This window comes from Lolium rigidum, chromosome 4 (genome assembly GCF_022539505.1).
Source record: "Lolium rigidum isolate FL_2022 chromosome 4, APGP_CSIRO_Lrig_0.1, whole genome shotgun sequence".
NCBI classification, from domain to species: domain Eukaryota; kingdom Viridiplantae; phylum Streptophyta; class Magnoliopsida; order Poales; family Poaceae; genus Lolium; species Lolium rigidum.
This window is the reverse complement of record NC_061511.1, coordinates 124814282-124877003: the sequence shown is the minus strand read 5'-3', so window position 1 is coordinate 124877003 and position 62722 is coordinate 124814282. Positions and strand designations below refer to the sequence as shown.

Below are 62722 nucleotides of genomic sequence, written 5' to 3'. Positions count from 1 at the left end.
GGTGAAAGACCTCGGTACAAGGAAGATAAGAACATCACGGTAAAACCAGCGGGGGGATTGGGTCGTGAAATCGCACCTGGGAGAATGACATTCCCCTCGTCAGAAGAAATTAATCCGAGGCTCCGAGCCTTCTTCTCATCACGCTTTGTGGTGGTAGACGCCGACCAGTCGCCGGGGTTGGGCCCAACCGTGGAGCTCGACGGCGCTGGCGGCGCCGGAGCTGGAGGAGGAGCATCTGGAGCGCCTCTCTTCGACGGATTTGGAGAAGCCTTGGTGGCAGCGCCGCTGCCTGCGGCACTGGTCGCGAGAGTGGAATTCTTCTTCTTCACCATTTTGAGATCTGAGGAAGATCTAGAAACGGCGGCGGCGGCGCAGTGGTTATGGGTGAAGAAGATGAATGAAGAAGAAAGAGGACGCAAGGATGGAGTCTGGAAAGGGAGGAGTTTGCCCCGAAAGATTATAAAGTACAAGGAGATTTGAGGATTGAGAGGGCACGTGTCGTTGTGTCCAATTTATTAAGAGGACCTCTTTTCATCATTGATCACGAAAATCGAGGAGACACCTTGGTAACTGCACGCAAGTAGCGATCACTTCTTAAAACAGAACCGTGCAGAAGTAGGATGGGCCCAACAGGTCGTGTTTTGTCAGTCAGAATTGCAATAGTAATTACGTCATCGGTGACGTCGTGAAGCTCGCCGGAAGCATCCGAGGAGAAACCAAAACCGTCGGGTGGTCAACTTGAGTCTATGCGCGGTTGCAAACGGCCGCACCTAGACTCGGGGGCTACTCCCATCGGGAGCGCTGAACGCGCACCCGATAAACGTGAGCTCGAAGATTCTCCTGCAAAAAAGGGTGTGAAGAAATATTTGAAGAAAAGGACGGAATACTCAGCTCGAGTCTGCGCCCGATCACAAGCGCCCGTGCCCAGACTCGGGGTTACTCCTATCGGGAGCGCTGGACGCGTACCCGATAAGCTTTTTTGCACTCCAGGATCATGCCCGGGGACTTGATTCTGTGTAGGGTAACGTTGTTTTGCCATCGGCAGTTAACCAGCAAAGCTGGACACATTGCTCAATATCCTTTACGCATTAAAATTTTACTTGGAAAACTGAAGCTCCGATGCAAATGTATCGGTTGGCCTATGAAGAACTGTCGACAACTTCGGCAGAAGAAAACGTTCGAGTGGCACAACTTGAGTCTACGCACAAATTGCAAGCATCCGTACCTAGACTCGGGGGCTACTCCCATCGGGAGCGCTGAACGCGCACCCGATAGAAGAAGATGATGCTGTTACAAGATGGAGAAGAACTATCGAGAGAGAAGAACATTTGGTGGAGGCATGCTTTAGTCTCTACCCGAAATATCTCCGGCTAGACACTCGGGGGCTACTGACGTGGGCATTACCCTTCGGGTAACTGTTATTGCCCTATCCTGTACGACCCGACTGGAGGCCCATGAAGACACCCGATGGCAAGGTGGGCCACTACGGCGGTGCCGAAGAAGATTCCTTGAAGAACAAGACGAAGAGGAACCGAACAAGGAAAGTTTAGATCTAGGTCTTTTGTAACCTAGTCGTACCCGGACAGATCTCTTGAGACCTGGCCTCCTATATAAGGGCCAGGAGAGGGGTTGCCGAGGGACACAATCCATCTTAGCAACTTTAGCCACCGCAAGTCTAGAGGTAGGTCCACGTAGCACTTAGCCTCTCAGCGAGACCACAGCCGAAACCTTCGGCACCCCATTGTAACCCGATATTCTCATAATCAAGATCAGACAGGCAGGACGTAAGGATTTTACCTCATCGAGGGCCCCGAACCTGGGTAAATCGCTCTCCCCGCTTGTCTATTAACCGATGTCTCGTATCAGCCTACAGGATTCCATCAATCCTAAGCCCAATCAGAGGGCATTGCCGAGGAGTACCCTCGACAACCCTCTATTGGAAAATATGGACTAGATTTTTAACCTCTGCTTCTTGGACACATTCTTACCCATCCACTTTTGTGTATTCTCTAACAAACCAACATCTGATCATGTGCCTTGTGCCATTTCCATTGGTTCTAAGATCCCTATAGCAAATATCTTCACATTTGAAAATTACTGGCTGCAACACAGTGAATTTAAAGACATTGTTCAGAATGCTTGGAACATCCTTGTTGGATATACTGACAATGCAAAAAGTTATTAATGCAAAAACTTGAGAGGATGTTTAAATTTATGGGCAAAGAATCTCCCCATCTTGAAGGATCTGATAAACAAAGTGAATTATGTGATGTCTCTTCTTGATACTTTTGAAGAGTTCAAAACTTTGTCTCTAGATGAATGGAATCTTAGAGACATTTTAAAATCACATGTCATTACTCTCCCGCGGAATCAAAAAGCATATTGGAGACAAAGAGGAAAAATCAATTGGGTAAAACTTGGTGATGCAAACACAAAGTTCTTCCATACCAGAGCAACCATCAACTATAGGAACAACTATATTTCTATGTTGAAAGATGAAACAAATAATGATATTGCAGATCATGCTGGCAAAGCTAAAATTCTTTGGAATGCCTTTAAAGAAAGAATGGGCCAATCCGATTGTCCAAAAGTGAAAGTTCAATGTCGGTAACCTAGAGGGGGGTGAATAGGTTCTACAAATTTTTCTTGACTTGTTTGCAATTTTAGGCTATGTGGATAAATAAAGTGGCTTCATGCAAACTAAGTGGAGCACCTATATGGAAAAATACATATATCAAAAATTTCAAACTCGATGGCTATCACAAATAAAATAAGTGGAAAGAAATAACTAAAACACGTGGAGACGATGATGTATCCCGATGTTCACTTCCTTGAGGGGAAGCTAGTCACTGTTGGAGAGGTTCGGGTACCACAAAGGATCCCGAATGCCACGAAGGCTCACCGTCTTCTCCATGAGCTCCTTCCACGAAGTAGGAGCCCTTTACACTATGTGAAGAACTTAAGGACGCCTTCGATCCCGTACAAACTTTTCGGCTCGATCACAACTTGATTGCTCCCGGCTACCGCTGCTGGCGTGTAGGGAGTTAGAAATCCCTGGGGTGTAACAGCGCCAGAAAAGCCTGCTTGTGATGGTAAAGCACACGTCCGTTGGAGAGACCCGAGAGGAAGGTATGATGAGCACAGCGGCGAGTTTTCCCTTAGTAAGAAACCAAGGTTATCGAACCAGTAGGAGATGAAGGCCACGTGAAGGTTGTTGGTGAAGGAGTGTAGTGCGGCGCAACACCAGTGATTCCGGCGTGATGTCTACGGGTGCTTCTATTCTTGTAGACAGTGTTGGGCCTCCAAGAGCAGAGGTTTGTAGAACAGCAGCAAGTTTCCCTTAAGTGGATCACCCAAGGTTTATCGAACTCAGGGAGGAAGAGGTCAAAGATATCCCTCTCAAGCAACCCTGCAATCACGATACAAGAAGTCTCTTGTGTCCCCAACACACCTAATACACTTGTCGGATGTATAGGTGCACTAGTTCGGCGAAGAGATAGTGAAATACAAGTGGTATGAATGAATATGAGCAGTAGTAACGAGCGCCGAGAAAAGTGCTTGTTGGCGTGCGGTTGATGGTAGTAATATTGCAGGAAGTAAAGATGCATTAAAACGATAAACAAGCGATGATTGCGGTATTTGGAAACAAGGCCTAGGGATCATACTTTCACTAGTGGACACTCTCAACATTGATCACATAAATAAATAAGTTCTCTTCCTTTGTGCTACATATACTCTTGTTTGATAATGAACACCATTCGTTGTGTAGGGCTACAAGAGCACCTCAATGCCGGAGTTAACAAGCTCCACAACATTCGGCATTCATATTTAAGTAACCTTTAGAGCATAATAGATCTTTGCAATTTAAACCGAGTACTAACATAGCATACACACTGTCACCTTTACACCATGAAGGGGGAATAAATCACATCAATACTATCATAGTAATAATTAACTCCATAACCTACAAGAGATTATGATCATAACCTACGCCAAGTACTACACGATGCACACACTGTCACCATTACACCGTGAAGGAGGAATAGACTACTTTAATAACATTACCAGAGTAGCACATAGACTCATAGTGATACAAAACTCATATGAATCTCAATCATGTAAGGCAGCTCATGAGATCATTGTATTGAAGTACATAGGAGAGAGATTAACCACATAGCTACCGGTACAACCCTTAGCCTCGAGGGAGAACTACTCCCTCCTCATGGGAGACAGCAGCGGTGATGAAGATGGCGGTGGTTGATACGTCTCCGACGTATCGATAATTTCTTATGTTCCATGCCACATTATTGATGATATCTACATGTTTTATACACATTATATGTCATATTTATGCGTTTTCCGGAACTAACCTATTGACGAGATGCCGAAGTGCCGGTTCTCGTTTTCGCTGTTTTTGGTTTCGAAATCCTAGTAAGGAAATATTCTCGGAATTGGACGAAATCAACGCCCGGCATCTTAGAATCCCGGGAGCTTCCGGAACACCGAGAGCCGCCGGAGAGGGGCCACGGGGGCCCACACATGGTGGCGGCGCGGCCCGGAGGAGGGCGCGCCGCCCTAGTGTCCGGTGGCCCCGGACCCCTTCCGACGCCGCCCTTCCGCCTACTTAAGGTCTCCGTCGCGAAAACCCTATTACGTTCGACGAAACCAGAGAAAACCTTCTAGAGCCGCCGCCATCGCGAAGCCAAGATCTGGGGGACAGGAGTCTCTGTTCCGGCACGCCGCCGGGACGGGGAAGTGCCCCCGGAAGGCTTCTCCATCAACACCACCGCCATCTTCATCAACGCTGTTGTATCCCATGAGGAGGGAGTAGTTCTCCATCGAGGCTCGGGGCTGTACCGGTAGCTATGTGGTTCATCTCTCTCCTATGTGATTCAATACAATAATCTCATGAGCTGCCTTACATGATTGAGATTCATATGATGATGCTTGTAATCTAGATGTCATTATACTAGTCAAGTGGGTTTTACTTATGTGATCTCCGGAGACTCCTTGTCCCACGTGTGTAAAGGTGACGGTGTGTGCACCGTGTGGGTCTCTTAGGCTATATTTCACGGAATACTTATTCACCTGTTATGAATGGCATAGTGAAGTGCTTATTTATATCCCTTTATGATTGCAATGTGTTTTGTATCACAATTTATCCGTGTGCTACTCTAGTGATGTTATTAAAGTAGTTTATTCCTCCTGCACGGTGTAATGGTGACAGTGTGTGCATCGTGTAGTACTTGGCGTAGGCTATGATTGTGATCTCTTGTAGATTATGAAGTTAACTATTGCTATGATGGTATTGATGTGATCTATGCCTCCTTTCGTAGTGTGGAGGTGACAGTGTGCATGCTATGTTAGTACTTGGTTTGGTTATGTTGATCTCGTTATGCACTCTAAGGTTATTTAAATATGAACATTGAATATTGTGGAGCTTGTTAACTCCGGCATTGAGGGTTCGTGTAATCCTACACGAGTTAGTGGTGTTCATCATCCAACAAGAGGGTGTAGAGTCTAGCATCTATCTATTTATTCTGTTATGTGATCAATGTTGAGAGTTTCCACTAGTGAAAGTATGATCCCTAGGCCTTGTTCCTAAATACGCTATCGCTGCTTGTTTACTTGTTTTACTGCATTTATACTTGCCTGCAATATTACCACCATCAACCGCACGCCGACAAGCACTTCTCCGGCGCCGTACTACCGCTCATATTCATTCATACCACTTGTATTTCACTATCTCTTCGCCGAACTAGTGCACCTATTAGGTGTGTTGGGGACACAAGAGACTTCTTGCTTTGTGGTTGCAGGGGTTGCATGAGAGGGATATCTTTGACCTCTTCCTCCCCGAGTTCGATAAACCTTGGGTGATCCACTTAAGGGAAACTTGCTGCTGTTCTACAAACCTCTGCTCTTGGAGGCCCAACACTGTCTACAAGAATAGAAGCACCCGTAGACATCAAGCACTTTTCTGGCGCCGTTGCCGGGGAGGAAAGGTAAAAGGCACTCATACTCCGGTCCCAGGTAAAGTGCTTTTCTGTTGCCGTTGTGTTTGTGCTCGAAGCTATTTCCTTTAGATCCTGCAATTGCATCTTTTTGTTTCTTGTTTACACTAGTTTGGCATAATGGACAACAGTGAGCTTCTTATTCTATTTCCTGATTTAAGACATGGATGATTTGATGCGAAAATTTAAAAACCTATGGAACATATTAGTATGAACGCTTTGAACACCATTGTTGCTAATGATATGGAAAATTCTAAGCTTGGGGAAGCTGGCTTTGATGAGCATGATATTTTTAGTCCCCCAAGCATTGAGGAGAAAATTTACTTTGATGATACTTTGCCTCCTATTTATGATGATGATAGTAGTCTTTTAGTACCGCCTGTTATGGAGGATAAATTTGATTATGATTACAATATGCCTCCTATATTTTATGATGAGAATAATAATGATAGCTACTTTGTTGAATTTGCTCCCACTATTACCAATAAAATTGACTATGCTTATGTGGAGAGTAATGATACTTTTATGCATGAGAATAAGAATGCTTTATGTGATACTTATATTGTTGAGTTTGTTCATGATGCCTCTGAAAATTATTATGAGAGAGGAAAATATGGTTGTAGAGATTTTCATGTTACTAAAACACCTCTCTATGTGCTGAAATTTTTGAAGCTACACTTGTTCTATCTTCCTATGCTTGTTACTTTGTTCTTCATGAATTCATTTGTGTACAAGATTCCTTTTCGTAGGAAGCATGTTAGGCTTAAATTTGTTTTGAATTTGCCTCTTGATGCTCTCTTTTGCTTCAACTCTTACTTCTTGCGAGTGCATCATTAAAACTGCTGAGCCCATCTTAATGGCTATAAAGAAAGCACTTCTTGGGAGATAACCCATGTGTTTATTTTACTACAGAAATTTTTGTTTTGTTGAGTCTTGGAAGTTGTTTACTACTGTAGCAACCTCTCCTTATCATGTTTTTGTGCCAAGTAAAGTCTCTATGGTAAAGTTGATGCTAGATTTAGATTGCTGCGCAGAAACAGCATTGCTGTCTGTCACGAATTCGCGCAGAAGTCTCTGTAAAAAAATCAAAAAAATCTGCAAATTTACGTGTGTGATCCTCAGATATGTACGCAACTTTCATTAGTTTTGAGTTTTTCCGTTTTAGCAAGTTAAGTGCCCCTTCCAGGTTCGTCTTTACGGACTTTTCTGTTTTTGACAGATTCTGCCTTTTATTTCGCATTGCCGCTTTTGTTAAGTTGAATGAGTTTCTTTGTTCCATTAACTTTCAGAAGTTTTGTGCAATGTCCAGAAGTGTTAAGAATGATTGTGTCACCTCTGAACATGTGAATTTTTGATTGTGCACTAACCCTCTAATGAGTTTGCTTAAAGTTTGGTGTGGAGGAAGTTTTGAAGGGTCAAGAGAGGAGGATGATATACTATGATCAAGAAGAGTGAAAAGTCTAAGATTGGGGATGCCCCGGTGGTTCATCCCTGCATATTTTAAGAAGACCCAAGCGTCTAAGCTTGGGGATGCCCAAGGCATCCCCTTCTTCATCGACAACATTATCAGGTTCCTCCCCTGAAACTATATTTTTATTTGGTCACATCTTATGTACTTTACTTGGAGCGTCCGTTTGTCTTTTGTTTCTGTTTTTGTTTGAATAAATGCTTGTGTGGGAGAGAGACACGCTCTGCTGGTTCATATGAACACATGTGTTCTTAGCTTTTAATGTTCATGGCGAAGGTTGAAACTGCTTCGTTAATTGTTATATGGTTGGAAACGGGAAATGCTACATGTAGTAATTGATAAAAATGTCTTGAATAATTTGATACTTGGCAATTGTTGTGCTCATGTTTAAGCTCTTGCATCATATACTTTGCACCCATTAATGAAGAAATACATAGAGCTTGCTAAAATTTGGTTTGCATAATTGGTCTCTCTAAAGTCAAGATAATTTCTAGTATTGAGTTTTGAACAACAAGGAAGACGGTGTAGAGTCTTATAATGTTTACAATATGTCTTTTATGTAAGTTTTGCTGCACCGGTTCATCCTTGTGTTTGTTTCAAATAAACCTTGCTAGCCTAAACCTTGTATCGAGAGGGGATACTTCTCATGCATCCAAAATCCTTGAGCCAACCACTATGCCATTTGTGTCCACCATACCTACCTACTACATGGTATTTCTCCGCCATTCCAAAGTAAATTGCTTGAGTGCTACCTTTAAATTTCCATCATTCGCCTTTGCAATATATAGCTCATGGGACAAAATAGCCTTAAAAACTATTATGGTATTGAATATGTACTTATGCACTTTATCTCTTATTAAGTTGCTTGTTGTGCGATAACCATGTTCCTGGGGACGCCATCAACTCTTTGTTGAATATCATGTGAGTTGCTATGCATGTTCGTCTTGTCTGAAGTAAGGGCGGTTTTCACAATCAAATGGTTTGAGTATGCATACTGTTAGAGAAGAACATTGGGCCGCTAACTAAAGCCATGAATCATGGTGGAAGTTTCGGTTTGGACATAAAACCTCAATCTCTTATGAGAATATTAACTGTTGTTGAATGCTTAAGCATTAAAAGAGGAGTCCATTATCTGTTGTCTATGTTGTCCCGGTATGGGTGTCTAAGTTGAAGAATGATCAAAAGCGAGAAATCCAATGCGAACTGTCTCCTTAGACCCTTGTACGAGCGGCATAGAGGTACCCCTTTGTGACACTTGGTTGAAACATATGTTATGCAATGATAATCAGTGTTAACCAAAGCTAATTAGGACAAGGTGCGGGCACTATTAGTACACTATGCATGAGGCTTGCAACTTGTAAGATATAATTTACATGATACATATGCTTTATTACTACCGTTGACAAAATTGTTTCATGTTTTCAAAACCAAAGCTCTAGCACAAATATAGCAATCAATGCTTCCTCTGCTGAAGGGCCTTTCTTTTACCTTTTATGTTGAGTCAGTTCACCTATCTCTCTCCACCTCAAGAAGCAAACACTTGTGTGAACTGTGTATTGATTCCTACATACTTGCATATTGCACTTGTTATATTACTTTACATTGACACTATCCATGAGATATACATGTTATAAGTTGAAAGCAACCGCTGAAACTTAATCTTCCTTTGTGTTGCTTCAATACCTCTACTTTGAATTATTGCTTTACGAGCTAACTCTTATGCAAGACTTATTGATGCTTGTCTTGAAGTACTATTCATGAAAAGTCTTTGCTTTATGATTCATTTTTTACTCATGTCATTACCATTGTTTTGATCGCTGCATTCATTACATATGCTTACAATAGTATGATCAAGGTTATGATGGCATGTCACTCCGGAAATTATCTTTGTTATCGTTTACTGCTCGGGACGAGCAGGAACTAAGCTTGGGGATGCCGATACGTCTCCGACGTATCGATAATTTCTTATGTTTCATGCCACATTATTGATGATATCTACATGTTTTATACACATTATATGTCATATTTATGCGTTTTCGGAACTAACCTATTGACGAGATGCCGAAGTGCCGGTTCTGTTTTCGCTGTTTTTGGTTTCGAAATCCTAGTAAGGAAATATTCTCGGAATTGGACGAAATCAACGCCCGAGCATCTTAGAATCCCGGGAGCTTCCGGAACACCCGAGAGCCGCCGGAGAGGGGCCACGGGGGCCCACACATGGTGGCGGCGCGGCCCGAGGAGGGCGCGCCGCCCTAGTGTCGCGGTGGCCCCGGACCCCTCCGACGCCGCCCTTCCGCCTACTTAAGGTCTCCGTCGCGAAAACCCTATTACGTTCGACGAAACCAGAGAAAACCTTCCGGAGCCGCCACCATCGCGAAACCAAGATGCGGGGGACAGAGTCTCCGTTCCGGCACGCCGCCGGGACGGGGAAGTGCCCCGGAAGGCTTCTCCATCAACACCACCGCCATCTTCATCAACGCTGTTGTCTCCCATGAGGAGGGAGTAGTTCTCCATCGAGGCTCGGGGCTGTACCGGTAGCTATGTGGTTCATCTCTCTCCTATGTGCTTCAATACAATAATCTCATGAGCTGCCTTACATGATTGAGATTCATATGATGATGCTTGTAATCTAGATGTCATTATACTAGTCAAGTGGGTTTTACTTATGTGATCTCCGGAGACTCCTTGTCCCACGTGTGTAAAGGTGACAGTGTGTGCACCGTGTGGGTCTCTTAGGCTATATTTCACAGAATACTTATTCACTGTTATGAATGGCATAGTGAAGTGCTTATTTATATCCCTTTATGATTGCAATGTGTTTTGTATCACAATTTATCCGTGTGCTACTCTAGTGATGTTATTAAAGTAGTTTATTCCTCCCGCACGGTGTAATGGTGACAGTGTGTGCATCGTGTAGTACTTGGCGTAGGCTATGATTGTGATCTCTTGTATATTATGAAGTTAACTATTGCTATGATGGTATTGATGTGATCTATGCCTCCTTTCGTAGTGTGAAGGTGATAGTGTGCATGCTATGTTAGTACTTGGTTTGGTTATGTTGATCTATTATGCACTCTAAGGTTATTTAAATATGAACATTGAATATTGTGGAGCTTGTTAACTCCGGCATTGAGGGTTCGTGTAATCCTACCACAGTTAGTGGTGTTCATCATCCAACAAGAGGGTGTAGAGTCTAGCATCTATCTATTTATTCTGTTATGTGATCAATGTTGAGAGTGCCCACTAGTGAAAGTATGATCCCTAGGCCTTGTTCCTAAATACTGCTATCGCTGCTTGTTTACTGTTTTACTGCATTTATACTGCCTGCAATATTACCACCATCAACTGCACGCCAGCAAGCACTTCTCTGGTGCCGTACTACTGCTCATATTCATTCATACCACTTGTATTTCACTATCTCTTCGCCGAACTAGTGCACCTATTAGGTGTGTAGGGGACACAAGAGACTTCTTGCTTTGTGGTTGCAGGGTTGCATGAGAGGGATATCTTTGACCTCTTCCTCCCCGAGTTCGATAAACCTTGGGTGATCCACTTAAGGGAAACTTGCTCGCTGTTCTACAAACCTCTCGCTCTTGGAGGCCCAACACTTGTCTACAAGAATAGAAGCACCCGTAGACATCGGTGGTGTCGATGGAGGAGCCTTCCGGGGCACTTCCCCGTCCCGGCGGCGTGCCGGAACGGAGACTCCTGTCCCCGGATCTTGGCTTCGCGATGGCGGCGGCTCTGGAAGGTTTCTCGTACCGTGGCTTTTCCGTATCGAAGATTTAGGTCAGGGAGCTTTAAATAGGCGAAGAGGCGGAGTCGGAGGGGGTACGGAGCCGCCACACAATAGGGCGGCACGGGCCCAGCCCTGGCCGCGCCGGCCCCATGTGTGGGCTCCCTGTGGCTCTCCTCTGGTGGCTCTCGGGTGTTCTGGAAGCTTCGTGGAATTATAAGATGCTGGGCGTTGATTTCGTCCAATTCCGAGAATATTTCCTTACTAGGATTTCTGAAACCAAAAACAACAGAAAACGAGAAGCGGCACTTCGGCATCTCGTCAATAGGTTAGTTCCGGAAAACGCATCAAAACGATATAAAGTGTGAACAAAACATGTAGGTATTGTCATAAAACTAGCATGGAACATAAGAAATTATAAATACGTTTGAGACGTATCAAGCATCCCCAAGCTTAGTTCCTACTCGCCCTCGAGTAGGTAAACGATAACAAGGATAATTTCTTAAGTGACATGCTACCAACATGATCTCGATCAATACTATTGTAAAGCATATGAGATGAATGAAGTGACTCAAAGCAATGGTGAAGACAATGAGTAAACAACTGAATCATATAGCAAAGACTTTTCATGAATAGTACTTTCAAGACAAGCATCAATAAGTCTTGCATAAGAGTTAACTCATAAAGCAATAGATTCAAAGTAGAAGGTATTGAAGCAACACAAAGGATGATTAAGTTTCAGCAATTGCTTTCAACTTGTAACATATATATCTCATGGATAGTTGTCAACATAAAGCAATATAACAAGTGCAATAGGTAAACATGTAAGAATCAATGCACAGTTGACACAAGTGTTTGCTTCTAAGATGGAAAGAATAGGTAAACTGACTCAACAATAAAGTAAAAGAATGCCCCTTCGCAGAGGGAAGCAGGGATTAAATCATGTGCTGGAGCTTTTCAAGTTTTGAAAACATAGAAACAATTTTGTCAACGGTAGTAATAAATCATATGTGTTATGTATAAGATATCCTATAAGTTGCAAGCCTCATGCATAGTATACCAATAGTGCCCGCACCTTGTCCTAATTAGCTTGGATTAACACGGATTATCATTGCATAACATATGTTTCAACCAAGTGTCACAAAGGGGTACCTCTATGCCGCTCGTACAAAGGTCTAAGGACAAAGTTCGCATTGGATTTCTCGCTTTTGATTATTCTCAACTTAGACATCCATACCGGGACAACATAGACAACGGATAATGGACTCCTCTTTAATGCATAAGCATGCAACAACAGTTAAAATTCTCATAAGAGATTGAGGATTTGTGTCCAAACTGAAACTTCCACCATGAATCATGGCTTTAGTTAGCGGCCCAATGTTCTTCTCTAACATTATGCATAATCAAACCATTTGATCATGAAAATCGCCCTTACTTCAGACAAGACGAACATGCATAGCAACTCACATGATATTCAACAAAGGTAAAAGTTGATGGCGTCCCAGAAACATGGTTACCGCTCAACAAGCAACTTATTAAGAAATAAGACACATAAGTACATATTCTTCACCACAATAGTTTTTAAGGCTATTTTCCCATGAGCTATGTATTGTAAAGACAAAGAATAGAAGTTTAAAGGTAGCACTCAAGTAATGTACTTTGGAATGGCAGAGAAATACCATGTGGTAGGTAGGTATGGTGGACACAAATGGCATAGTATTTGGCTCAAGGATTTGGATGCACGAGAAGAATTCCTCTCAATACAAGGCTAGGCTAGCAAGGTTGTTTGAAGCAAACTCAAGTATAAAAGGTGCAACAAAGCTCACATATGAACATATTGTAACTATTATAAGACTTTACATTGTCTCCTTGTTGTTCAAACACCTTAACCAGAAAATATCTAGACTCTAGAGACCAATCATGCAAACCAAATTTTAACAAGCTCTATGTAATTATTCATTAATGGGTACAAGGTACATGATGCAAGAGCTTAAACATGATCTATATGAGCACAACAATTGCCAAGTATCACATTATTCAAGCCATTATACGGATTACCACATGCAGCATTTTCTGTTTCCAACCATATAGCAATTAACGAAGCGGTTTTCAACTCCGCCATGAACATTAAGATAAAGCTAAGAACACATGTGTTCATATGCAACAGCGGAGCGTGTCTCTCTCCCACACAAGCATGAATTTATTCAAACAAAACAAAAACAAACAGACGCTCCAAGTAAAGTACATAAGATGTGACCGAATAAAAATATAGTTTCAAGAGAAGAAACCTGATAAATTGTTGATGAAGAGGGGGATGCCTTGGGCATCCCCAAGCTTAGATGCTTGAGTCTTCTTGAAATATGCAGGGATGAACCACGGGGGCATCCCCAAGCTTAGGCTTTTCACTCTTCTTGATCATATATCATCCTCCTCTCTTGACCCTTGAAAACTTCCTTCACACCAAACTTCTCATAAACTTCATTAGAGGGGTTAGTACTCAAAAAACTTTAATCCACCTTGGCCCTGTAGTGACACATTGCAAGTACTCAATAAAACATTAGCTACAGCTCTCCACGTCTAGAAAGCCTCACTTAAAGTCCACAAGAGACAATGCAAAAAAAACAGAGACAGAATCTGTCAAAACAGAACAGCCAGTAAACACGAATTTTTAAGAGGTACTTCCGTTGCTCAGATGAAAATGCTCAAATTGAATGAAAGTTGCGTACATATCTGAGGATCACGCACGTAAATTGGCAGATTTTTCCGAGTTACCTACGAGAGAACCCTGCCCAAATTCGTGACGGACGTAAATCTGTTTCGCGCGAGTAATCCAAATCTAGTATTGACTTTGCTATCAAAGACTTTACTTGGCACAACAATGCAATAAAATAAAGATAAGAAGAGGTTGTTACAGTAGTAACAACTTCCAAGACACAACAAAACAGTAGCAAAATAAAGACATGGGTTATCTCCCAAGAAGTTCTTTCTTTATAGCCATTAAGATGGGCTCAGCAATTTTAACGATGCTCGCACAAGGATGAGAGTTGAAGCAAAAGAGAGCATCAAAACGCAAGTTCAAAACATATTTAAGTCTAACCCACTTCCTATGAAAAGGAATCTTATACACAAATAAATTCATGAAGAACAAAGTGACAAGCATAGAAAGATAAAACAAGTGTAACTTCAAGATCTTCAGCAAAAAGAGAGGTGTTTTAGTAACATGAAAACTTCTACAACCATATTTTCCTCTCTCATAATGATTTCCAGTAGCATCATGAACAAATTAAACAATATAACTATCAAATGAAGCATTCTTATCATGAGTCTCATGCATAAAATTATTACTACTCCCAACATAAGCATAATCAATTTTATTAGTTGTAGTGGGAGCAAATTCAACAAAGTAGCTATCATTATTATTCTCATCATCAAATATAGGAGGTATAGTATCATCATAATAAACTTTATCCTCCATAGTAGGCGGCACCAAAAGACCACTATCATTATAATCATCATATATGGGAGGCATATCATAATCAACATAAACTTTCTCCTCAATACCCGGAGGGCTAAAGAGATCATTTTCATCAAAACCGACCTCCCCAAGCTAGAATTTTCTATATCATTATCAACAATGGTGTTCAAAGCGTTCATACTAATATCATTGCTATAGCATGCAAATAAGGTTCCATAGGTTTTTTAATTTTCGCATTAACATTCATGTCTTGCCTCAGGAAATAGTTTAAAAAGCTCACAGATGTTTTCCATTATGCCTTACTAGTGTTTAACAAAAAACAAAAAGATGCAATTGCAGGATCTAAAGGAAATAGCTTCGAGCACTCACACAACGGCTCAGTTACCTGGGACCGGAGTAAGAGTGCCTTTTACTTTCCTCCCCGGCAACGGTGCCAGAAAAGTGCTTGATGTCTACGGGTGCTTCTATTCTTGTAGACAGTGTTGGGCCTCCAAGAGCAGAGGTTTGTAGAACAGCAGCAAGTTTCCCTTAAGTGGATCACCCAAGGTTTATCGAACTCGGGGAGGAAGAGGTCAAAGATATCCCTCTCAAGCAACCCTGCAATCACGATACAAGAAGTCTCTTGTGTCCCCAACACACCTAATACACTTGTCAGATGTATAGGTGCACTAGTTCGGCGAAGAGATAGTGAAATACAAGTGGTATGAATGAATATGAGCAGTAGTAACGGCGCCAGAAAAAGTGCTTGCTGGCGTGCGGTTGATGGTAGTAATATTGCAGGAAGTAAAGATGCGATAAAACAATAAACAAGCGATGATTGCAGTATTTGGAAACAAGGCCTAGGGATCATACTTTCACTAGTGGACACTCTCAACATTGATCACATAAATAAATAAGTTCTCTTCCTTTGTGCTACATATACTCTTGTTTGATAATGAACACCATTCGTTGTGTAGGGCTACAAGAGCACCTCAATGCCGGAGTTAACAAGCTCCACAACATTCGGCATTCATATTTAAGTAACCATTAGAGCATAATAGATCTTTGCAATTTAAACCGAGTACTAACATAGCATACACACTGTCACCTTTACACTATGAAGGGGGAATAAATCACATCAATACTATCATAGTAATAATTAACTCCATAACCTACAAGAGATTATGATCATAACCTACGCCAAGTACTACACGATGCACACACTGTCACCATTACACCGTGAAGGAGGAATAGACTACTTTAATAACATTACCAGAGTATCACATAGACTAATAGTGATACAAAACTCATATGAATCTCAATCATGTAAGGCAGCTCATGAGATCATTGTATTGAAGTACATAGGAGAGAGATTAACCACATAGCTACCGGTACAGCCCTTAGCCTCGAGGGAGAACTACTCCCTCCTCATGGGAGACAGACGGCGGTGATGAAGACGGCGGTGGTGTCGATGGAGGAGCCTTCCGGGGCACTTCCCCGTCCCGGCGGCGTGCCGGAACGGAGACTCCTGTCCCCCAGATCTTGGCTTCGCGATGGCGGCGGCTCTGGAAGGTTTCTCGTACCGTGGCTTTTCCGTATCGAAGATTCAGGTCAGGGAGCTTTAAATAGGCGAAGAGGCGGAGTCGGAGGGGGTACGGAGCCGCCACACAATAGGGCGGCGCGGGCCCAGCCCTGGCCGCGCCGGCCCCATGTGTGGGCCCCCTGTGGCTCTCCTCTGGTGGCTCTCGGGTGTTCTGGAAGCTTCGTGGAATTATAAGATGTTGGGCGTTGATTTCGTCCAATTCCGAGAATATTTCCTTACTAGGATTTCTGAAACCAAAAACAGCAGAAAACAGGAACTAGCACTTCGGCATCTCGTCAATAGGTTAGTTCCGGAAAACGCATCAAAACGATATAAAGTGTGAACAAAACATGTAGGTATTGTCATAAAACTAGCATGGAACATAAGAAATTATAGATACGTTTGAGACGTATCACGGCGCCAACGTGGAACTTGCACAACACAATCAAACTACTTTGCCACAACTTAACAGTGAGGTTGTCAATCTCACCGGCTTGCTGAAAACAAAGGATTAAACGTATGGTGTGGAGAATTATGTTTGCTTGCAGAAAACAAAAGAGAACAATGATTGCAGGAGGTTGTATTTCAGATGTAAAAGAATGGACCGGGGTCCACAGTTCACTAGTGTGTTTCTCCAATAAGATAAATAGCATGTTGGGTGAACAAATTACAGTTGGGCAATTGACAAATAGAGAGGGCATAACAATGCACATACATATCATGATGACTACTATGAGATTTACTTAGGGCATTACGACAAAGAACATAGACCGCCATCCAACATGCATCTATGCCTAAAAAGTCCACCTTCGGGTTAGCATCCACACCCCTTCTAGTATTAAGTTGCAAACAACAGACAATTGCATTAAGTACTTTGCGTAATGTAAACAATACAAATATCCGTAGACAAAGCATTGATGTTTTATCCCTAGTGGCAACAACACATCCACAACCTTAGGGGTTGCTGTCACTCCCCGCATTCAATGGAGACATGAACCCACTATCTAGCATAAATACTCCCTCTTGGAGTTACAAGTATCAACTTGGCCAAAGCCTCTACTAGCAACGGAGAGCATGGAAGATCATAAACAAAATATATATGATAGATCAATAATCAACTTGATATAGTATTCCATATTCATCGGATCCCAACAAACACAACATGTAGCATTACAAATAGATGATCTTGATCATGATAGGCAGCTCACAAGATCTACACATGATAGCACAAGAGGAGAAGACAACCATCTAGCTACTGCTATGGACCCATAGTCCAAGGATGAACTACTCACGCATCAGTCCGGAGGCGGGCATGGTGATGTAGAGCCCTCCGGTGATGATTCCCCTCTCCGGCAGGGTGCCGGAGGCGATCTTCTGAACCCCCCCGAGGTAGGGTTGACGGCGGCGGCGTCTCTGGAACTTTTCTCGTATCGTGGCTCTCTGTTATAGGGTTTTCGCGATGGAAGGAATAAATAGGCGAAGGGGCAGAGTCGGGGGACGCCCGAGGGCCCACCCCATATGGCGGCGTGGCTAGGGGTGGGGCCGCGCCCCCTATGGTGTGGCCGCCTCGTGGCCCCTCTTCGTCTCCTCTTCGGTGTTCTGGAAGACTCCGTGGAAAATAAGACCGTGGGCTTTTGTTTCGTCCAATTCCGAGAATATTTCCTGTAGGATTTCTGAAACCAAAAACTGCAGAAAACAGGAACTGGCGCTTCAGCATCTTGTTAATAGGTTAGTACCGGAAAATGCATAAAAACATTATAAAGTGTGAGTAAAACATGTAGGTATTGTCATAAAACAAGCATGGAACATAAGAAATTATAGATACGTTGGAGACGTATCAAGCATCCCCAAGCTTAGTTCCTACTCGCCCTCGAGTAGGTAAACGATAAAAAGAATAATTTACGAAGTGACATGCTAACAACATAATCTTGATCAACACTATTTGTAAAGCATATGAGATGAATGAAGTGACTCAAAGCAATGGTATATAGTTTGCTAACAAAAAGATAATGACTAAACAACTGAATCATATAGCAAAAACTTTTCATGGATAGTACTTTCAAGACAAGCATCAAAAAGTCTTGCATAAGAGTTAACTCATAAAGCAATAGATTCTTAATAAGAGGTCTTGAAGCAACACAAAGGAAGATTTAAGTTTCAGCAGTTGCTTTCAACTTTCAACATGTATATCTCATGGATAATTGTCAACACAAAGTAATATGATGAGTGCAATAAGTAAACATGTAAGAATCAATGCAAACAGTTGGCATAAGTGTTTGCTTCTAAGATAGAAAGAAGTAGGTAAACTGACTCAACATAAAGTAAAAGAAAGACCCTTCGCAGAGGGAAGCAGGGATTACTCATGTGCTAGAGCTTTTTATTTTGAAAACATGGAAACAATTGCGTCAACGGTAGTAATAATTCATATGGGTTATGCATAAAACTTCCTATAAGTTGCAAGCCTCATGCATCGAATACTAATAGTGCCCGCACCTTGTCCTAATTAGCTCGGACTTCCATATGGATTATCATTGCATTACATATGTTTCAACCAAGTGTCACAAAGGGGTACCTCTATGCCACCTGTACAAAGGTCCAAGGAGATAAATCGCATTTGATTTCTCGATTTTGATAGATCTCAACTTAAGGACATCCATACCGGGACAACATAGAAAACAGATAATGGACTCCTCTTTTATGCTTTAAGAATTCAACAACAAATAATATTCTCATAAGAGATTTGAGGATTAATGTCCAAGCTGAAACTTCCACCATGATACATGGCTTTGGTTAGCGGCCCAATGTTCTTCTCTAACAATATGCATACTCAAACCATTTCAACTCATGGCAAATCTCCCTTACTTCAGACAAGACAAACATGCATAGCAACTCACATGATATTCAACAAAGGTGTAACAGGTTGATGGCGTCCCCAGAAACATGGTTACCGCTCAACAAGCAACTTATAAGAACTAAGATACATAAGCGACATATTCATTACCACAATAGTTTTTTAGGCTACTTTCCCATGAGCTATGTATTGCAAAGACAAGGAATTAATTTTTTAAAGGTAGCACGCAAGAAATTTAGTTTGGAATGGCAGAAAAATACCACATAGTAGGTAGTTATGGTGGACACAAATGGCATAGGTTTTGGCTCAAGGTTTTGGATGCACGAGAAGCATTCCCTCTCAGTACGAGGCTTTGGCTAGCAAGGTTGTTTGAAGCAAACACAAGTATAAACCGGTACAGCAAAACTTACACAAGAACATATTGCAAGCATTATAAGACTCTACACTGTCTTCCTTGTTGTTCAAACACTTTTTTACCAGAAACTATCTAGACCTTAGAGAGACCAATCATGCAAACCAAATTTCAACAAGTTCTACAGTAGTTCTCCACTAATAGATTTAAACTACATGATGCAAGAGCTTAAACATGATCTTCTTGAGAGCTCAAAACAATTGCCAAGTATCAAATTATTCAATACAGTATGAAGCATTTTCTGTTTCCAACCAAATAACAATAAGTGCAGCGGCTTTCAGCTTTCGCCATGAACATGAAAAATGAAGAACACGAGTGTTCAAATGAAAAAGCGGAGCGTGTCTCTCTCCAACACAAGGATTGCTAGGATCCGATTTTATTCAGAGAATGAAAATAACAAAACGAAAATAAAAGCACACAGACGCTCCAAGTAAAGTACATAAGATGTGACGGAATTAAAATATAGTTTCACTAGAGGTGACCTAATAAGTTGTTGATGAAGAAGGGGATGCCTTGGGCATCCCCAAGCTTAGATGCTTGAGTCTTCTTGAAATATGCAGGGATGAACCACGGGGGCATCCCCAAGCTTAGACTTTTCACTCTTCTTGATCATATCATATCATCCTCCTCTCTTGATCCTTGAAAACTTCCTTCACACCAAACTCAAAGCATTCTCATTAGAGGGTTAGTGCATAATCAAAAATTCACATGTTCAGCAAGGACACAATCATTCCCAACACTTCTGGACATTAACCAAGGCTACTGAAATTTAATGGAGCAAAGAAATCCACTTAACACAGTAAAAGAGGCAATGCGAAATAAAAGGCAGAATCTGTCAAAACAGAACAGTCCGTAAAGACGATTTTTTTCCCGAGGCACTTAACATGCTCAGATGGAAAAGCTCTAGTTGAATGAAAGTTGCGTACATATCTGAGGATCATGCATGAATTTTTTCAGCATTTTACGAGTTTCCTACAGAGAGATCAACTCAAATTCGTGACTGCTAAAAAATTGTTTCTGCGCAGAAATCCAAATCTAGTATCAACTTTACTATCAAAGACTTTACTTGGAACAATAATGCAATAAAATAAAGATACAAAGGTATTGCTACAGTAGTAACAAGCACCTTAACTCAAATATAAAACAAAAATTGCGGAAATAAAATAATGGGTTGTCTCCCATAAGCGTTTTTCTTTAACGCCTTTCAGCTAGGCGCAGAAAGTGCAAATCAAGTAATATCAAGAGAAGAAGCATCAACAGAGGAGTTTGGGGCTTTCTCAACAATGCATTGTATCTTATCTACGTAAGTTTCAGAAGCTCCTCTTTCATTACTTTTAGGCTTACTATCCTCCTCAAATAAATTTTCAGGAACAATCCAATCAAAATTCTTTTCTAGTGCCTCATGCATTCCTATGAGCTTATAAGGTATTGGTACTTTAGTCTCCCCCTCACAATTGGCTTCAGTATTTTAGCCTATCTTTTTCCATCTTTTCAAGGGTATTTGCAAAATTGGTATAAAAGCCAAGCATCTTATGTTGAATAAAGACTTTTCTAGCTTCTCTAGCTACATCACCAAATTCTTTAAGAAGGGTTTCGAAAACAAAATCTTTCTTCTCTCCTTCTTCCATATCACAGAGTGTAAGAAACATATGTTGCATTATAGGATTAAGATTAACAAATCTAGCTTCCAACATGTGCACTAAAGAGGCAGTAGCAATTTCATAATTAGGAACAAGTTCCACCAAGGATCTATCTTCAAAATCTTTAACCGTACTAACATGAGTGAAAAAATCTTCTATATTATCTCTTCCAATGATAGACCCATGCCCTACTGATATATCTTTCAAAGAGAACTTAGGGAGAGGCATGATGAAATAAACAAGTGTAAACCGATAAATAAAGTAAATGCGAGTAACTATTTTTTGTGTGTTTTTGATATAAAGAAAGCAAACAAGACAGAAAATAAAATAAAGCAACACATAAAAAAAGTAAAGAGATTGGGTGTGAGAGACTCCCCTTGCAGCGTGTCTTGATCTCCCCGGCAACGGCGCCAGAAAAGTAGATGCTGGAGGGTAGAGAGTTAGAAATCCCTGGGGTGTAACAACGCCAGAAAAGCCTGCTTGTGACGGTAAAGCACACGTTCGTTGGGAACCCCAAGAGGAAGGTATGATGAGCACATCAGCGAGTTTTCCCTCAGTAAGAAACCAAGGTTATCGAACCAGCAGGAGATGAAGGCCACGTGAAGGTTGTTGGTGAAGGAGTGTAGTGCGGCGCAACACCAGTGATTCCGACGCCAACGTGGAACCTGCACAACACAATCAAACTACTTTGCCCCAACTTAACAGTGAGGTTTTCAATCTCACCGGCTTGCTGAAAACAAAGGATTAAACGTATGGTGTGGAGAATTATGTTGCTTGTAGAAAACAAAAGAGAACAATGATTGCAGTAGGTTGTATTTCAGATGTAAAAGAATGGACCAGGGTCCACAGTTCACTAGTGGTGTCTCTCCAATAAGATAAATAGCATGTTGGGTGAACAAATTACAGTTGGGCAATTGACAAATAGAGAGGGCATAACAATGCACATACATATCATGATGACTACTATGAGATTTACTTAGGGCATTACGACAAAGAACATAGATCGCCATCCAGCATGCATCTATGTCTAAAAAGTCCACATTCGGGTTAGCATCCGCACCCCTTCCAGTATTAAGTTGCAAACAACAGACAATTGCATTAAGTACTCTGCGTAATGTAAACAATACAAATATCCTTAGACAAAGCATTGATGTTTTATCCCTAGTGGCAACAGCACATCCACAACCTTAGGGGTTGCTGTCACTCCCCCAGATTCAATGGAGACATGAACCCACTATCTAGCATAAATACTCCCTCTTGGAGTTACAAGTATCAACTTGGCCAAAGCCTCTACTAGCAACGGAGAGCATGCAATATCATAAACAACACATATATGATAGATCAATAATCAACTTGACATAGTATTCCATATTCATCGGATCACAACAAAGACAACATGTAGCATTACAAATAGATGATCTTGATCATGATAGGCAGCTCACAAGATCTAAACATGATATCACAAGAGGAGAAGACAACCATCTAGCTACTGCTATGGACCCATAGTCCAAGGATGAACTACTCACGCATCAGTCCGGAGGCGGGCATGGTGATGTAGAGCCCTCCGGTGATGATTCCCCTCTCTGGCAGGGTGCTGGAGGCGATCTTCTGAACCCCCCCGAGGAAGGGTTGACGGCGGCGGCGTCTCTGGAACTATTCTCGTATCGTGGCTCCCTGTTATACGGTTTTCGCGACAGAAGGATTATATAGGTGAAGGGGCAGAGTCGGGGGACGCTCGAGGGGCCCACCCCATATGGCGGCGCGGCCAGGGGTGGGGCCGCGCCCCCCTATGGTGTGGCCGCCTCGTGGCCCCTCTTCGTCTCCTCTTCGGTGTTCTGGAAGACTCCGTGGAAAATAAGACCGTGGGCTTTTGTTTCGTCCAATTCCGAGAATATTTCCTATGTAAGATTTCTGAAACCAAAAACAGCAGAAAACAGGAACTGGCGCTTCGGCATCTTGTTAATAGGTTAGTACCGGAAAATGCATAAAAACATTATAAAGTATGAGTAAAACATGTAGGTATTGTCATAAAACAAGCATGGAAGATAAGAAATTATAGATACGTTGGAGACGTATCAACCGCTACCGCCTAGGAGTCCTCAACCTCCAAGAGTAACAAGATCGAAGCTAGACCTTGACATAAGGCTTAAATCGTAAATTTGATCGGTGGAAAGAGAGAGGATGAAAAGATCTTTCAATTGGATGGATCCAATCTCAAAGTTGTTGGTTAAATCTCTCTTGATGAAAGGATTGTTGGAGAAGAGTGCAAGAGAGAGTAAGAGGATGAAGAACTTGATATGAATCTCAAAATAATGGCCGAGGCAAAGATCCACGAAATTAGCCCCTTCCATATATATAGCAAAACTAGTTGTTTTTATGTCAAAATCATGCTATAATTTGTACGGCCAGTCATACCGTCTCCAGGCCCGGTATGACTGGCCGAAACTCCTGTTCGGGGCTTTTTTTCCCTGTCATACCGACCAAACACCCGGTATGACCGGCCATACAAAAAGCAAGAACACTCGGTATGGAAAATGCCATAACTTTTGCATCCTGACTCCATTTTCGATGATCTTGGGCTTGTTGAAATCATAACAACGAGATCTAAAACTTTATGCATAGAAACATCATAGTACAACCATGTAGTAAGAACATCAATGTGAAATATTTGACCTAACTAAAAAGACAAACCGATAAAAACTGTAAACTCGAATTCCAGATAGAGTTCCGGACTCCGATTTCATGATCTTGGGCTCATTAGAATCACAACAACGAGATATACAAATTTGTGCATAGAAACATCATAGTCCAACCACGTAGTAAGAACATCAATTAGAAATATTTACCTAACTAAAAGGATAAACCGATAAAACTCCAAACCCCAAAACGCAATAGAATATGCATACATATTCCGTTTTCGATGAACTTGGGCTTTTGAAAGGCTAGCAACAAGCTGGAGAACCTCTCACAGAGAAACACCAAGATGAATGTGGAAAAACGTTGATGTAAAAGGATGGGAAACTTTGATGGACGTAGAGAGGAAATGATTTGAGCCAAGTACCAAATAAAAGCTTTGATCCACTTTTAATAGTGCGGGGTCCTATACTCAAGAAAAACCGAAAAGAGGAGACTACCTTGTCGCGCTTTTCCGAGTTCCGTCTTCGAGATCTCTTTCGAACTCCGTCTCGAGATCTTCCTCTCCCTTTTCACGACGTGACCCGACACCATAAGAGGGCGAGAGAATTAGCCGCATTCCGCTTGACCTTGATAACAATTCTTATACTTCATTCAAGCCGGAACACCTCGGTTAATCGCATGCTCTAGGTCTTGGTCGCCAATAGCTCAACTCATGAGACTTGGAGGATTGTGACACCCACTTTGAGCCAAAGCTTCTCTCTTGACATCAACTATATTAAATCCAACAAATGGACTTCAAACAAAACCTATGGAGTATTCCTTCAAACAAAAACTCAATGGAAATATTAGTCCATAGGAATTGTCGGCAATTACCAAAAACAAACATAGGGGGAAAATACCCTTACAAAAGTGCACTTCAATATTCAAGAAATATATGAGAACAGCATGGACAACAACATGAGATGAGTTGGAAATTCTTTTTTCTGACACTGAAATTGATGATGTAATCAAGGAGCTCCCCAATGAGAAATCTCCTGGTCCAAATGGCTTCAATAATGAGTTTATCAAAAATTGTTGGAACATTATTGGTGCAGATATAAAAAAGGTAATAAATAATTTCTATGATGGAAACATCTGCCTGTAGAGTATCAACTTTTCATACATCACTCTAATTCCAAAAATTGATAATCCTTTACTGCCTGGAGATTTTAGACCCATCTCTCTGTTGAATAGTGTCCTCAAAATTGTGACAAAAATCTTGCCCAATAGACTGCAAAAAATATTCTCAAGATTGTTCACAAAAGTCAGTATGGTTTTCTAAAAAAAAATCAATACAAGATTGTCTTGCATGAACTTTTGAATATCTTTACCAATGTCACAAATCAAATGAAGAAATTTTGATATTAAATTTGGACTTTGAAAAAGCTTTTGACAAGATTGAGCATAGTTTCATTTTGGAAATTTTAAAGGCAAAAGGATTTGGTGAAAAATGGATCGAATGGATAGATATAATCCTCAGTAGTGGTACTTCTGCTATACTACTAAATGGTTTCCCTGGAAAAAATTCATTGCAAAAGAGGACTTAGGCAAGGAGATCCCCTCTCTCATTTGCTTTTTGTCCTGGCAGCAGATTTGCTTCAATCCATATTAAACAAAGCAATGTCTCAGGAGCTCATTTTGAAACCAATTCCTTTCCCTTGTCCGGACTTTCTAGTGATTCAATATGCTGATGACACTCTGGTGGTTATGAAAGCGGATGCAACTCACCTCATGTGTTTGAAGGCAATGTTACATACCTTTGTTGAATCAACTGGGCTAAGAGTCAATTACCATAAATCCCATATGATCCCAGTAAACATCGAAAATGAAAGAATGTTGCACTTCACCACCACTTTGAACTGCAAGAAGGGAAGCTTTCCTTTTACTTATCTAGGCCTACCCCTAAGCATCACCAAACCTTTCTTTGAATATTTCCCGCCCATGGTCTAGAGAGTCCAAACAAGACTGGGAGGCTTTCCTCACTGCCAATCTTCTTGATGTGTTGCTTCAATGTTCCCATCACAATTAAGGACCAAGTGATCAAGTTCATGAGGCATTTCATGTGGAGGAAGAAAAATAATGAGGTGCAAGCAAAGGGCTCTGCCCTCATTGCATGGAAGAAATTTTCCATACCATAGAATCAAGGTGGCTTAGGGGTTCCGAATATTGAAACTCAAAACAGAGCTTTGTTACTAAAAAATCTACACAAATTCTACAATAACCATGAAATTCCTTGGGTTAGGCTTGTCAAAGCATCATATTATAGTAATGAAAATTTTCCTGGTTCTACTATTGAGGGATCTTTCTGGTGGGCAACTCACTTGAAACTAATTGATGTCTACAAAGCAATGGCCAAGTGCAATTTGGGAGATGGAAAATCTAGCCTTTTCTGGACTAATATTTGGGACGATACTTGCCTTCAACACAAGTTTCCTCACCTACTTACTTTTACAAGAAATCACTTCATGACCGTTGAAGAGGTGATACAAACTGAGTTTCTGGAGGACCTCTTTCACTTACCACTCTCTCAACAAGCCTTCAGTGAATTTGAACAGATGGAAATTATCTGTCATAATGCAAGAGCAAGGATTGAGGAAGGCAACAGTGATATGTGGAGTTACATCTGGGGCAATAATACTTTCACTACCAAAAATGCATATACCACCATGATTGGATATCATGTTGTACAACCCCATTTGAGATGGCTGTGGGATTCATCATGTCAACCGAAACACAAATTATTTTTCTAGTTACTTCTCCATGACATACTAAGTACCAGGAATCTCCGGAGAAGGAAAAAAATTCAGCTCCAATCATATTCATGTGTTACTACATAATGTTCTCAAGAAGAAGCAACAATGGTTCATCTATTTTGGACGTTCCCCTTTGTAGTGAAATGTTGGGACTTTATTTGTACACAAAGAGGAAGGAATTCCTCAGTCTTTCAAGCTTTCTCTGATATGAAGGATAAAATGAAGTTGCCTTTTGCAATGGGGATTATTATTTTGGTTGCTTGGGGCATTTGGATCACAAGAAATAACAAAATCTTCAACAATCAAACGCCAAGCTTTGCAAAGTCAAATTACCCTCTTACAAGATGAAAAAGAAGCATGCAGATTCTTTCAAGGAGTGGTTACAATCGTAAGTTTAGTCTATTATAGTGCAACTAGTTTTGTTTCTTTGCTTTTGTTATGGAAGAGATCATCTCTCTTCATGTTTTGTATCATAAATGTTGAAGACATCTAATCCATCGGTTTGGTTAGATACGTTTATCCATATAGACTACACACGACGAAGATAGCTGGTTCGTGCGAATCGATAGATATTGTCTAACGGTATCCATGCAGACCAGTTTTATGTGAATGGATCGAGGCAGATAGTAAAAGGGCCTACATGATAATCGGGGGGAGAAGAGAAAAAAAGGAGAGAAGTAGTGTGGTTGATGGAGTTTTTTCACTCTGCAACTGAGACATGCCTGGAGATAGATGGTATGTGCGAAATCGATAGACCTTGTGTCCTGGTGTCATGAGAGTAGCATATTTTTGTATAGGGAGAACAATTATCCATGGGGTATGTTGTCTTAGGGCATCTCTAGCAGGGGAATACCCAAACAGACACATACGGTCTGTTTCTGTCTGCGCAGGCAAAGAGCTGCCCCCAGCAGGACGACACAAATCCTTTTTTTCCGCCGAACTAACGAATTTGCAGGCCAATTTTGATCCGTAAATAGGTCGAGGCGGATAGTAGATGGAGTTGAATTATACCATCAATCTCTCAATTAGTACTCTTCATCCTACATGACCTAAAAACGACATGATTTATGGTAAAAATGCTGATGTCGATGGGAAAACAATGAGATTGGAGCAAGAAATTTTCCTCCAAAATAGAGCACACACATTAGCAAGGTTTTCTATGGATTCAGTTCTAAGGATTGGAAACCTATGAATCAAATGATCGTAGGAAAGATAACGGAAATTCGTCTTGGCTCCCGGGAGCATTTGCTCCCGGATTTTTGGGGAGCAAATTTTGTTTTTCAAAACTTTTCAAAAAATTTCGAAAAAATCATGCACGTACCAGACAATAGCATGCACCACCTTGTGAAATGTCGCTGCGAAATGTCATCGTATGTGTCCTGGGAAAAAATGACAAATTTCCAGATCTGAGATTTAAATTTTTGGATCTCATTTCATGTCAGAAATTTGTCATTTTTGTTCAGGGCGCATACGATGGTATTTTGCAACGACATTTTACACGGTGGTGCGTGTTATGGTCAGGTACGTGCATGATTTTTTCTCGGATTTTTTTGATAAGTTTTCGATTTATTCTGATTTTTCGAAAAAACCGGGAGCAAATGCTCTCGGGAGCCAAATCGCCGCTCCCAGATAATCCTTATGATTATATCCTCAAAAAATCATATGGAATTTCTCTAGGGACTATTTGATTCGTACGCAAATGCACATGATTAGGGAAAATATATGTTGCAATGTCAAGCCAACTCCAGTCATATAGGATTAGATTTACATGAAAGCTTTTTTGGTTGCACCATAGAAAAGTGCAAGATTCTTCCATATGAAATATAGTGAAAATGAAATTCTAAGAAGAATATTCCCGTAGGATTTATCCCAAGGATTCAAACAACACTAGGATTCTAGTAGTTTTCTAAAATCCTTTGAATAAACAAAAACCCTTGTAAACCAAAGAATTGAAAACACCTAGAGCCCGAGGAATTCCAGCGAGAGGATACTCGAAATATACTCCGCTTTGGTAAATTGCCCTTACCGGCTCAAACTAAAGATCCTCCGTTCACTATCGATCCAACGGCGGCAACCGTTCCTCATTTAAAAGCCCACCCAAACCCCACAACATCACTTCCCACCCCCCAGGTCTCCGGCGAAGTCTCCTCGCCCCTCGCGCTCCGCATCTCGTCGCCGACGAACCAAAACCCAAACCCCTCACAAAATCCCTGCTGATGCGGGGATCATCGTCCGGCTCCTCTGCCGTGTAGCAACTCGGATCGACGCGGCGGCCGGCGGGAGGGCTTTGGGTCGAAGCGCGTCTTCACCCATGGCGGCGGCGGCGCGAGGGTCCCGATCTGGGGTTTCGCGGGCGGCGTTGGCGCTGGTCGCGGCGGTTCTCGTGGGATGCCTGGCTGGGGCCGTCTCGGCTGCCGAGATCCGGCGGCAGAAGAACGTGCAGGTGGCGCTCCGGGCCAAGTGGGCCGGCACGCCGCTGCTGCTCGAAGCCAAGTGAGTGGTTACTGGCTCGATGTGCTGGTATATGTGTTTGTTTGCTCGAGAATTTTCGTTTTGACACCGATTTAGTGGTTTCAAGTACTAAGTTTGTTCTATATGGTTTTTATCACTGGGATGCGATTCCTGAAACTGGTTAGCGAGGCATTCTGTTGATGCGTACTCCCTCCGTTAGGGATTATAAGGCCTCCACGTATCCCTAGGCTGTAAATTTAACTAACGTAATAAAAATATATAGATATTTTGTAGATACTAGGAAACATACCCGTGCGTTGCACCGGGGAAAAACACAAAATACAACATCTGAACTCAACCTCCAAAAAAAAAAAAAAAAAACATCTGAACTAATTCCGCCAAAATGTCACCTATCCGTAATAACTGTAACTTGACCATTGTTATTTCAGCACACCTCACTAACATTCTAATACTTCACTAAATAGGAAAAAACACAGATACAATCAAATTTCACTAACCATTCGTACCATTCAATTTAATTAAGAGAACAATGATTTTAAGTACATGTTGTTTAAGTGCGAGAGAGATAGAGTTGGAACAATAGAAAACATTAGACCAAGTACTCGGAGCCAATGAGATCAGCTGATTTTTTTTCACACATTATGCGATTAATCGGTTATCAGATAGCTGTCCTCACACATAGATGCAGCAATGTAATGCTATCTAGCCCTATAGGAACGCATGTGACTACAACTTCAATTAAGACTGCCACCGAAGAGAAGCACCATTGCACCAATTACAAACTTAGTGCATATCTGCACATAGATTGTGCTTACGTGTGTGCTTGGTATCTCTTTGGTTGAGCTTGCTTCGTTCGTGGTCATCTGCATCTTGACATGAACCTTTTTTCAGCCGACACGAGTAATACCAGCAGCATGGTAGATCCAATTAGGCCAAATCCAAACGGGAGACTTCATCAAGATTGGACTGCCGCTGATGCCCAGCAAGAGAACACAAGCCTGATGTGTGTCACGACAATAGAATCTAGAGCTGCTTTGTCAGCAACGGGTTGAGCACCGTCACTGCCGCACGTACAGCTTGGTTGGGCGACGGATGAAAAAATCAATTGGGATGAAGGGGCACAACGGACGAAACGAACTCCATCCACATCCCAGTAGCCATCGCCGGGCGCCGGTGTGGACAGACGAAGTGTACTGATTTGAGGCGGGCCGCTCCCCTTGAAGATGTAACCAATGCGATCACCGATGCCAGAACGATCGATCGATTTGGTGGAATCGATTAGCCAGCTGCAGAGCTTCCACCGAGTCCATGTTGATGAACGTCAGACCACAACCAATGGCGCGAGGATTTTAGGGATTGGAATCGATCGCATATATAGCATGCAGTGTGGCTCTCTGTTCCATTGCTGCTTTGGTCCTTCTCGATTTTTCCTGCCTAACTACTCCGCTTTCCTCTCCGTATGCATTGTTAGCACTAAATGAATTAACATGGGTAGAAGAAAGACCTGACTATCTCATCTGGATCCAAATCTTCTTCATAGTTATAGAAGCTATTTCTTGGCCTTACTTAGCCTAGCAGTTCTATGCCTCGTGGCATGAACCAACCCACATGCGAGCAGCATGTGCAACCTCCAGCCTCGCCTAAACGACTTCGTGGGCCGGCCTGGCCTCCCTCGCCTGATTGAACTCTACCCCGAGAAGATCTTGCACGTGTGCGCCGCCGTGCCGATTGAGACTATCGTACAGATCGGCGAGCTTTGGTTATCATTGTCGTCGTCCCAGTCGGAGGCAGCGTCGTGCCATTGAGCCCGAGAAGGCCGTTGCACTGATCGTGGGAGATCATATCCGGCGCTCCTGGGCAGCTTCTTCAAGCACGCGGACACGATGGTGGACATATAAGGGAGGAGTAGGATTCCCACAACGGCGCAGCCATCAAGAAAGCCTGGAAGAAGACCAGCAACCCGGCGCGCGGATAGACGTCCAGCACATCCGGAGCGGCTTCTCGCTGGGCCAAGCGGTTCACGATGTCCATCTTCGAGGACGAGATGAACTGGTACATCATCGCTGGCTGTTCATGCTCCAGCGCTTTAGTACTCGGCGTCGACTCCTCCTTGTTCATGCGAGACGCGCCGCCGCCCGTCGTCAAGATCGATCGATTTGTGGAGGCTTGGTCGAACGTTGGTATATATATGAGCGTTTACAAAGCTGTATGTCGAACCTGGACTCTTTTCCGGAACGAGGCCGGAGGTCGGAGACCAGACCTGAATACCTGCGTGATACGTGGGAGACCAGACCTGATCGGTTTCCTTCCGAGCACGAACAGATTTTGTGACGAACTCGTTTCGTACGACAGACGTACGCGGAAATTAGCGATCGAAACTAAACGCTTAGGACGGACGAAACAAACCAACGGACAAAACCAAACGGACCAAACCGCGGAAACGCTTCTCCCTTTATTATTAGGTATAGATTTTGTAAGACCTTATAATCCCTAAGACTAGTCACAATGCATAGTATCATATAGAAGTATCATGCGTATGATACTACTACATGTTGCTATCTCCACAATGCATGGTATCATATACTAGTATCATAGTCTCCATATATTAATTGTTTTGTAGAATCTCAATGCAAATATATGTACAAGATTTACTTGACATTATTTTTTCTAATAGTATGTGCTATGATACAGTATCTACCTATGATACTAGTACCCCCTCTCTCATCCATAATTGCAGTGCCACATCAGCATTTTGCATGCATGAAATGCATGATACTACCTATGATACTCCCATTGTGGGTAGTCTAACGGAGGTAGTAGTAGATAAGTTTAGCTAATTGTGCTAAGCAGGGTCGTTCAGAAATGGTTTCAGAAGAAACCGTGGAAACCAGCTAGTTCATTCTGCTTCAGTAATCACAGCCATGCCAGCGAGCTTAGTATAATATAACGAGCTGAACCCGTGAATGAACGCCCCTATTGCTAAGATTCCAGGATTTTCCTTCTAGTTGTTACCAGTATGTTGTAGAACAGTTATATGTACTTGTACCACCTAACACAGTAGGGTTCGTCAGACACTCAGACGTCGATTTGCGTTTGTGGTTCAGCAGCACACATTCGCTATGGTCAACCCATTGAGTTTCACTGAACCGAATCCTACTAAATAAAGGAATCAATTTAGAGAGACGTTCCAGGTTTACAAGGTTTTCTGTATCACAAACTAACTATGCTGTGACAGATAAACAGACCATGTCTTCTCTGATAGGTTGAAATGTTTGCATTCTCAGATAAACCGAATCCTACTAAATAACTACGCTGTGACAGATAAACTAACTATATTATCTTTTCTTTGTATTTTAGCCAAATCTCTACATGAGTATATGTAGCCAAATGCTGTGCTGCTTCAATTCTCATGTATGCTTTGAAAATTATTCAAATGGATTGGACCAAAATTGTACAAAGTTCATATTTTGGTCTGATGGGGAAACTTAAGTTAATGTAATGCAACATGTTTCTACTGTCCTATTTTAATTTTTTATTGGCAATACCTAACACTTATGTTTACTACTTCCATTAGCGAACTACTTTCAAAAGAACGGAAGGACTATTTTTGGGATTTTGTTGGCCAATGGAAGGAATTGGACAAAGGATCTGAATGTCTGACTGCCAAATGTTGTGTTCAGAAGATTGTTGAGGATGTCCGCTCACTTCTCAGTGAGGCACTGGCTTCAGTTTTTGAGTTTTCTCTTACCCTTAGATCAGCATCGCCGAGATTAGTGCTGTATAGACAGCTCGCAGAGGAGTCTTTATCTTCACTTCCTGTCAAGGATGATGCACTGGAGCAAATTCCTGGCAACGGGCCTGTGGAAGAAACTTGCTGCTGGGTAGATACAGGGAGCACTTTATTGTTCAACTCAGCTGATCTACATAAATGGTTAGAGGGATCAGGCAAAGGGTAAGCAACTAAGCATCTTCATTTCTTATCTCTTCGTCAGTTTGTTTAGGGCTTCCGGCTATAGGGTGGGAAACTCAGAACTTTTGTTGAACAGGGACTCCACTGGACAACCTGAACTCTTTGACTTTGACCATGTGTATCCTCGCTCAAATATTACTGCTCCAGTTGTTATATTTTACGGGGCTGTTGGGACAAAATGCTTCAGAGAGCTGCATGTTCATTTGGCAGAAGCGTCAAAGCAGGTAAAATACTTTTGGTTGTCTTTCGGTGTATTTCAGGGCATCCAAGGTCCCGAGAAAACAATGAACTCTGGAAAGTAGATATATAAGTTCTTACACAAGGACATTTTATATCAAATGCCCTTTCTTGTTAGAGGGGTACTGTTAATAAACGCTGATATTCCAGCTATCATGTCACGTACGTGGCCTGTTTAGATTGGAGCCCAAGTGTGCCATGCCAGACTGTGGTATTAGTAACTACATTTTTGCTAGGATTTGCTATAGACTCATCACCATTTTTGTTGGCGTGGCAGTGCTCAAGCTGAGTACTTTAGCTTCAGTTGAATCAATGAACTTTGCAAAATACATCAAATTACCAGATATTTGTATTGGATATTTTGGATGGCAGCTTTGCTGTACAAACCAAACAACCCCATAATCACTGATAGCCTGCTGCCTTGTGGTTTCTGGTCGATAGTACTACTAACTGGGAGATCATCTTCCATATGGTAAGAAAACTTAGATGCATTTTGGTCATATTTATAGCAAATATTTGTGAACAGTTGAACATACAGTGTTTAGTTAATCATGCCAAACCTCCTGGCTATCCTACTATTTGGATCCTGTATAGTTTCTATCTTATTAACCTTTTCCTGGACAAGACCAACATGGGTAATTGTCTGAACTGTGAACAAGATTGATATTTGTAGATAGTTTAACGTGTCTTAAACCGGATCTGCTTTTATTATATCCTTTGTAACTTCGAATGCCGAAACAAATTTAATTAATCATGACTACATTTATCCTCTATGAAAACAATAACTGCTGACAATATTCAGTTTTCTTGTTATTGCACTTTACTTCTTGCTTTTGCCTCTCCAATTGTACTGTATTATATATCTTTTCCTTGGCTTTAAACTGTACATGTCTAATATACAGTATGTGTTGTATACAGGGAAAAGTCAGATATGCTCTGCGTCCTGTTCTGCCATCTGGATGTCAGGCTTCATCTAGCTTTTGTGGTTCCATTGGTGCTGCAGATGCAGTCACTTTGAGTGGTTATGGGGTGGAACTCGCCCTAAAAAACATGGAATACAAGGCCATGGATGACACTGCTATAAAGAAGGGTAACTACTAGGTGTTTTATTTGCTCTAGAGCATGTAGTCATCACCACTCAGCTCTTAATAAGAAATATTTTATTATGTAATATTCAAGTAAATCATATCCCATTGAAAATGAGCAAGTGAAAACCTTGTGCACACATCTTTATACATGAGACATGGTTGTAAGTGTGTCTACACCCCTCTGCAAGATGCATTTTCCCATATAAAAAGGAGTATGTCCAAAAAATGCATACCAACAACAACCATAAAATGCATACCACCCTAAAGAAAAGTTTTATACTACAGGTGGGAGTACCTAGGTGCTCTTGCATACTTCATACCACTGGTACATACTCCACGCTGCATATAACTCTCTGTTGTTAGAACTGGCATGTTGAAAAAATATTTCTGTACATGTCTATATATTTCAAAATCCTATCGATGCTTATTATGTACTTGCAGGTGTTGCTCTGGAAGATCCTAAAACTGAGGACCTCAGTCAAGAAGTCAGAGGATTCATATTTTCCAAAATTTTGGTTCGTTCAGTTCAATCATAACAATAACTATGGTGACTATTTATTGCATAGATATAGAAGTATTCATATTTATTTCCTTGTCTATTGTTCTCTAGGAACGCAAGCCAGAGCTAAATGCCGAGATTATGGCCTTTAGGGACTCTCTGTTGTCATCAACAGTATCTGACACACTTGAAGTCTGGGAACTCAAAGGTATTGTTGGCCATAGTTTTGTGATTCTATTTGTCTTACAAGTTACAACTGTGCATTATGTGATTGTATAGAAGCACCTCTTTTATGTCTGTTCTGCTCCACGCTACAGACTTGGGTCATCAGACAGCACAGAGGATCCTTCATGCATCAGATCCTTTACAGTCAATGCAGGAAATCAATCAAAATTTCCCCAGTATAGTGTCTTCACTATCACGAATGAAGGTAGATGTTCTATCTGGGGCTCCCTTTGTATCTTCAGCTGTGCACATAAGTAATTGCCAAAAGAATATGTTAATGCGAGTTGTAAAAGATTTTGTTTCTGAGGATGCTTATAGGAACTACTTCCACTGTCCTAGATGCAGATTATTAACAGCAATGTTTTGATTGTACAGCTTGATGATTCCATAAAAGATGAGATCATAGCAAATCAGCGGATGGTGCCACCTGGCAAGTCACTAATGGCTTTGAATGGTGCTTTGATTAATATTGAGGACCTTGATCTCTACCTGTATGTTTCACTATACCTCCTGGATAATGATGTTTCTGATTATTTACTTTGTTAATGCAAACTAATTTACTTCTTGTGTTATGCGCAAAGTGGACTTTAATCAGTGTATCCTTTAACAACTAGCAGCTAACTCTGCTACCTGTCATTAGAAACTGTGCACCAGAAGATGCATGCTCACAAGTGACAGTGTTGAATTCATAATGAAAAAAAATTCCACAAATAGTAGTTTGTTGGCACTTTTCAAGCTACATGGCGAGAAAGATGCATCTTTTCTCCCAAAGCGTGCCATAACCACTTGTCCATACATCTTCTCTCATTAAGTTCGGGCATTGTCCTGTGTCTGCCAAGCCCCTCACCCACTGCAACCACACACTCACCTACAACCACCAAAAAGTAAGAACAAACCGGCAACCAGTCATAACACAATGGCTTTTAACTCTGAAGTCTTGGAAGCATATGAAGATAATTATGAATAGGCGTTTTTCTTCACTTGCCTTCTTCTTTTCCCTTAGTTTTTCTTCTGTTTCTTAACTCTGCACTCCATTTTTTTACTTCTTTGTGTGGGCTGTGTTTTGGGCTCTACCTGACATTTATTCACTAACTTTAAAAGTTTTTGTGAAGATACTCATTCGTTTGGCAGTCTGACATTTAAGTATATCATATACAGCTTGCAATATAGACATTTAATTATGGATTATCCGGCAGGTTAATGGACATGGTCCGTGAAGAGTTGTCTCTGGCTGATCAATTCATCCGATTAAAGGTGAATTTCATTTGAGTGTTGCTGAATGTGTGTAATTTGGCCAGCCCTCTCTATATCGAGACAGTAACTTTGGTGCTTGTTGTTAAGTTAATATGAAGTTTTAGTATTCCTCCGTCCCAAAAAAAGCTTCTCAACCCTTTCTAGATACGGATGTATCTATAACTAAAATATGTATATATACATGCGAATCTTGACAAAGTTGAGAAGCTTTTTGTGGAACGGAGGAAGTAATAGGTACACATCAACACCTATCTGTATGTTATTAGAGAAATTGGTCGAATATTGCTATTGAAAGATGAAAACTAGCTCGGGAAACCTGATTATATTTTACCGTGACTTGTGAAGCCATCACATAAATTCTGACTAGAAATGCAGAATGAGATTTGTGGGTCATATTAGTTGTTACAGCCAACTCAGTTGCTCATTCTAAAACCTTTATACCACAATACTGTCAAGTGTTGCTTGTTCATATATACTGTAGGCTTTTGGGGAAATTGTGGATGGGTTGGTCACTTGGACCTCCACACCCTCTCATATATATAGCTCAACTTAGGCTTACATGTTAACTCATACACTAGAATAGTCTAGACACTACTACTATACTAACACTCCCTAGAATACTCTAGACTTTGCTAATGAACTAACTTAGATTCTAGCACACTACTTGGAATATTCTAGACTTTCCTAGGAGACTACTAATCTCCAATTCCCCTAGAGCATTCTAGACTCTACTAGAGTACTATTACACTAATCTTAGATTCCAACACTCCCCTCAAGATGGGCGATGGATATCTATCATTCCCATCTTGTTACATGCCAACAAACATTCCTTACTACCTAATCCTTTGGTTAGACAATCTGCTATTTGTTCTCTAGAGGTTACATGGCTTAACTTCAAGGTTCCTTCGTCAAGCCGTTCTTTAATGAAGAATCGATCTATTTCCACATGCTTTGTTCGGTCATGCTCGAACGGGATTGTTAGCAATGTTTATTGCTGACTTGTTGTCGCACCAAAGATTCAATGGCCCTCTCCGCGATAGCTTCAATTCCGATAGGAGGCCTTTCATCCATAACATCTCACACAAACACACCGCCATTGCTCTATACTCGCTTCGCAGCTTGATCTTGAGACCACATGCTCGCTTCTTGCTCCTCCAAGATACCAAGTTTCCTCCTACGAAGACACAAAAGCCCGATGTTGACCTTCCGTCATCAAGGCAACTTGCCCAATCGGCGTCACAATATCCCTCCACACTCAAGTGCCCATTGGCCTTGAACCATAGACCTTTTCCAGGACTTCCTTTCAGATAGCGTAAAATTCTATAAGCTGCCTCTAGATGTCCACTTCTTGGGTCATGCATGTAGCGGCTCACCACACTCACGGCATAAGATATATCAGGTCTCGTATGGCATAAATAGATAAGTCGACCAACAAGCCGTTGGTAGCGCTCTCTATTAATCGGATCTCCCGACCGAGCACATAGCCGGTGATTTTGCTCAATAGGAGTTGAAGCAAGCCGACACCCAAGCATACCAGTCTCATTGAGTAGATCCAACACATATTTCCGTTGAGAGATAACTATTCCTTTAGGAGATCTCGCAATCTCAATACCCAAGAAATACTTGAGTTGTCCTAGATTCTTAACCTCAAATTCTCTCGCTCAATCTCATCTTCGACCAGACTTATTTCATCATTATCGTCTCCGAGTGATAACAATGTCATCCACATAAACTGCAAGGATGGTAATACGACGCCCTGAATGCCTATAGAACACGGTATGATCCCTATTACATTGCTTGTAACCCATATTGTGCATGGCTCTCCGGAACCTATCAAACCATGCCCTTGGTGACTGCTTGAGACCACATAAAGACTTCTTCAATCTGCACACCTTCCCCGGGTGTTGGAGTTACTAAAGCCAGGTGGAATGTCCATATAAACTTCTTCCCGGAGATCTCCATGCAAGAAAGCATTCTTGACATCCGACTGATGCAAGGGCCAACCAAAGTTAGCAGCACAAGAAATAAGAGTTCTTATAGTACTCATCTTTGCAACGAGCGCAAAGGTCTCGTCATAGTCAATCCCATATGTTTGACTCGTAACCCCTTGCCACCAACCTTGCCTTGTATCGTTCTATTTTCCCTTCGGGGATTGCTTCACGGAATACACCCATTTGCAAGTAATCGGACGTTTTCCAGCTGGAAGAGTAACAAGATCCCATGTATTGTTCTTCTCAAGAGCTTTCATTTCCTCCAACATGGCCTCGTACCACTTTGGGTCTTGTTTTGCTTCTTTCCAATCTCTTGGGATCACCACAGATTGCAATGATGCGATGAAGGCCACCGTAGTTCGTAGATAGAGATGCATATGATACATAATTAGCAATGTCATGCTCCTCCCGGTACCAATTTGGAGGTTTTCTAGCCGCAGCTCGGGTTCCTTTTCTTAAGGCAATGGGCAAGTCCATTGAATCCCTCGTAATAGATGGACCTGCGTCATCGGACAATTCATCGGCTTCAACACTCGTTGAAGCATGTTGCTCCCCGCACTCTGTGTGTCACTTGTCGTGGGAACTCGTTGTTGCACATGTTGCTCCCCGCACCTCGTGTGTCACTTGTCGTGGAACCTCGTTGTTGCTTCGCTTGCTCATGCTGCGATTTTCTCCGTGTATACACTTTCAAGTTCTCTTCCTCGTTTGGCTTTCTCCATCTCTCTTCACTTGTAGCTTGTCTCCTTGTAGACACCCTTAGATTTTCTTCCTCATTTGGCTTTGTCCATCTCTCTTCACTCGTAGGAGATGGAATTGAACCAACAACAACTCGGATGGTTCATGTTCCTTTGTCCTCAAAAGTTCACTCTCCCCTCTCGACTAGCTTCGATTGTGCTAGGAGAGTCAAAGTCAAACAACGAGCTGAGGTCCGTCTTCTCTCCATAGAACGGCTCAGACTCTCTAAATGTCATATCCATGCTAACAAATGTTCTCCGCTCACTAGGGCTCCAACACTTGTAGCCCTTTTGTCCGGATGGGTATCCAATGAAGATGCACTTCACAGGCACGAGGATCCAATTTTCCCACCGAAGGTCTATGGTCTCTAACAAAGCAAGTACACCCAAACACCTTTGGCGGAACGATGAACTCATTTTGGCCATAGATCATTTCATATGGAGTCTTCATCCCAAGCACTCTTGAGGGCATCCGGTTGATGAGATAAGTAGCGGTCATAACCGCTTCACTCCACAAGAATTTGGGCACATTCATGGTAAACATAAGTGATCGAGCCACCTCCAACGGATGACGATTCTTCCTTTCAGCTACTCCATTCCGTGGAGAAGTATCGAGATATGAAGTTTGATGAAGTATTCCTTTTTGGGAAAGAAAATTGCCAAATTCATTGTTCACATACTCCGTCCCATTATCTGTCCTGATAATTTGAATACTAGCGTTGAAGCGATTTTGGACATATGCATAGAAGTCCTTGAAGCATGTAAGCACCTCACTTTTATGTTTCAGAAGATATATCCAAGTCATTCGGGAGTAGCAATCAATGAAGGTGACAAAATACTTCATCCCGCAAACAGAGACCACCGGGGAGTCCATACATCGAGTGAATCGAGTACAAAGGGCAACGTGCTCCGCAGTCCACGATTCACATATGATGTCCTGGTGTGTTTTCCAAACTCACATGCATCACACACAAGTTTTTCTTTGTCCACCTTCTTCATTTCTTCAGGGAATATCTTACTCATAGTATCAAAGGACATATGGCCCAATCGACAATGTTGGAGTATCAACCTTGCCTCATCATCATTGGTAACAACCGTGAGAGCGATGCACAACGCTTCATCGGTTTCCCTTCTATCCAAGTACCACAATCCCTTATGTCTCACACCTATCCCAAGCCTCCTTCCAGTCTTCCTCTCTTCAATTATACAATTATATCGATCGGCAATTATTCGACAATCAATATCATCAACCAAAGAGCTCATAGACACCAAACTCACCGGAAACGATGGAGCATATAATACCGAAGACAATGTAATGGACGGAGTGCATTTCACCGTGCCGACCCCTTTCACGAGGTTGATAAGTTCCATCGGCTGTTTGGATTGTCTCTTTATGCATGGGTGGATGTGGAGTATATGATGCAAACTCACTCCACTTACCCGTGACATGTGCTGATGCTCCCGAATCCAGAATCCAATTTGAACAAGTTCCATTTAATGCAGGAGCCTGACTTGAGATTGCTTCTTCTGTTTGTGCAAGATTCACACAATTTCCTAGGACAGTTGTTTTTCCACTTTGTTTTGGAATTTCTGCACTCTCCCTTGATTGTCTCAACTTCTCAATCTCCTTGAGCAATTGAGTCATTTTCTCAAGTAGCTTCTCAATTGTTTGATTCTCCCCCATTGATCAATATTGATGAAAATCACCAACAAACCAGCTTATGTGCTTCTTCTCTTCTCTGCTATATTTGACCTACTCTTGCAGATCTCTCGACCCCTCTGGATCTTTCTTCTGGCTGCACACGCAGCTTAGGTCTCTCCTCTGTCCTCTACTCGCACACGCATAAATCAGCACCTTTGCTTCTCCCTCTTCACTGCAAGCCACAAGCAGCTGCACCTCACCCAGCTGCTCCCTTCACCACCACACCGAACTTTGCAAGATTCACCACCACTCCGAACGTTGCAGACGGTTGGCTCCGCACCTCTGCAGCAGCTCACATCAACACTTCTACCTGGGCAGCACTCCACTCCTCTGCCCGTCTGTTGTATTTCCCCTGGATTTTGCGGAACTCCACCTCACTCCACCGAATCACCACAGGCAGCCCGTAGCACACACCATCACTGCCTCTAGCTCCGATACCATGTAGGCTTTTGGGGAAATTGTGGATGGGTTGGTCACTTGGACCTCCACACCCTCTCATATATATAGCTCAACTTAGGCTTACATGTTAACTCATACACTAGAATAGTCTAGACACTACTACTATACTAACACTCCCTAGAATACTCTAGACTTTGCTAATAAACTAACTTAGATTGTAGCACACTACTGGAATATTCTAGACTTTCCTAGGAGACTACTAATCTCCAATTCCCCTAGAGCATTCTAGACTCTACTAGAGTACTATTACACTAATCTTAGATTCCAACATATACTATGTTACTGTTTTCTTATCATAGCTCATGGCCATTTGATTTTAACTTGATGTGCCTTCATTTCCTTAATTTGGCTAATTTTGGTGACATGTCAAGGCATCAAGCGCAGTAATTATCTTGGAACTTGAACATTTAATAGTAGTATAGTGCAATGCACATCTAGAAGCCCATCAGAGTATTTTTTCTGCAGTTAGGATGTATGGATTTTTTTCTGCAGTTAGAAATGAATATTCCAATAACATGTTCATTTCAGCATTTGTACTTTCATGACCAGAATGAGATTTGCATTTTTTTCTGCAGTTAGGATGTATGTTCATTTCTTGGCTATATTCTAATATATTCATTTTTATAATGTTCTCTATTTATGCTGGGAGTTACCATGTTATAAATCAATATAATCATGATATATTGATATCTAGTTAGTAACGAAATTAATGTGCCATAGCTCTATTCTTAACATGTGATTACCTGATTCTGTTTTTCTCCTGTTCCGTTTGAGCATGTACTTTCTTACCAATTGACAAATCGTTTCGCACTTGTCAAATGACTACCAGCTGCCTCAAAATGCTGTCCACAAGATCCTTTCAGCAGCGCCACCAGCAGAATCTAATTCATTCAGGGTTGACTTCCGGGGTTCCCATGTTCACTATCTTAATAACTTGGAGGAAGATGACTTGTATAAAAGGTGGAGAAGCAACCTCCAAGAGGTTTGTTCACTTCTCTTTTACCAACATTAGTGAATCGAGATTGTCGGTTGAAATGTTGCTTTCCTGTGGCAAGTTAAATGATAACTCAAAATCTTCTATATCCATGGCTTTAGGGGCATAAATTGAGGGCATGTTCTTTAATTATTTTCATTAAAGTATCTTAAGTGACAATGTCTGCAATAGTATTCCGTGTTCTGATTCCATGGTTTCACTTATCATCATTTTTTTACTTTCATGGTTGGTATTAGTTTGTCACGGTATCTTTTACATTTTTTAGTTTGCTCTATCATCCGCGAATAAGTTCATTGGCTATCCCTGCTGGGCGTCCAAGGATAAGCAGCTTATGCTATTCACCATCTATTTGGCTGTTTCTTTCTCCATAGCCTAGTTAAATTGTATCGCATAACTATTTCCAATATTTAATGGTTGTCTCTCCTTTTTTTTCCTTTACAGCTGTTGATGCCAGTATACCCTGGTCAGATGCGCTACATCCGTAAAAATTTATTCCACGCTGTTTATGTGTTCGATCCTGCTTCAGCCTGTGGTGCAGAGGCTAGTTTCTTGCTTACCTTTTTCCAATATGTGTTTGTTTTTCTCCACCTTTTATGAAGTACTCATATGTTGACTTGTAGTCTGGTGCTTCTCGTTTCACTTAATCTTTACAGACCATTGACATGATCCTGTCCATGCACCAAGATAATGTTCCTGTAAGGTTTGGTATCATAATGTACTCTTCAAGACTCATAAATGTTATTGAAGAAAATGATGGATCTAAAAGCGAGGAGGACACTTCTACTTTGGTAATTTTGTTTTCAGTACTTCATTACTGTGATTTCATAGGAGCTCTTTGATTTGATGTATAGAACAACGAACTGGTTTTATATCATTACTATCTAAGTCTGGGACCTTTTTTAGCTATCTTATCTAGCCCTTCTCATTTACTAGGGCTTCTTAGGTACATGAAATAATAAAAAACACATAGTTACACTCAGTTCCACTTTATCATCATGATGTCCAGCCTTTTCATAGTAAGCAATTTTTGTATCATAAAGTATTGAAGCAACATTAAGTCATTAATATGGTTCTCCAGTTGCACATAGACTCCTTTATATTTGGGGTACCATGTAAAGGATGGCCAGTCGCCAGCTTAAATGGGATTACTTCATAGGAATGACGAGATTGCCTGAACTGCAACGATGGACTTCAGATAGGATCTGATTATTTCTTCTCCCTTGATCTCATAAGGCTCAACTCGATCTGTAACAGTATTAATCCAACTCAAAACTCTCAAGGATAACTTTGTAACTAACTAATAACCTATCCCCGTCAAGATAAAACTTCTAATCAACTACTAATATATCCCCGTTTCTTACACATAGTATTTTCACATGTGCAAGCTGCACATGACACATGCTGTGCACCGCCCCTCACTTCCTGTCCTTGCTGGACTCCATACATGGCAGCTCATTTTTTAGTTGGTCTCTGTCCTTTATACGGGCCATTGTGCAAAACGCTTAGCTGTCCTTTCCAACACAAATCCTCCTGAACGCTCTCTTCCTGCAGCAAGTGCTTCTGCTTCTCTCCTTGTCCACAACAGATACACAACATGGAACATGGTATAGAGGATTGGGCAGGGGATCATAGGTTATCGAGGACGAACGAGGGAGACAATAGATTGATAAGTTATTTTCTTACTGCTTGATAGATAATGTTTACATACGCTGCCCCTTATATACGAAAACTTACTTGACCCTTAAGTAATACTTCCTTTGTTCCAAATTAAGTGTCGCAGCTTTGGTCTAGATACAGATGTATCATGTTTTAGTGTGTATGTTCGTTCATTTTGGAAAAAAGCTGCGACATTTAATTTGGAATGGAGGGAGTAACTTGAAGGATATCAATCTGGTCTCTAACTCTAATCTTATCTCTTTCCTATTTGAATAACTTTTCTTCATATGTAAAGAAGGTATTGATTAATGCTATACCCGTGCATATAACTACCGGCCCCTTGATAAGCAGCTCACCTTCGAGCTGCTCAGGCGGAGGCCACACTTACCCGTACTGGAAGTAGAACATTGGTTAGGGAGGATGAATGAGGAATTGAGGATGATAATACTTGATAAACTATTATCTTATTGCTTGATCAAATCTTTTTCATGCTAGTCCTTTATATAGGATGACCTACAAGTTAGATCTTAAATTCAAACTCAAGACCGAACCATAACTCCACCCTCCTAGTTCAATTGCACTCTTCCAAATTTAACTATGCCTGATCTTACAGTCCAAAACCTTGTCCAATGATGACACTTCTTGATTTGTTCCTTTTCTTAACCTTCTTATCTCTAACATAACCTATTCAACACATCCACGGATCTACCTCATGCCACCTTGTGCACCCATGATCATAAAAATAGCAGCATACTGTTTTAAGTAGTGGGCCCACATGTAGTTATTTTCCAAATTTTCTAAAACCCGCACTCTAATCATCTAATGGTGTGGATGCACCCCTCTGCTAATATTTTTCCAATTTTACAGATAATGAGGCTTTTCTTGTACATCAAGGAGACATACTCGGCACAGTTGGCATTCCAATTCCTAAGCAATGTGAGTGTAATTGCCAAATTTTATTCTTCAGGAAATTGTAATGGACTATTGAATTATGTTTCTGTTATAGCTTCTTAAAAATTAGAATACAAGGGTAGTACGGTAAGGTTAGTTGGATATTTTGGTTGGTCCAACCTATGCAGTCTGTAGATGTTCTGAGTTTTATATAGCTGCAGTCTAGTGATAATTTTCTTGCTCAGATACATGGTTCGAGGAGTGGTGGCGATGACTACAGTGAAGAGCCCGTGGAAGCTCATCATGTGGAAGAAGCATTTGTTGATTCCTTATTGTAAGCATATTCATTAAAATTAATATATTGTTGGATATAATGCCCAAATAGAATTAGTGTAGTTTCCTTATGTTACTTGTATTTGTAATGCACAGGTCAGGTGCTAAATCTCACCCTCAAGATGAGCTGCTGAAGTTGCAAAAAGAGAACTTGTACAAGCAAGAGGCTGAAGAAAATTCTCGTTTTGTTCACAAACTCGGATTGTACAAGCTCCAGTGTTGTTTATTGATGAATGGACTCGTTCATGAATCAAATGAGGTATTAATTCGCTATCCAACTTAAAAATTGATAAACTGAGAGAAGCACCAAGCCTCCATAATATTTAAATTGATAAAAGAAATTTATCTTTTTCTACATTTGATAAAATGGTGCCATTTTGCTACTCTTATATTCCGAAGGATGCGACCATGAATGCTATGAACGATGAGCTTCCTAGGATACAAGAACAAGTCTACTATGGGCATATCCAGTCCCATACAGATGTTTTGGAGAAATTTTTGTCAGAAAGTAGCTTCAAGCGGTACAATCCATCAGTAAGTACAAATTTCTGAAAATTTATGGCAGCATTGGCTCTTCATCCATTTTTTGAGAAAACGCAAAAGAATTTGCGTTTCATTTCATTGAACAACGCAAAAGTATTTGCTCTTCATCCATTTAATAATGTTATATTTTATCATCAGATTACTGGAAAGAACACAGAGAAGAGATTTGTTTCATTATTTGCATCGTATCATCAAGAAGATTCTGTACTTCATGACATAAACTACTTACATTCTCATGGAAGTATGCTTCCTACCATTCTTTTGCTATACCTTGTCATCCAGCATCAAAGATCGCTTGTATTAATACATAGTTGTTAAATCTGTCTGCAGCTACAGATGATGTGAAACCTGTAACTCATCTATTTGCTGTTGATCTTTCTTCGAAGACCGGGACAAAGTTGCTTCATCAGGCCATACGTTACCTGGTAGATGCAGCGATTGCTTAACAAATTTTTTTTTTTGAGGGGGAGCGGTTGCTTAACATGCCCATTATAATATGCTCTTTACATTGTTTTCTCTTGACAATGTCTTGTTCTTCAACACGATACAGATGGATGGGCCTAATAGAGCTCGTGTTGGTCTACTACTATATGCCCGCCGTGATAGTGTTTCTACTATTTTACTTATGAAGGATATCATTGATAGAACCATTTCATCTTTTAGGTTTGCTCCTCTCTCTTTTTTTCTTTTCTTTCCTCACAAGCAGGATTTAGAATGGTACAGCCCTATGGCTTTTCTTTCCCGTCACCGTTGAATAGATCAAGCTTTCTCTGATCTCGTGACTTACTTGTTCTAGCAACACGGAAAAGGCACTGAACTTCCTTCATGGGCTCTGCAAATTTTATGAAGGTCAACATATGGTGGTCTCTTCCGCAGTTGGTGATAGCATTAGCACTATAATGGACAAGGTGTATGGCTTAGCTGCTGAAACTGCCTTGCCTGTTGATGATTATAGAGCGTGGCTAACAAGTTTTTCTGCGGATACAGTTCTCAAAGGGATTGACAAGGTCAGCATCTGAGGCCTGAGCTTTCTTGCCCACCATGTGGAATTCTCTCTCTAAATTGCTAATATGTGTATTTGTGCAGTTTTAACTTTTATGAGTGACTTTTAAACTTGGCATACATTAAGGGCTGGAACTGAGCTGGGTTTAGGCATACACTAGCAAGACTTAACTTTTCCCTTGTTCATTTGATAGCTTAGTTTGTGTATAGTTTACTCATTTGATAGCTCAGTTTATAGTGTTTGGCTGGATGGGCATAAAACCTGCAGAAATTCCAGAAGCTCCAGCCATCAGGCTTGGCCAATATAGTAATATTGTCCTTGGTTTAGCTTAAGAGCCCCTAAAAACTGCAATACTTCTGTACTTGTAGGTTGTTAGGAATTTTTTTGAGGAAGTATGAGCTGAAGTTGGGCCTAGCATTAGGTCAATTTCTGTAGCTGAGCCCAAATTTGTGAATAAACCTGACCAAATTCTGGTATTTGTCTCTCCCAATCCTGTTTACATAGCATGCTCTCAGGACTTGTGACACAAATAGCATACTAGATTACTAGGTGACCACTATCACACTACCTGCTTCTTGCATGTTGCCTACTGGCTCACTCCATGTTCAAGACTAGTTCAGCCTTTCAAGCCAAAACCAGTGTTTAAATTCCTCTTGTTCTCGGCAAATGGTATGGGTAACCTACTGTAAGTAAACCCCTGTTAAACTTGCCGACCACATGCTATTTTTTTGGCAAAAACTGACTCGTGAGTCTTATGTTTAACTTTGAAGTCAATGCTTTTGTGTCGGTCTCCAAACAAATTTGCTCAGACATATTTCTTTGGTTGTGCAGTTGTCAGACTTCTTGTTTGGGCAATTGGGGCTTGAATTCGGTAGCAATGCTGTGATCACTAATGGACGGGTAAGATTTATGCTTCCTTCATTTCTCTCTTCATGTCCAAACTGGTCCCAGTGTTCTTTGTTATTTTGGTGTCTTGCAAATACTCCCTTTGTCTCGGTGTAAGTCCTTCAGGACATTGTCACGGTCTCCAACATGACACTTTGACCATCACATTTGTTGTTTGCCGCTTCAAATAAAACAGTTCTAAGAAAGCAGAAAATTTTGATGGGAAATAGCAGGTTAGAGCCCACCTGAGCATATTAAATAAGGAAAAAAGAAAAATGATAAACAATTGTACATTATGTAAGTATGTGTATTTTATGGTGGATCGTGTACTATCAATTTGATGTTGTCAGTGCTGCTACGTATTGCTATATGGATAGCTATTCCTAACAATGTTGGACAGAGATTCTAAAAAGACTTGTAATGTGATATGGAGGGAGTAGCTATTACACTCATGGACTATCATACCCATGATAGCAATTATTTGTGGCTGCAAGGTTATTCCACCTGATTCCTAAGCAGCTCTGTAGTTCATGACTGTTATTCCTACCTTGCAGATTTTTGTTGTGGGTGAAGGCGACTCGTTTTTAACCGATGATTTAGGTCTCCTTGAGTCTATGGAGTATGAGTTAAGAACGAAATACATACATGAAATAATTGAAGAGGTTGAATGGACAGGTGTTGACCCTGATTACTTGACAAGGTAAGATATATCATGTAGTAGTTTCAGTGGCTTTTCTATATGCTTTGTAGTGTGTGGGGCACATATATTTGCCAACACCTTTACATGTTACTTTTTATAAATATATTAGATGATGAGCTCTGAATAAGTCATATTCCACAAATTCCCCCTTTCCTTCTTCCCTTTCTGCGCCAGTTTTGAGGTGACTTTCAGCTCAAAAAAAAAGTTTTGAGGTGACAGCTAAAAAGGGATACCCTTGAAAGTTATGTGTTGAAAGGAGTACTATTATCGGGAATGATTAGAAGAAACATATAATGCTGAGACTTACCTTTTTTGAAAACTTATGCTCCCTGTTTTCAGCAAATTCTACAGTGATATTACTATGCTGGTGTCCTCATCAATGTCTGTCCGTGAAAGACCATCTGAAAGAGCCCATTTTGAAATTTTAAATGCGGAACACAGGTAGCTACCTCTTCTTCTGCATGGATAAACATTCAGCTCTACTGTATGTTATTATGTGTTGGCTCCAAACACAAAACTATCATTTACTAGGCTCAAACTCATGTTGCTTTCCTGTTTAGCTAAGCATAAATCACATGCACTGAATTATAACTTGAACCTAAATAAAATTTGGAGTATTATGTATTAATGATTACTTCATATAGTTTGATCTCATTTCCTTCTCTATCTCGCAGTGCAATTAAACTGAATATTATGAATTCGAGTATTCACATTGATGCTGTCATTGATCCACTAAGTCCCGCTGGGCAAAAAATTTCTCCACTTCTACGCATACTCTGGAGACGGATTCAACCCAGCATGAGAATTGTCCTTAATCCGATTGTATGTAATTTTTTTCCTTATCAGTTAGTGTATATATATATATATATATATATATATATATATATATATATATATATATATATATATATATATATATATATATAATTAGTTAATATCTGTATTACTGTTTGGCTTTTGTTTTGAAATTCTAAATATCCAGTCAGAGAAATGAATCAGTTAGCATATGATTCCGCATCTAAAGTTAAGTAGGGCTCCTTTGATTCATAGGATAGGAAAATTATAGGAATAGGAAAAACATAGGATTAGTATGTCATGTCTAGTTGAATCCTATAGAAAGATGAGTTTTCTTTTATTGTGCCAACAAAAAATTTCCATGAGGTATGACCTCATGTTCTTTCCCTATAGGATTTGCACTACAAGATTTCTATAGGATTATTTCCTATAGGATATGTTCCTATGAGTCAAACAATTAGTGTAGGAAAAAATGCCATAGGATCTAAATCCTACATAATTCCTACACAATTCCTATGAACCAAAGGAGCCTGTAAGGTCTTAAAATCATATTGTATTACAGTCACTTAATTGGCCCAGTTGTTGCCAAGGTTAGGTGATGCACCTTAATAGTCCAGAGACTCGTCTCTTTTCTTGAGCTATCTGGTTAATCTTTTCTTCGTACTTACAATCGGTTGATTAAGTCCAACAACTGGAACATTTTAAATGACTTCACTAGCTTGAGAATTGTTTTCATAATTCATTTATGATTCTCTGCAATAATTTTCATTAGATCTGCAACCTTCATGAGCAGTTTTTTCATGATTTGTCTGTCCTGTAGATGGTAAGAATGTAAGATGCATTGTAAACATATCTCTTTGAAATTGAAGTCTTATCATTTGAGAGAGTATGGTGTATTTTATTGAAGACTATGTGTAGCCGGATCATGCATGATCCTGCAGTAGCTGCAACACTATCGATTTAGTGCTAACATTTTAAATCATTTTCAGAGTTCCCTCGCAGATCTTCCTTTAAAGAACTACTACAGATTTGTTCTTCCGTCGATGGTAAGACCACACATATTTACTGTCCTGCACATCCTCACTGCCTACCATAATGCCTGACCATTTCATGTGCAGGATGATTTTAGCAGTACAGATTATTCTGTACATGGACCTAAAGCTTTCTTCTCAAATATGCCACTATCTAAAACACTGACAATGAACATCGATGTTCCTGAACCATGGCTTGTTGAGCCTGTCGTTGCCATGTAAGCTAGCCACATAGCAGTAAGCAAATATCAGAAGTTATTTTATAATTAAGTATCATCACTTTATTGTTGTTGTTTTTCTGTGTCAGCCATGATTTGGATAACATCCTATTGGAGAATCTTGGGGATGTTAGAACATTGCAAGCTGTATTTGAACTTGAAGCGCTTCTCCTTACAGGTATGATTATGTCGTAAGTCATGACCATCTGTTGTGTTGAGGTAGATTGTTGAGCGAAGATAATTATTTTTTCAGGTCATTGCATGGAGAAAGATCGAGAACCTCCCCGTGGACTACAGTTTATCCTTGGCACCAAACAAAGACCACACTTGGTAGACACACTTGTCATGGCTAACTTGGGTTACTGGCAGATGAAAGTCTCCCCAGGGGTGTGGCACCTACAACTCGCTCCTGGGCGTAGTGCTGATTTGTATGAGTTACCTTCGAAACTTGTTGCCATTGATAGCTTGAGGGGCAAACTTATACACATTGAAGTGCAAAAGAAAAAGGGCAAGGAGCACGAGGACTTACTAAATGCTGCCGATGACAACCATTTCCAGGAAAAGACGGTAATTTTATTATTAGTTTAGTTGTTAAAATATCAATTCTAAACATCATTTCTTCTAAATGCTTTTTAATGCAGGATAACAAAGGCTGGAATACCAACCTTTTGAAATGGGCTTCTAGTTTCATTAGTGGTGATGCATCATTAAAAAGAAAGCTGAGAAAAACACTGTTAGTATTTCTTCTGTTGGTTATTTAATTCCACTGAATGTTACTGCTGACAGGGCACAGCAAAGAAAAACGAAAAACCAAGTTTAATTGCCCAAATTTGCATGATTTTCTTTCTGGAGTTGCTTTGAATACTTAAAAGAGTTTTAATGAGGAACTGTTCTAGTGTTACGTATTGAACTTTGCGAAGGAATGTCTAGATCAACCTATCACAAGTGTGGCAAATCTTTTTGTATGTTAAGTGTGGTGATTCCTTGGGAAACAACACAACAACTGTTGATTGAGACAGATTCAGAAAATGTAGATTATGTTAGCTCATTTTGTTTTACGGAAAGTAAATTACATTGCGAGTACAAAAATCTAGAAGACTTGGAATACCAAACTTTGTTAGGCAGTTCGACAATCTGTTTGATGAAAAATATTTTTGAACTGTTACAGTTACACCTTTGCTCTCGTTGTTGCTGATGAAGATATTTCTTGTAATATGTATTTATAGGAATGCTACTAGAATAACGATCCCATGTGTAAAGGTTACAGGCTAGTGTCATGCATGCTTGTATTTCATTTTACTGGTTATACTCCACATTTTGGTGCTCAGAGATAGTCCAACAGTTTTGCTTTGCACCTCTATTCAGGCCCTTAAGGATGCAAGACAAGGGGAGACAATTAACATATTTTCTGTTGCTTCTGGGCATTTGTAAGTTTCCATTTTGAGCACTTCTTAGCTATGTTGTAAGCACTTCTTAGCTATGTTGTGTAAATATGAATAGCATTCTCTGTGGAGGTTAATGCTGTTCACTGTTGCTTACAGTTCATTGTTCTGACACTTGCACATATGCGATTCAGCCTGGAAGTCATGTTCTGAGTTAGTTGCAAGCATTGTTAACTTTTTATTTCCAGTTAGTGGCATTATTAGATCCTGCACTCCAGTCTAATTTTACTGGAGCAAAATTCTACTCTCTGTTCCTAAATATAAGATGTTTTGGTAAGCCAAATTGACTTGCCAAAACATCTTATATTTAGGAACGGAGGGAGTAGTTGCACTCACACAACATACTACTCCTGAAAGAATATCATACTGAGAAATTATGAATTGAGTATGATTTAGCTTTAAATTTTCCTGTTGCAGGTATGAGCGTTTCCTCAAAATTATGATCTTGAGTGTTTTAAAGAACACTCAAAGGCCAGTGAAATTTTGGTTCATAAAGAACTATCTATCTCCACAATTTAAGGTAGATGAGCCACTTTTGAGTTGATTGATTAATGAGAAGATCTTAGGTGTCTCTGTTGTTGTCTAACCAGTAATCCTGCCAGGATGTCATACCCCACATGGCTCAGGAATATGGATTCGAGTATGAGCTTATCACATACAAATGGCCAACGTGGCTGCACAAACAGAAAGAGAAGCAACGGATTATATGGGCGTATAAGATTTTGTTTTTGGATGTCATATTTCCACTTTCTCTGAGGAAGGTAGTTTTCTCTATATTATGATCTACTTGCAATCCTGCTTCATGATCTTCAATAGTCGAAGCAATTCTAGTCTCATTGTCTTCTAATGATGTTGTTTCTCTGATACTTTCAAATAGGTAATTTTTGTCGATGCTGATCAAATTGTGAGAACAGACATGGGAGAGCTGTATGACATGGATCTGAAGGGCCGTCCCCTTGCATATACTCCATTCTGTGATAACAACAAGGAGATGGATGGCTACCGATTCTGGAAACAAGTTAGTTACCAACTTAGCACAAACCATATTACTGCTGTAGATCACATTATATATGTCAACTTTAAAATGAATATGGTTTTCTCTACTGTCTGCTGACTTATTTTGGTAATCCCCCCTTTGGCTTAAGGGTTTCTGGAAAGATCATCTGCGAGGAAGGCCATACCATATCAGGTGGGTGACCTTCTACATGAAGTACGCTTCAATTGATTATTGCTATTATTGTGTAAATGATTGTTGTTGTTTCAGTGCTCTTTATGTTGTTGATTTGGCCAAATTTCGACAAACCGCTGCTGGGGATAATCTACGAGTTGTTTATGAAACACTCAGCAAGGACCCCAATAGTCTATCAAATCTTGATCAGGTACATATATTTGATCCCCCTTACACATAATGTTTGGTGGAACTTTCTGGTAAAAAATAATGTTAGGTCGAACTGGCCGGGACTGCATGATTAGTGATTGTAACCTGCAGACAAGGGTTAAAGTTGCTGATGAACTGAATGTCTTTGAAAGGCCCAAACTATTGGGAAAAAAATACTTTTTGAATTCAAACATGATTTCACACAGTAGATATGTTGTATTCAAACATCAATTAAAAATTCAAATATTGTATTTTATTTGAAAGTTATGTACAGCATGGCAGCACGAACCACTTCTTTCGATTCACAAAAGCTCAAAAACTTCCATAGCAGGCGCAATCTTTTTTGAATGTCTACCTCTACCAGTTTCAGTTTGCGTTGGGATTAGCTACTTTCTTTCTGGCAGTAAAATCCTGCATTTAGAACCAGGCTCCAGAGTGCAAATATTCATAAAAGTGAACATGAGTCCAATGCTTACTTGTAGCACTTTTACCCAGGATCTCCCGAATTATGCTCAACATAGTGTGCCCATATTCTCACTCCCTCAAGAATGGCTCTGGTGTGAATCTTGGTGTGGAAATGCCACAAAGGCAAGAGCAAAGACCATTGATCTCTGCAACAATCCAATGACAAAGGAACCGAAGCTTCAGGTAAAATTGCCACTTGAAATAATTCATTCCCTATTGCAGTCTAGTACTACTAATTTTTTGGCTAATCATAAGATTATACTCTCACTCTCTAGGGTGCTAAAAGGATAGTTCCAGAGTGGGTCGATTTTGACAGTGAAGCAAGGCAGTTCACCACACGAATTTTGGGGGAGAATGCAGAGATTGCCGAGTCCACTTCTCCACCGTCTGATGCACCAAAGCCTGATGATAAAGACTTGAGCCAAGATGTGAAAGATGAGCTATGAGCTACCGCCGCAACCTTAGCTTGCTCATCTTCAAAGCAAGACAACTATACTGGTCTGATGCCCCAGCAGAAAACATAGTTGGTGCACAGGATAACAAAGTGCAGGCCCCATAGCAACTGTATCAGTAACTGTAAACACATTATACCTGTAGCACATTGGCCATGTCCCTGTCGCCATCATCGACGCAGCACACCAGAGCATTTTTGTACACCCAAATTCTGTAGGGCTAACTTGCCTGCTGTAGATTGATGATGGATCAATGTAGTATCTAGATGATAGATGTGGAGAACGTTTCTGTAGGAAACTTTGTGACTAAACAATTTATATACTCAAAGATGTTGCTAATGCTATAAAACATATCCCTTTTGCTAGATCTTGGCTCACCAAAAACTTAATTGGATCAGCGTGGAGGTGGAGGAGAGACCAGCTACCCAGAAGAGAGAGCACTGAGCCGTAGCCGCCGCTGGCTGTGGCGTGGTAGAGAAGGCGAGGAATGAACTTAGGGTGGGGGGGTGTAGAAACAAGAGACGATCCAACACCTTCTGCCTGGATGCGTAGTTGCTCCTGAGGTATGGGCTTGCCCTGACACGGTGGGACAAGCTCGAGTGGATGCATGACGTTGGCATAGATATTGTGCACTGGTGGACCTCGCTCGTTAGCCCTAGGGTAGTGCGGAGGGACATGTAGATGGCGATCATCTTGGTCTTCTAGTATATCTGGTGGCATCGGAATAACGTAGTGTTCAATGGTGCCACCCTAGAGGCGACAACCATCTGTATTAGGTGTAGGATCAGAGAGGAATTCCAAAGATGGCGTGTAGCTAGGCTTTTCTTTTTTCACTCGGAGTCCTTTAGATTCCCTGAGCCTCTTTCTTTCTTGTGGCGTGATGAAGATTACGCTTTGTTACACTGTAACTTGTGGTGTGGGCTTTTTTGCCCTTTCTTCTATGTACACCTTTCGGGATGTATTTAAAAAAAAAAACAGCGTATAGAACTAGGACTAAGCTACTTCTTGAAGAGGATACTTTTTTTAAGCCGTGCTTTCAGCCTCTGTCCCGACAATCGGGGTGTTTTCCTTTTCCACAACATTCCATGTCTTCTCAATCTTAATATGCCAACCATTTGTAAATTGGACCAACTAGGAAAATTATATGAACATCTGTCACTAAAGCAGGAAAGTGCAGATTGAGGGCTTTACATTTCAAAACTAACTTTGAATACGCAGGTTAATCCGAACATTCACACCGGTTCAGAATTTTAGCAAACTAGTCTGGCGCCTGGTTTGGTACAGTTATCTTACACATGGGAGTAGAGTCTAGAACAGCATGTATGTAATCTGAAATAAACAGAGGAGGCCAAGCTCGTCATGGCTCCAGATGCTAGTGCCACTCCATGCCTCCGAGGCTGATGGATCCCATGCCTTCCCACATGTCTTCGGTCCAGCCCACCTCCTCGCCGTCGACGCCCTCCTGCTCGCCCTGCCACAGCCCGCCGCCGCTCGCGTCTGGCAGCCAAAACCACCACGCAGCTCAGCTCAATGGCTATCCAACCATTTACTCGATTCAGAACGTATTGGCGGGAGATCTTACAGTGGTTGTATAGGCCGTTGTCGCCCCGGCCACGGCCGGCGGGCCTCCCCCTCCTCGTCGACGGCGGCGGCCTCGGCTTCGGGTCGTCGCCGAGCACCACCACGTGCTTGCGCTCGTCGCCGCGTCCTGAGTACGTGAGGTCAATGTCGTGTCACAACTCACAGACTAGCAGCATCAAGTGAGCGAGGAAGGCGCACGCACCGAGGGGGCTCTTCCGCTTCCTTGAATTCAGGCGGCGGCTGCCTGCCGCGATGTCCTCGACGTCGAGCCGGACGCCGCTGCCGCTTCCGCCGTCGTCGTCCGCGGAGCATTCCGGTCTCGCCGCTGGGGGTGTCGAGCCGTTGAACCGCCTGAACACCGCCGCGTTCAGGGCGCTCGCGTCGCCGGCCTCGCGGCCGCCCCCGTTCTTCGCCGAGGAGCCCACCGAGGAGAACGCGCTCGCCTTCTCCTGCCAGATCCCGGGACAAAATCACCTCTTGTTGGGTCGTCTCCATCAATAGCGGCGAAAGGGTCGCCTAAAAAAGAACAGAAGAGAAGGCGACGCAAGGGGGGAAAATTAGCGCAGATCGATTTGGTACTACCTTGATGGTCTTGTTGGTGACCCTGACGATCTCCCGCTTCGGTGGTGCCGGCGGGGAGTTCGGGGTCTCGTCCTCATCCTCCGGCGGTGGCGGCGGCGGCGGCGGATTCAGTTCCCCATCCGCAACTCTGACGGTTCCAAGATAGAAATGCGAGGGTTAGAGAACGATAGATCCAAGATGAAGCAAACTTTGGTGAAGAAAAGATTCATTGATGGTTTTCCCCTCCTCTACCTGGGCTTGAAGAGGAAAGATTGCAGGGTGGTTTGGCCGCGGGACGACCGGAGTCTGCTCAGGTATGCCTTCTGATTCTGCTTCCTCATTCTCTATTTCCCCCCAACTGCTGGCTCTCTCTTTCCTTTTCCCCTTTCTCGTGTCCAGCACTAGTCCGCCTAAATTCCTTCGCGCCAAAGGTCTTCAAAAAGCAAGCCTCCCGCCAGAAAATTTGGGGACAGATCTCAAGGCAAAATGCAGTGCGAGAGGCCAGTTATTACCAGCTAAGCCTAATAGTACCACACGATGCGGCGATGATTACTCATATTCTTGATCTTCAGAAACCAATTCGATGCAAAATTGCAAGAGCGCAGGATAGTATTAGCATTTCTAGGCACGAATGTTGTTACAAGTGCAAAACTCAAGTTCCACCATTGGTCGCTACTTTTGGTTCAGGAGCCTGCGGTACAGCCAGACGATGAACAGCAGCTGCGCCATGGAGACGACCAGGAGGACGACCACCAACACTGGGCCAATGCTCCACTTGTTCCCAGAGCCACGCTTCGTCCTATGGCGGCGACGGCGGCGCGATGCCATCTTACGGTAGTACTGCATCGAGCTGAGGAACCGAGCTCGCAGGGTGTCCGTGTCGGTGTCGGCCCAAATGGCGGTGTACACCTTTGGTGCCTCATGCGGGTCCTCGGCCTTGACGTCGATGGAGCAATGCGCGCTGTCATTGGTGTGGCGGTTGGCGTGGTGTCTGATTCCCATGGTAGCTTCGGTGGTGCAAGACGAGGTGAACGCAGGTTTCCACTCCGGATTAGTGTTCGTTGATGCTTCGGTAGATGGATGCGCCACTGACCCAACCTTGCATTTGTCCAAGGTTTTGCTTGCCATGCCTGGAATTGTCTTGATGGATGCACCTATGCCATTGCCAGGATCTGGGAAACTAGCTTCTTGCTTCTTGACTGCCCGTTGCTTGCGCCAGGCTAAACTTGCAGGAAACCTGCAAGGCTCTGAATCACACCTGGTTTCAGTAACACTTGTTGCTTTAGATTCTTCATGATTTGTTTTTGGATTGGCTGGCAAACTCATGCTCTTGCCCTCTATATGACCACCAATGCTGTCAACAGCTCTAGAAGTTGGGCCTTTGGCAGTGTTGGGAACTTCTTTTCCTTCACTAGATAACCGTTGTTCGTCACGGAGTAAACCGAAGTCAGGAGAAGCTTTAGTAATACTTGCTGTGTGATGACCTTTAAAGGTTAAGCTGCTATCAATAGTAGCAGCAGATTCTTGTGCTACTTCTCCGTCTGGTGGAATATCTGGCATAGTTGCTGCATTTGTACCTGCAGTTGCTATCTCATTTATCTTGCCGGCATTCTGATTGGCTGTGTTTGGTGAATAAATAGTGGAGGCATCCACATGATCATCGTTTCCTATGTTGAATGTTACTTTCCTGGAGTGAGCTATGATTGCAGGTGAAACATTTTCAGTTCTATCATTGCCCAATTCTTTAGTGTCCCTGTTGACTACTTGTGTTTGCACCTTACTTCCACTGTCATGAACTTTCCTGATTTGTTTACTGATGTTCACAAAGTTATCTCCTTGATTCAATGTGCATTCCTTGCTTTGAAGTAAACTAACGTTCAAATTTTGATCAATTTCAGTTCTATTGATCGCTCGAGACCCTTCACGAGCCAAACTATGACCAACTGCAGCAGCAGATTTGTTAACAGAAGTACCTCCAGCAGAGTCAGCATCAGTAGGAACATCCTTTCCCATCTCTGGCCTTCTTCGCCTGGTAAGGACTGAAGTGATGGCATCAGGACCAGTTTCATGAGGGGTAAATTTTGACAAACCTATATCAGAGTCGTCACTACGATTATCAGTAACAACAGCATGCAATTTCTCCACTTGCTCATGGGCTTTAGTTGGATGAGCACGAAGGATCACAACTGAATCTGCATCTTCCTCATCTTCACCGTCTTCAGGGATAATTTCTGCCAGCTTATGCATGCGACGTTGGCTATTCCTCTGCACAGACCTGTGTGTGTCCCTACGGTTCACATTGTCTTCAGTCCTGATAGCTTCTTTCTTCACCGGTTTTGAGTCAAAGAAGCCACTGATTTCCTGATAACCAGTACTTGAAGCTGAAACCAGATCATCTTGATTGACATTTGTGTTTCCTGCTGATGCATCATCGGCATTATCAGAATCAACAGTTTTTTGTTCCATGCTAAGTTTACTTTGAGAATTCACATTGCTTTCGAAGATGTAAGGGTTCTTGGTATAGTATACATAACCGGGACCGATGGTCAGCCCGTGTACTTGTACAATGTCCTTGATCAGGGGCCAGTCTGGGCCATCAACCAGACACCTTTTCAGCACCTTGATTGTACTAGTGACATCCAGCGACCGCAGCTTTGCCGCAAGAGGGTTGATCCATCTTGGAATCTCCTGCAATTGATGATCAAAGATGTGCACGGCCTGCAGCCTGTCGACGTTCTCCACAATCTGCAGCATTGGGCAGTGCGATATGCTAAGGTCCTCAAGGGAAGGCATGCTTGATATCTTCTTCAGATTGGGGGTGTTCCAAACGCTTAATTCCCTCAATGCAGCAATGCCCTCCACAGCCTTGATGCTCGCCATGTCCACTATGCGCAGCTCCATCAGGGATGTCACATGTCTGAGGCCACCAGGCAGGCGTCGCAGCTCGGGGCAGCTCTCTAACTGCATCGCCTGCAAACAAGGCAACGCCCCTGCCTCGATCTCCATCCATCTCGAGCTTTGGAAAGGGTACCTGGTGGTGATTGCAGCCCATGAACTCTGCATCAATGAACTTGAGAGCTGAAGAATCGGCAACGTGCAATAATCTCAGCTCTGGCAGTTGACCTAGTGGAGGAAGGGGGAGGTTGCACCCTATGATGTCGAGACGGCGGAGATTCGGAAGCAAGATCGCTGACAGCCATGTCGGGAACTTTGCCCCAAAATAGTTGGAAATCTTGAGAGACTCCAGGCATTCTGGAGGGTTCATCTCTTGGAAAACAGCCTCAATCTTCCTGACCTCAGTTGGTGTCTGAAACAGATTGACATTGCCACTGCATGATAACGCGAGCTCCCTAAGGCTTGTCTTTAGGGGGAGTGCCACCTCGGCTGCCTCGGCCGGGCTGGCAGCCTTCTCTAGCTTCTGTACATGAAGTGTCCTCAGCTGGTACAAGTGCTTGAGCTCAGCCAGAGGCCACTCTCCCCTATCTTGTGTGGCACGCGCTTCTGTGCTCGTCACGGTGAAGTACCGGAGCGACTTGAGGCTTCTTAGCTCGCCTACCCTGAACGCGCCAGCGTTGATCACCGTTCCGGCAAGATCAAGGTCTCTGAGTCCTCTCAGATGCTCTATGCTTTTGGGCAGAGCATGCAGTGACCTGCACTCTCTGAGCAGCAAGAACTTGAGGCTCGTCAGGTTGCCGATGGACTCTGGAACTGCCTGTATCCTTGTCCGGGACAGGTTCAGGAACCTCAGGTGAACTAGGTTCCCCAATGTCTCTGGAACGAGCTCAATTCCTGTTTCACTCAGGTCTAGGACTCTCAGATGATGCATCCTTCCCAAGATTTTTCCTGCTGTTGCCAGTGGGTTCTTGGGAAGCAGCAGTGTTCTTATCCTATCTGAATTCAGAACCCAGTCAGGTACTGCCACCATGTTTCTTCCAGGAAGCGAGACGCGCCTCAGCACGAAGGAGCCATCGCCGTCGTCGAGCGGCCGCTGGGCATTGCCGGTGAAGCCCTCGCCCTGCAAGAGCAGCTGCGCCAGAGCATGTAGCATTTCGTGCATCGTGCACCTCTCCGTGCCACTGCTGTGCGCGTCTTCCTCTATCGTCTGGAGAAGGTTCCGTCCGACGAGCTCGTGGTAGTACTCCTCGGCTACCTCCTCGACGGTGGCGCCGACCCTGGCCTGCACGAACCGTTCGGCTACCCACTGCTGCACGAGCGCTCGCCTGTCCACGGCGAAGCCCGGGGGAAACAGCGAGCAGTACAGAAGGCATTGCTTCAGGTGGCACGGCAGGTCGTCGTAGCACAGGTACAGCGGCGTCATGGCGTTGTCCGGCAACCCCTTCAGCCGCCACGCCGGGCTGCTGAGCACCTCCTCCCACTCGCTGGCGCTGGCCGCCCGTGTCCGCAGCACGCCGGCGATCGCCTCGATGGCCAGCGGGACGCCGCCGCACTTCTCGACGAACCTCTCGCCGAGGCCCTTCAGCCGGCCGGCGTCGCCCTCTTCGTCAGCCACGCACGCCGCCACGCGGAGCAGCTGCCAGCCGTCGTCGGCGCCCAGCCTATTGACCCGGTGGGCGTTGCTGGCGCCCATCGCCCGCGCGATGCTGCCGCTCCGCGCGGTGATCAGCACCTTGCTGCCGCGGCCGCTGCGCTCCAGTCGACTCCGTAGCGCGTCCTCCCACACCCCGCCGTACCACACGTCGTCGACCACCAGCAAGAACCTCTTGTTAGCCACCAGGCAGGCCAGCATTGCCTCGAGGTCGGCGACGCTCTCGTCCCCTGCTGTGTCGCCACCGACGGCGTCGACGACCTGCGAGAGCAGGCCGGCCTCAGTGTACCCCCTGCGTAGGCGAACCCACGACCTTATCTCGAAGATGCAGCGCACCCTCGCGCTATCGTATACCGCCTTGGCGAGCGTGGTCTTGCCAATGCCGTCGGGCCCGATGATGGCCAAGACCTCGCATGCGGCTTTGCCCTGCGTCTGCGTCAGCCGATCAACGAGCTGGCGTATGTCGTCTTCGATCCTTTTGCCGACGATGCCGTGGTGATTCCGGCGCCTGAGCACCGTCCGTGTCTGGACGGTGCGATCAGCGGCTGATGATGCTTTGAGCTGCAGCCGGCGCTGCTCCTTCAGGACAGCCTTGAGCTTCTTGCTCACGTTCTTGATCTCGGCGGCCACCTCGCGGCGTGGTTCGGCATCGTTCTCGCAGCACGAGGATAGCAGCCAAGGGAGAGCCTACACGTACAAGAGCAGAAGCAAATTAACGAAACCTGCAACGCAATGCACATACGCGACCGTGTTACTTTGTTCGAAGACAGAGGTAGGAATCTCGCCTGCTGCTGTTGCTGCGGTTCCCTGTCCCTGTACCGGCACCCCGCGACTTTGAACCGGTCGACGGCGCCGTCGGACTCGTACACCGTGGCGCGCACCGTGGCCAGCCACTCGGCGGCGTCCTCGTCCCTGCGCGCCGCCCGCGCCTCGGCGTCGTCAACCGCCGCGGCCACTCTCTCCAACCTCGCCGCCAGCTTACTTGCCACCGCCGCGACGCCCAGCTCCCGCGCCACCTCTCCCTTCGCCACGCTGCGCCACCGCGCCGCGGTGTCCTGCACGAACGCGCCGAGCACCACGGCCATGTCAATCGCCTCCTGTACCGATCGATGTCGTCTCGGCGAGAGGATTGATTCGTTTTTATTTTATGGAATTGATGATTTGTTGTTTGGTAGAGAATAAAAAACAAGATCAACTACGAATTTATCTACGCTCGAAGTCAACTAACAAGGAAGAACAATTTTCAGAATATCATTACGTCCCGGACATCGCGTCATGATGAGCATGCACTTGCTGCGGTTGGGCCAAAGCTGCTCGGAATTGGTCTGGCCTTCCATGATCAGGAGCGACATGTATATTACCCGAAAGAAGGCAGCGAACGCCTTCACTTCAGCTTCCTTCGTAGATCGGTTCTTCCATCTTCTGTCCGTGTCGTCGACGTTAGGAGAAGTGGGTGATCCGATCTATGCGTAGATTTTTTAATAAAAGTACTCTTCGGTTCAAAATAATTGCTTAGAATAGATGTAACAAATATTTTGAATCAAAGGGAGTAGTATTTTCAGTAGATTAGATTAGGGTTATGGTAGTCATCTTATGTTTGGCCTCCACAAAAAAAAATCCACATTTGGGGGAAAAAGAAACAAAGTTGGAAACAACCAACCAATTCTTAGGCGATCCCGCGCCGCCGCCGCTTCCTTCCCCGCCCTGATCTCCCGCCGCTGCTGGTACTCGCCGGTTCGTCCGACGGAGGAGCATGTCTATTCCGAAGTGGACGGCGGGTTTCCCATCGTTCGCAGCAGGAGAGGAAGATGGGGAGAGAGGGGGTGAAGGGAGAAGGGAGGCGGAGATGGCGGAGGAGAGAAAGCAGCGCCGCCGCGGCCGCCGATTCTCTAGATCAGCCTCGCGCCGCCGTGGCGATCGAGCAGCATGGCAAACCGGTGGCGGCCTCGCATCTGCAAGGTGGACCCCGAGGAAAGCGTGAGCCGCGGCGCCCGGCGATGATCAAGCTCAAGGATCCCGAAGACCCGAAGCGGC

The 62722-nt window shown here is 42.7% G+C and overlaps 2 protein-coding genes across 5 annotated transcripts; one reads left to right on the top strand and one right to left on the bottom strand.

Moving 5' to 3' along the window:
* Positions 1-28723: 28723 nt before the first annotated feature.
* On the top strand, positions 28724-54365 carry LOC124705539 (UDP-glucose:glycoprotein glucosyltransferase-like). Of its 4 annotated transcripts, XM_047237241.1 has the most exons (37): positions 28725-29076; positions 32630-33007; positions 33102-33249; positions 34181-34352; positions 34792-34865; positions 34961-35057; positions 35167-35279; positions 35450-35565; positions 36271-36328; positions 42044-42196; positions 42650-42748; positions 42862-42996; positions 44732-44800; positions 45001-45089; positions 45185-45347; positions 45488-45622; positions 45770-45872; positions 45962-46056; positions 46182-46294; positions 46428-46638; positions 47466-47534; positions 48074-48219; positions 48559-48660; positions 48894-49041; positions 50004-50060; positions 50133-50263; positions 50353-50441; positions 50517-50830; positions 50905-50981; positions 51598-51690; positions 52123-52225; positions 52308-52466; positions 52583-52723; positions 52851-52894; positions 52970-53084; positions 53579-53731; positions 53824-54365. In XM_047237241.1, exons 1-37 carry the CDS (start codon positions 28895-28897, stop codon positions 53992-53994), a joined length of 4815 nt encoding a protein of 1604 aa, XP_047093197.1. In that variant the 5' UTR covers positions 28725-28894; the 3' UTR covers positions 53995-54365. The 4 variants fall into 4 exon arrangements, 3 of the variants coding, with proteins under 3 accessions (XP_047093197.1, XP_047093196.1, XP_047093195.1); XM_047237240.1 differs by lacking the exon at positions 50905-50981 and having other exon boundaries at positions 48571-48660; positions 51629-51690; XM_047237239.1 differs by lacking the exon at positions 50905-50981 and having other exon boundaries at positions 51629-51690.
* Positions 54366-55159: 794 nt separating this feature from the next.
* LOC124705474 lies at positions 55160-56511 on the bottom strand. The gene is made up of 5 exons (XM_047237189.1): positions 56395-56511; positions 56164-56290; positions 55749-56030; positions 55583-55688; positions 55160-55497 (listed from the first exon to the last, which is right to left on the bottom strand). Exons 1-5 carry the CDS (start codon positions 56481-56483, stop codon positions 55373-55375), a joined length of 729 nt encoding a protein of 242 aa, XP_047093145.1. The 5' UTR covers positions 56484-56511; the 3' UTR covers positions 55160-55372.
* Positions 56512-62722: the final 6211 nt, after the last annotated feature.

Bases quoted from the DNA above. Each gene is read 5' to 3' on its own strand.
- LOC124705474 (XM_047237189.1), bottom strand. From the start codon at position 56,483: ATGAGGAAGCAGAATCAGAAGGCATACCTGAGCAGACTCCGGTCGTCC. The intron at 55,689-55,748 runs GTCTGTGAGTTG...GACGAGCGCAAG, and splicing joins TCGCTCACTTGATGCTGCTA to CACGTGGTGGTGCTCGGCGA. The intron at 55,498-55,582 runs GTAAGATCTCCC...TTTGGCTGCCAG, and splicing joins CAACGGCCTATACAACCACT to ACGCGAGCGGCGGCGGGCTG.
- LOC124705539 (XM_047237241.1), top strand. From the start codon at position 28,895: ATGGCGGCGGCGGCGCGAGGGTCCCGATCTGGGGTTTCGCGGGCGGCG. The intron at 35,280-35,449 runs GTAGATGTTCTA...TTGATTGTACAG, and splicing joins CTTCACTATCACGAATGAAG to CTTGATGATTCCATAAAAGA. The intron at 46,057-46,181 runs GTAGATGCAGCG...AACACGATACAG, and splicing joins ATCAGGCCATACGTTACCTG to ATGGATGGGCCTAATAGAGC.